Source organism: Leptosomus discolor, chromosome 5 (assembly GCF_034619465.1).
Source record: "Leptosomus discolor isolate bLepDis1 chromosome 5, bLepDis1.hap2, whole genome shotgun sequence".
Classification (NCBI taxonomy): domain Eukaryota; kingdom Metazoa; phylum Chordata; class Aves; order Leptosomiformes; family Leptosomidae; genus Leptosomus; species Leptosomus discolor.
In genome coordinates this window covers 14,979,591-15,051,679 of record NC_141395.1, presented here as the reverse complement: position 1 = coordinate 15,051,679, position 72,089 = coordinate 14,979,591, and positions in this window count along the sequence as shown.

Sequence of the window (72,089 nt, the reverse complement as noted above, 5' to 3'; positions counted from 1 at the left end):
AAAGACTTGTCACAGCCTTTTACACAGTTGAGACAACAGCTTGTTGCCTTCAAAAATAAGCTACAACCTATTACGATACCATTCTTGTTTGTCTAAAAACTCCTATTTTCCATTTTCAAAAAATTTCTTTAAATGCCTGATCATATAATTAATCTAATACTAATCTGGTCATGTAGTGGGCAATGAAATAGTCATATGGGATGCAAAGAATAATAAGGGCTTCTACAGGTATGCCAACCAGAAAAGTACGGTTAAAGAAAGCAAGACTGGCAAACTGGTAACAATGGATGAGGAGAAAGCTGACTTAAACTTTTTTGTCTCATTCTTCACTGGCAACTTCTCCTCTCACACCTCTCAAGTGAATGGACCGCAAGACAGGTACTGAGGGAGCAAAGTCCCTCCCACTGTAAAAGAAGACCAGGTTTGTGACTACCTGAGGAACCTGAACATGCATAAGTCTATGGGACGTGATGAGATGCATCCCAGAGTCCTGAGGGAAATTTCAGGCCTTTCAGTACTTGAAGGGGGCCTATAAGAAAGTAGATTTAGACTGGATACAAGGAAGAAATTTTTTACAATGAGGGTGATGAAACACTGGCACAGGCTGCCCAGAAAAGTGGTAGAAGCCCCATCCCTGGAAACATTCAAGGTTAGGTTGGACAGGGCTCTGAGCAACCTGATCTAGTTGAAGATGTGCCTGCTCACTGCAGTTGGCCTTTAAAGGTCCCTTCCAACCCAAACTATTCCATAACTCTATGATCCTATGATTATATGATACTATATATGACCTATGGTTCACAAGAAACCGAACAAAATGGCTTGATTTTCACATAACAAGTAATCAAAATAAGCTTTGTCTGTAGTTTGAAGACCAGATCAAGAATCAGAATGAGTGGTAGTTCCAGGGGGAATAACTGTGACATTCCTTAGTTATATCAGCTGCTAATAATTCTTTTTTTTTTTGAGAGAGAGACAAACTAAGAGGGACATATATACAGTTAGAGAGATAAAAAGACAAAAAGTGGAAATATATTTTCAGACATCTGACTACAGTTGCAGGGGAATTAGTATTTAGGCAAGGTAGATACTCCTTAAAATGTTGCTTTTTGTTTATGGAGTATTAACGGACGTGATCACAATGTTTATCTGTGTAACAGGGGAAATTAGTGACGTGGCTCACCCAAAGTCCATGGCATGTAAACACTCCACAAATTAATCTCTCTTCAGTGACTACTCAGTAGAGCCTATCTTCCTACTTACACATCACAAGTATATGGTTATCATAAAATTATGTTGTAGGTTTTTTTGATAAATAAAGCATACAGATAACTGAGCAGGAGTCCATGGAACCCATAATTTTATCCTCTTGTACAAAAGAGACAATCATGTCTCTATTCCATGAGGGACACTAACATAAGTTGAATGATCATTTCTTCCAATTAGCTTGCTTGCAGTTCCAACAGCAGAATATGCAAAACAGATTACCTTATGAATCTAAGGCCTCGCATTTTAAATTGAATAGGAGCATCTCAGCACATTATCTTTTGGCTTACAGGATGCTTATCAAGATAAACATCTCCTTTGCATTTCTTTTCTTAAAAATTGAAAAAAAACCCTGCTAAAAATGTCTCATCTCTTTCATTCTAGCATTGCTAATTTAAAAGTCTTTCTAAATAGTGCTGAAGTTCAATAAGTAATGTCAATTCTTATGTCTAACAAACAGTTATAGTTCGTGATATTGAAGCTGTTTTGGAAATGATGGAGAAACACAGAGCCCTGAAGAGGGATTTAATTGAATTAGCAGAATGAACTCTAAGTGAAAAAAATTTTACATACTCTTTTAAAAGACATATAAGAAACACTTTCAACAGCTTAAGAAAACACCATAGTTTAGTCCTAAAGTAATCTGGGAAACATCTAACATAAACTGGGAAAGCACCTCAGGGTCTCTTCTGACCTCCTTTAGCAATGTGGCTTGGGCAGGTACAGATCCTTAGAGAGAACATTTTTGCAGAAGTACTAAAAGGAGGCTACTAGTGTTAATAAAGTGTCCTACTTAACACTATTTGCCTATTTGAAGCAATTGCACAGGAGTTAATAGCTCTCTGGAAGCAACACCCGGGAGGTTAAAAAAAGTCACCATGTTATTTGTAGGCTATTCTTCATCACAGTATCTGAGTGAAAAAGGAACCCAGGGGATTACAAACATGAACTATAAAAGCACGTGTTTCACTGTATGATCAATAGATCTAGTGATCCTATTTCTTCATTCTAGACTACACTACACAGACTACAGCAAATAAATAGTGAAGTCAGTTGAATATTTCAGCTTGCTGGGCAAGAGAATGCATGCATGCATGTGTATTTGTGCACATGCATCTGAGAATTCTGCAATCTTACACCGTCTTTGGTAATGACTGAAAAATGTGCAGAATCAAAAATGTGTATTTTCAGTTTTAACCTGAAATCACTCAAAATCTGATGCTTAAAAAGTGTGAAATCATACTTTCCATGAAGTGGATTAATTTTTTTCTGTTCATGCTGTTGAAAAACCTCCACATATTCCATACAACTGAAACCAAGTCCTGTCTGTTTAGTGCTGTTAACAACTCCAGAACACCTCTGATACTCCTAAGGTCTTTTTTCCTTGGGATTGGGTTCAAAATCCAAAGTCAGACTTTCTGCTTATCCCAGCATGGTGATTTTCAACATCTCCTTCATTTTGAAGCTAGTGACAGAGTACTTGGGCTTCTGCTGTCTAGCAGTTTTAGGTGCAAACTACTTTTGCTTAAGTACTTGGCTGAAGCTTTCCCACAATCTGGATTCTCTAACAGAAAAACAGCTTGAGACAGACTGCAGAAGTACCCCAAACAACTCCATATCACTGTGGTGTAGCTGATTGTTTTTCAAAGTATCCTTAGCCATAGGAAGGAAAAAGATAGAAAGAAACTACATTGTTGAAAAGTCATCATGAAATGATTATAAAAATATAGGGTTTATCTTGTCAGATACAAATACGAACTCTCAGAAATGTGCAAGGAACAGGATGATTACACACCTTAAGAAGAGAGGTGCTTGTGACAACATTTCTTTTTGTAGAAAGTGTGTGGAAAAAAAAGTCAGGTGCAAAACAAGTGAAAGAGAAACACACATATACACACATACACACAATTTTAATAGCTGGGTTACTGGAAAGTTCCCACACTGTTCCCAAAAGTAGTCTCACACCTCTCCACCCATCAGACTTTCTGTTTGGAGAAGTGAAAGCAATAGTAGTATCCCCACTGCCCTAGCATGCAAACAATAGGAGGGTGACTGTTTTATTTCCCTAGACTACAACCTACATTCCAGACCTCTGAGGGAATCAGCTGATGTAGTTGCCAAGCCACTCTCCACAGTATCTGAAAATTCACAGCAGCCAGGTGAAGTCCCTGGTGAGTGGAAAAAGGGAAACATTGCACCCATTTTTAGAAAGGAGGACCCTGGGAACTACTGAGCTCTCAGCCTCACCTCTGTGCCTGGGAAGATCACGGAACAGGTTGTCCTAGAAGCTATGCTAAGGCACATGGAGGACAGAGAGGTGATTTGAGACAGCCAGCATGGTTTCACCAAGGGCAAGTCCTGCCTGAGCAGCCTAGTGGCCTTCTATGATGGAGCGACTACATCAGTGGACAAGGGAAGAGCTACGGGTGTTGTCTGTCTGGACTTCTGTAAGGCCTTTGACATGGTCCCACACAACATGCTCCTCTCTAAATTGGAGAGATGTTGATTGGATGAATGGACTGTTCAGTGGATAAGGAATTAGTTGGATGTTCACATCCAGAAAGTAGTGGCCAACTACTCAATGTCTGGACAGAGATCAGTGACGAGTGGTGTCCCTCAGGGGTCCATACTGGGACCAGTGCTGTTTAATATATTCATCAATCATATAAACAAGGAATTGAGTGCACCCTCAGCAAGTTTGCAGACAACACCAAGCTGAGTGGTGCAGTAAGCACACTGGAGGGAAGGGATGCCATCCAGAGGGACCCGGACAAGCTCAAGGAGTGGGCCCCTGTGAACATCATGAAATTCAACAAGGTCAAGTGCAAGGCTCTGAACCTGGGCTGGGGCAACCCCCAGAATCAATACAGGCTGGGGGATGAAGGGATTGAGAGCAGCCCTGCAAAGAAGGACTTGGGGATACTGGTGGGTGAAAAGCTGGACCTGAGCCAGCAACACGCGCTCACAGCCCAGAAGGCCAACCATATCCTGGGCTGCATCAAAAGCAGAGTGGCCAGCCGGTCGAGGGAGGTGATTCTGCCCCTCTACTATGCTCTGGTGAGACCCCACCTGGAGTGCTGCATTCAGCATTCAGTCCTCACTACAAGACATGGACCTGTTGGAGCAGGTCCAGAGGATTCCATGATTTTGTGTATGCTAGAGATTGGCTCTGTACAACTCTTTCTTCTAGAAGTCCACCTATCCCTATCCCACCATCACTCTGCTGATAAAACAAAATCAAAAGCTGGGGCAGAATGAAAGTGACATGACAAGATGTGAGCTGTAACTATCCAGAAATTCCAGAATGTGTTTGGGTTTGCTTGTGTTGTGTCCAAATCAGTTCGAAACAATGAAAACTGAGATGATCTCCCCGACTGCAGCAACTATGGGGCTTTGGTGGACTGTCTCATGCAGAGACATGCTCTGTTTCTTTTGATGGAAAATTATTCAAGCTGGAATTAAGTGGGAATGGGCACGTTGACCACCTGTAGGAAGGCCTCCAGATTTGTTGAGGCTCAAGGACAACAAGCCTTTCTAAATTTACTGCCAATCAGCTTGCTTCACAATGAGGCAAAAGATTATAAACCAGTAGTGTTCAGTCTTACGAAGTGGTAGGTGCTTACCTGTATAACCAGTAATTCTGGAGGGCAAATGATAGAGAGAAAAGAAGCAGCAGTCATACAGTGCCTTGTTGAAAAGAACAACAATCCCCAGGCTTTGTGCTTGGAACAAGCCATTGGAATCTGTCAACAAAATAAAAAGTCTAATGATCTACAGACTAGAAACTTCGGCATATTAAGTATTTCTTTTCCTGTACTTGATGGAGAAAAATAATAGGTTAATAAGATGTACTAACTTTAATGCGTCACAGAAATATCCACACTACTCTACCTGTCACAACTGCAAATTATAGTCAGTTGAGGGCTGTACTAATGCTTTGCAGGAGCTCTGGAAAGCAGAAAACAGTTAAAGTACAGTGAAGTTTGACGCCAGCCCTGATTCATCCTCAACAGACTCAGATTTGTGGCTGGAGTTACCACACAACTTCTCCTTCTGGCTAAGCTTACAGATTCCTTCAAGTGCCTCTTTACTGCAATTTACTGATGGTAGGAAGAGTTACAGACCTCAGATACATATTCTTGAGAATATGAGAAGAAACATTAGCAATGACTCCAACTAGTCATCTCTGGAACTGTAAGTATCATAAACTCCCATCATGCAAATACTTCACTGAACAGTTATACCACCTCAAGGATGTACTTGTGTGTATTACAAGGATGTATTTGTGTACTTGTGCACAAATACAGGCTGGGCAGAGAATGGATCGAGAGCAGCCCTGCGGAGAAGGACTTGGGGGTGCTGGTGGATGAAAAACCAAACATGAGCCAGCAATGCGCGCTTGCAGCCCATAAAGCCAATCACATCCTGGGCTGCATCAAGAGAAGCGTGGCCAGCAGGTCAAGAGAGGTGATTCTCTCCCTGTACTCCACTCCCATGAGACCCCACCTGCAGTGCTGTGTTCAGCTCTGGGGCCCCCAGCACAAGAAAGACATGGACCTACTCGAGCGGGTCCACAGGAGGGTCACAAAAATGATCAGGGGCTGGAGCACCTCCCATATGAGGAGAGGCTGAGGGAGCTGGGGTTGTTCAGCCTGGAGAAGGCTCTGGGGAGACCTTTTAGCTGCCTTCCAGTGTTTAAAGGGGGCCTACAGAAAAGGTGGGGAGGGACTCTTTACCTGGGAGGGTAGTGATAGGACGAGGGGTAATGGTTTCAACTTGAAAGAGGGTAGATTTAGATATTAGAGGAAATTCTTCACTGTGAGGGTGGTAAGGCACTGGAATGTGTTGCCCAGAGAAGCTGTGGCTGCCCCCTCCCTGGTAGTGTTCAAGGCCAGGTTGGACGGGACTTTGAGCAACCTGGTCTGGTGGAAGGTGTCCCTGCCCACAGAGCGGGAGGGTTGCAACTGGAAGATCTTTAAGGTCCCTTCCAATTCAAATTCTATGATTCTATGATAGTAATTCTGTATGAATATCCACAAACTAGGTCTGGACAACCTAAGATCACTGCTGGCATCACACTGCATTGTGTAGATGGTGTTTCTCTAGTTCAGGTGTGATAACTGCATATTTTGGTCCTTGAAATTCAATTCCCTGAATGTTGGCCAAGAGGGTTTCTGCCACAGGAGCACAGCAGTAATGTGCAGTCAATCAACTTGCTTTAAAAACCTCTAATTTTTTTCTGCAGCTGTTTTGAATGGGTTCACGGTGATTTCTTATTGATCAATAAAAGATAGACCAATATTCATTGAAAACAGGAAGAATATTCAATACAGAGCCAGATGGATTATTATTTTTCTCCCTCCAAATATTGCCAGTGTCATCCTCTCATTTGAACAAAAATGTGGAGAAAAAAAAAATATTTCTGAGACCTTAATTTGTTGTGGCGATGAAAACATTGTTGAGACAAACCAGAAATGTACAGAAGACTCGAAAAAGAGGAAAAATGAGAGGTTGTGAAAGGGAGTTCTCAGCTCCTTAACTCTACAGTCAGGAAGAAAAAGGATAATAAACAGAAGGGTAGGGAAGGCCCCAGGTTAAATCTGATTCCCTTTCAAGGTAAAGTTTCTGTTCTTTTACATATTCACAGGAAAAACTGGCTAGAGATGCTAGTACAAGAGTTACAGTTAAGGAGAAGCTTTTGTGTCATAGTGAGCATAAGCTTGGAAAAGCAGCTATTTTTCATTCAAAAGGCATAATTATCAACTCCAAATAGAATAAAATTTCATTCATTTTCACTAACTGAGCTTTTTAACAACTTGGAGGTTGCATAGGTCAACAAATACAGTAGGATTATGGAGGGAAACAGAAGCTCTGAACATGTATATGAATAGAAATGCTTGTAACGTTTCAATCTGCATCTCATATGGCATAGGTATTGAATTCTTGAGGCTAGTGTGTAACTTTGAGGTTTGGGACCTCTGTCCCTCACCTTATTCATGGACATATTCCTGTATTGCACAGTCTTCAGACAGCTTTCTGCATCACACAAAGTTTCTCTGAAGCCAGAGGGAATTCTATCAAATGGATTTAGCAGCTTCCCAGAACTACAGAATAAGGCCTTATATTTTAAAGTGTTCAGAGACCAGTGATGTAGTTTTCTTTATGTGAGCACCATGCATAGCACAGTAATTTTTTTACTAAAACTCTAGGTAATACTGAAATACTCGTATTTATATTATGCATGATAATGTTTCATACTATGCTGTGAATACTTAGCATGCATAATGAACTGCTAAAGGACTTGATTTAATCATAACATCTTCCTATAAAACAAAGCAAAACAAAAAAAAAATACACACAAGAACAAATTTTGACCAACTGTGTGCTCCAGCCAGGAAAACACTTTAGCATCTGCTTTATACCTTCTCTGGGGAGTCCTTCTATGCTTAAAATTAAGCAGCTTCTTAAATGCTTTGCTGGATTAGCTCCCTTGAGCAAAAATACAAGATTCTACAGTTTGTCACAATATTTCTGATTTAATGAGTCCCTGTGCTTTTGTCAATTGGCATCTGAACATTAATGTTTTCCAAGTATAGTTGCTGCTTGAGTGAATATGGGTAATAAAAATCCATAGTGTTGCACAAAAACACTTGATTCCGTCCCTTCATTTGCCATGAAGATATATTGTCTGAACGCAATTAGTAGTGCAAGTTAATTGTTAAGTAGCAGCTGCTGTAGTATTCTCGAAGAGTTTCTGAACACTGTTAGAAGGAATTATAATTCCAAGGTCTTGAAATACTATGCATACCTTTACATTCTCTCTCTCTCTTTTCTTCTGCGGTCATAATTTTAATGAACAGGTTTTGATAACAGCTCTCAGGAAAGGTAGGTATTAACAGACCCAATTACTGTAATATCCATAACTAATCAAGAGCTATGAAGTGGCTCAGCAGGGAGCCTAACTCATAGCCTGGGATTGTTCTGTACAGAATTTGTATGCGGGAATGAAATGATCTAATTTCTACCAAACACAGCTTAAGGCATTGTGAGCACTTGGAGCATATGCCGTGTTTTCTCCACTGTCTCCCACTCTGCTAATCCTCTAAATTAAGGTCCTACACAGGACAAAATAATCCCAAACAACAGAACACTGGATGCTGATCCCAAAAAGGGACAAAGGACTTTTCCTTTCTCATTATTTGCGCTACTTCAGTTACTACAAGCTCCAGTAATGGGAGCACTACATGGTTACTATATTGCTATGTTCTTCTCTGAACAGGAACTGGTAACAGAAACAGGCTACAAGGTTAGGTAAACTTTTAGCATGGATATTTTTTTTGCTCTTACTCTGATAAGGTGCCGTATTAAACGTAAGTGATCTAGAAATTTTGCAGTCTGAGCCAGAATAAAGAGATGAGACAAAAAGGTTATTTTAAATACATACTTTTAATTAATTAACTAAATGTAAATCATTTAAACTAAGCCCCAGCGAGCTTAATATTTGCTTAAAGAAAAATTTGGCTAAGAACTTCAGAATTTGACCTTCTTTCTTTTTTTCTTTCTTTTTTTTTTCCCCTCAGTGTGCCAACACCACCATGTAAGCTTACTGATATGAGGGGGAAAAAAGAATTTCTTACATTTAATTTGTGTAAATATAGTAAAGATAACAGGCAAAAAAAGTGTTCCATTTTCATTTTACATCTGAACTACAAGTTTAGGAAAAAAATTGAAAACAACATTAGCTTCAGGAGAAGCTTTCTGAACAGCTAAAGAGATGAGATAATGTTACAGGACACTTCATTTTAAGAAAAAAAAAAAAAAAAAAAAGATTTTTTTCAAGGTTGAGTTTTCCCTTAAGCTAAAGGCAGCACATTTGTTTTGAGGACTGCAATGCAGACTGTGTCATGTTCCTCAAGAAGTGAGAAGAAAGAAAAGCAGTTTTCTATGTTGTTAGCAGAACACAAGAAATCAAAATAAATGATGAGCCAAATCCATATTTGGAGTAAATCAATGTTGGCTTGGATGAAAGTGCCACTTTATACAAACTAAAAGTCCCCATCATTACATTTAATTCAAGAAAAAAAGTAAAATATTCTTCTGTCAAATCCAACTTGGGCAGCAAATTCAGCAGGGAGATGTTCTCGTGCAAATACCACAACACACTCAAGATTATGGTACTTAGGGCACAATGAAGTACTACTCTTCTCCAGCAAAGAGCATCTTTGCCATTTACAGGCATAGGTGTACCCCCTGCCGTTGACAGCAGCCAAGACCTCTCTGAGGTGCTATACAACATACCAGGCACAAAAGAGACAGCTTAAAGTTGCAGTATTAAATACAAAAAGAGATTTCTCACTCTTCTTTTTGCTCTTGACCTTTAAACTAAGACACAGTACTTGTTTTAGCTGGGATAGAGTTAATTTTCTTCACAGCAGCTGGCAGGTGGCTGTGTTTTGGATTTGTGCTGGAAACAGTGTTGATAACACAGGGATGCTCTAGCTGTTGCTGAGCAGTGCTTACACACAGTCAAGGCCTTTTCTGCTCCTCACCCCACTCCACCAGCGAGCAGGCTGGGGGCGCACAAGAAGCTGGGAGGGGACACAGTTGGGACAGCTGACCCCAACCGACCAAAGGCATATCCCACACCATGTGACGTCATGCTCAACATATACAGCTGGGGGAAGAAGAAAGAAGTGGGGGACATTTGGATTGATGGCGTTTGTCTTCCCAAGTAACGGTTACGCATGATGGAGCCCTGCTTTCCTGGAGATGGCTGAGCACCTGCCTGCCAGTGGGAAGTGGTGAATGAATCCCTTGTTTTGCTTTGCTTGTATTCATGGCTTTTGCTCGACCTATTAAACTATCTTTATCTCAATCCATGAGTTTTCTCACTTTTACCCTTCAATTTCTCTCCCCCATCCCTCTCAGGGGCAGTGAGCGAGCGGCTGCGTGAGGCTGATCTGCCTGCTGGGGTTAAACCACAACAGACACCAACCTATGGGCTCTCAGCAGTACAGAGATGGACTGGGAGCTCAGATTTGATATAAAGTGAGAGATTTTTTATATCATCTCTATGCATAATCCACGAGAACAGACACATGCTTATATAAGGGGTAATTCAGAGCAGTGACGTAAGAACTCAGCATCTCCAAGCTAGGTGTAAGTGCCTACATTTGAATGTGAACTGAGAAAAGGAAAGAAAGAAGACACAACTGCTGATTTCAGGAATGTGTTCTTGCCTATTCTTGCTTCTAAATAAAGGAAACTCCCTGAGCAAAAACCCTGACAGAGGCAGCAGGGCTGAAGACATGTACAAAACATCACTAACCATGCCTGTGTTTCAAAGAACCTTTTTAAAAATTTTTTAATTATCTTAATATAAAAGCATTTAACATATTACCAAAGGCAAACAGTTGTAACTTCAGCCTAATGCTTATCCATTATCATAAACTTCATAACTTTGATTACTTTCTCAAAGTAATACAACTGCCTTACTAATAAAGAATTTCAAAATCAGCGTTACTGCCCTGAGCTGTTTGGCTAGAAGTAACAGCTACATTTGTGTATTTGTAGGCCAAGCTTCTCAAAAGTTTTCTCAAAAAAAAAAAAAAAAAACCCAAAAAAAACCCGTTCTTAAAGCTTTAAGTGTTAGTTGTCTACTTTGACACATTAAGAAAATCTGTAAATCTACGCTGATTTTTTTACCATACAAAGAGTCTCAGTGCATAGGCCCCTATGAAGACCTATTTATTCCACAACAGATCTTTCAAAGGTAATGAAAGCACGAAGGGGTATCATTAAGATGCTGATCTGTTCACTTGAATAGGAAAAAATGGAAAAATTAGAAATGAAACCAGCAATTCTTAACCAGCTCGGAAAGTAGCCAAATTGTTTCATCTCAGTTCCAGTTACCACAGTACTTATTTCCTAGTGAATAAATAACCCTCTATTTAGGAACTGTACCTTACAAAAAATGCATATTAGTACAGGAATTGAATATATTATTGCTGGATTTTGAATTAATAATTTGCAACACAACTGTGTGTGTATATATATATTTTAAGTGAAGGAAGCTGATGGTTATTTTGGTTTGGGTTGGAAGGAGCCTTAAAGATGAGCTACTAAGATGATCATTAAATACAATTTTTTGTCTTATGGACACATCACTGAAGAATTAGGTCACAGGAAATTATGCCTAAATAAATAATTGTTTTCTTTCCCTAGGCCAAAATACCTTCCACATCCTATACATTCACGGTTTTCATAGAACTTGTCCATCCAGTTCTACATTCTGTCTTCTGTAATGATTTCAGAGGATGGTGTATGATACCAAATAACAGAGAAGCAGGAATAAACTTCCTCCAAGCAGGCGGCTTTCCTACTTCCTTGTAAAGCCATAAACACATCAAAACCCCCATCTTCTACTGACCGGCTTTATTTGTTCAGTAATACTGCACAAATTTTGGGCCTAGCCTCTTCCACTAGTCTGACTGCGTCTCAGCATACAACAGTTTTCAATGACTCATCTTTCTTTCTTAAGAAAAATAAGCACATCATGCAGCAATGTAGAATGAAAACCAATCTACACAAGTGCTCAACTTAAACTTTTAATTTTGTGTTTAACTGCTTCTTATTAAAGCAAATCACCCAGTCTCTGTTATCTTCTAGAAGGGAGACCTTATTGCTCTCTACAACCACCTGAGAGGACACTGTGGAGAGGTAGGTGCTGGTCTCTTCTCGCAGGTAATTAATGATAGAACAAGAGGGAATGGACTCAAGCTGCACCAGGATAGGTTTAGGCTAGACATTAGGAAAAAATTTTTCAGTGAAAGGGTTGTCAGACATTGGAACAGGCTGCCCAGGGATGTGGTTGAGTCATCATCCCTTAATGTGTTTAAAGGTCGTTTAGATGTGGTGCTTGGCGATGTGGTTTAGGGGTGTACTTGGTAGAGTAGGGCTGATGGTTGGACTCAATGATCCCAAAGGTCTTTTCCAACCTGAATGATTCTATGATTCAATGAAAAAAAAAAAAAATGATACAAGCAGTGAGTTGATCGCACAGGTCACCACAGTGCAGACTGAAATTACCATGTCTCTCTGTCCTCTCATGAATATCTCCTCCTATCCTCACAGGAGGAGCATGTATCAGTTTTTTTGTCACTAGTCATGTGGTACCATCACAAAGCACATGACTAATCCAGCATCAGTTCACAAAAATACATCACGCTGTACATTCAGCTCATAGTCAGCTACCAGATCTCAGTGGAATTTGAACCAGCATATTTGAAACTGTGGAACTGTCAATGCCTGAACATAGATATAGGCATATAATACACATACTAACAACAACAAAAAAAAAAGAGCAGAATGTGGAGGGGTTGTTTGCTTTTCCAACATAGAACCCAAAACAGCAAGTGCAGATGCACAAGAAATAAACAAGAATAGATATGTAAGAAAGTTAAAATAGGTTTATTTCTAATTAGAGTTAATCATATGTGATCAACTGTTATATTTTTCTCCAACTGGCAGGATTTATTTATTCATCTTTATTAAAACTGCTTCTTTTCTCAGCCACATTTAAGGATTACTATCTCTTTCTGCAATAATCTGACAAGATGTCATGAAAAATGATAGAAAATGTTATCCTGTCTTCAAAGGTCTTAAACATAAACAAGGAATAAAAGAGAGCAGGAAACGATTCATGCATATGAATACAACTACAGTTACTTATCAGGCCTGCACTTCTATAAATAATTCATTAATGCAATTTTTACTGAAGTCTGTCAAATTTCACAGAGTTTACAGTGTCACTCAGTAGAAAGCCTAGGTTTTAGCATTTTGGTTTATTAGTTGTGTGTGTCATTGGTTTGATTTTATCAGCTGTCTGGGAATTTTTTGAGGAACCAATAGGGAATTTTAAAAAAAAATTATTTTTAAAAGCACAAATAATTATTTTTAAAAGCACAAATAATTGATAGTTAATATCCACTGAGTGTCAAAAGGAGATTCAGAATCCAGATTCTTAAGAGGGCATGGGCCCTGAACTCCTAAATTCCTTTGGAAAATTCAACAGTGTCAGGATAAAAACAGAAAAGCTCTTCTCGTGTTTTGAGTTCTGCCTGATTACATCACTGATAATTTTATCAGTGGTTAATCTTGATAACAAGAAAGAGATAAAGTATTGCTGAAAAGAATGGATTACCTTCCAGTACGCACATGAGCACCAAAATGTTCTGAAACTATATTGGGAACTGAAGAATATGCTTTGTAGTCTGATGCTAAGATACAAGTTTTGACTGCAGGTTTATTAGGTGGCTAAAGGAAAGGAATTCTTGAAGGAAATGAGTAGTTATAAACTGCAAACCATTGATTTCTGTTAGGATAAAACAGTAACAGCAACCATTGCAGGTTGTACACAAACAGAAATCATTAACAATAAGCAGAAATTTGTCACAGGAGTTGAAGCACAATTTTAATATTAATGGCAAAGTATTAAATACGTTTATGAAGAGTTAATAGGTAATTAATCAGTTGTAAATATTATAACCTATAGTCCCAATAGCTTTCATATGATGACACAATCTTTGAAGAATACGCATTTAATTTTCCACATTTTCAGCACAAACAGATTCTTGAACTGTATGAAGTCTGACAACTGATGAAACATAGGCCAAAGCTGGGCTGTTGTTATTTTTAAAACCACAACTTTTTGACAGAAAATGCAATTTTAGTCTTAAAAAAATTATCACAAACACATTTCAGACAGTTGAATTTTTCCCGATGGTAAGAGAAGAAAAAAAGAGATGATAAAGAAAGTTAGAACCACTTTTTTATACCGCTGCTTTTTCTTTGTTCCTAGTGACGAAAAGTATGATGAGAAAATGTTCTGGTTTTATATAAACTACAGTGATACTCATGCAGTTTCACACAGAAGGAAATTTTACTGGGGTGTTCAAAGACATTAAAAAAATCTTTCAAAATTACTTAAATCTCCTTGATTTTCTTCCTCACAACTCCCTTTTTTCTCCCAGCCAATCAACGAACCTTCTAACAAAACACGGAGAAACACACCGTAACTATAAGAAAGTGAGACCAGGTGGTGTCTCAAGTGAAACTGGAGATCAGTTTGCAAACGCCTCTAATTGCACATTAGTGCTTATAAAACTTCACAGCAGGGAACTAAGTACAAACCTCACAGAAAAACTATTATTTTCCCTTCAGAAATCCCTACTGTGCTATGCCCTGTGGCGGACACAGTCACCCTATTTAATTTCGTTTCTTGTGTTCCACGTAAGAAAAAACTCCTGTTTTAAGGTAAGACTAACTGGGCTTAAATATACTTAAGTAACTCCTAGGAGGTTGTGTTTTCCTTGAACTATATGTCCAACCCTTCCTAGAAATTAACCCCCAAAATCTCAGACCTACGGATGAATTTTCAGGGCATAGTCCCAACCATAACATGTTTGGAGGTATTCATCTAAAGGAAGTCAAAACAAATAAAAGCCCCACTGTACACCAGTGACCAGGGAAGCCTCAAGGGGACATCTGTGATGAATATAGTTTCAAATAAGGTCATGTTTGAATGGGTACGGCTGGAAGCACAGTCTGTTTAGAGTCTCTGTGTAAATGAGGTATCGCTGGAAAGCCAGCTCATGGATATATCTGACTGATTGAATTTTTCCCTCATAGCCTGGGGGATGGTCATTTAGAGATTGGGAATCTTTTCTGACTGAAATGAAAAAGATTTAAAATATATTTGAAGCTGACAGATGAGAAACAGCAGGGACTACACACATTCCATGGACATAACTTTCTCTAAATATAAAGCATAAAGTACTAAGAGAATCATAGAAGAATACACAAGCAATCCAGCAGCTGTGGGAGAAAGAACAATATCTCACAAGGTTAGTCAGAACAACAGTTTGACAAAGAAAACCTCTGCCACCAAAATCAGGTGAAAGTCTGCTTGTTGCCAGCCTGCAGCTGGTATTTTAAAGGGTAAAGTAATAAACTGCACAGAAAGTGACAGGGTTGGAGGACCATGAAGTCACATTTATGTGTTTGAGTTTATTAGCCTTGAAGACTCAGCAGCAAGGTAATTTTGCTTCAGCTTTCTTGTAATGAGGAACACCAGTCTGGCTCGCTTCTCAAAATTTCCCCAGAGAAAATGTATGTACATACACTGTTTAGTGAGCATACACCAATTCCAAATTTCCGATAAAACTGGGTGCAAGAATATGTCACGCAGACAGTCACCTCTACTTCCCAGAAATACCAGCCTTCATTAGATAGACATATTTTTTTCTGCTTCATTCTCATAACAAGACAATTTTACATCTTTCCTGCTGTCATGACTGGCCCAGCTGTGCTGGCTGGTGTAGTGAGACTGAAGCCAAAACTCCAGCTGCACTCTGTCAATTGACTACCAGTCACACAGGGGTCATATATTCCTGTAGGCTCTACAAAAAAATCTGAAAAGCCACACAAAATCATTAGGATGGGTAGGTCTTAGTGGTGTTCTGTGACCAAGAACAGCTACAAAGTCCACGAGATCTCCAAACCTCATTGTATAAGGACTCACAAAGGCATTAAATAGATGCTTAAAAGCCCTAAGCCACACTTCGGAAAAAAGTTTTGCTGCTGTTCCACATGAATTATTTTGCCCTGGAAGCACACAGTCACATATGTTGGTGTGAATGCATGTTGTAAAGCACCAGATGAAAAACACTAATAGTAACAACTTGCACAGTAAAAGCAACCAATAAAGCAGTTATTTCCTTTTTTTCTGCCAATCTTTCCTGGCAAAAATATACACAACTGGCTAAGAGCCTGTTCTTTGCCAGGTAGGAGACTGGGTGTCCTAAGCCATTTTTGTGTTGTGCACTACGACACCTTGCCTTTCAACCCATCTGTGGTAGAGTGACCCTGGTATTAAATGGCTACTCCATCATTAATGTGTTTAAGAATACAGAGGATCATACACATCTAATTAGTTTTATAACCAAGAAAATGGCCGTTTGAGTAGGAGAGACCAAAAAACCTTCACTGTCCTCTGAACCTGATAACTGCCTTGTGCACTTTTTGGTGTACAGCTGTAGACTTCATGAAGTACAACGGCCATCTTTTCCATTAAAAGTCAAAAGGATTTTGTACCTTATGCCCTTAATACATCTTTTAAAATTTCTGCGAAACTGACAACCAGACTAATACCCACATATAGCTTTGCCTCTGTCCATTGTATGCTGCTAATTGTAACAGCTTTGACATGACATCAGTCCTCTTCTTCAAGCCTGACAAATCTGAAACATAACTTAGACCAGAGATTTCCCCTCTTGTCCCATCAAAAGGCAGATGAGGGACACAGATGAGCTGTTTGCCAGCCAAAGGTGACTCCTTACTGATTATTATCCATACTGAATATTTTTCCTGTAGCCTAATTTTCCTGAATGCTTGCCAGTGTCAAGCAGCACCACTGCAAGTTTAAAATGGTTTAAAGTTATAAATGTTTTATACCAAAAGCACAAAAAACCAAACAAGTGATAGGACACAGCCAGGTGTATTGCAGCCACCTCCTCCACTGTTTCCCACAGGATGGCATGCCATGCTGCAGAGAAGGTAATAGTAGGTTCTCCCCAGAGACTACCTCTAAGACAGCCCTTGACATCCAAAAATTCTGTATTCATTAAAGGCATAAAGATTTTCTTTTATTTACTCATCCTCAGAATCTGACTTTACTTTTCAGGTTTAAGGTCATTAGATGTACCTACAACTGAACTGTCAAAGGTCATGACAAGTTTTACTCTATAGAAATTCTAACTTTTCAAGGTGGTTATCAAAAATTTTAACCCAAGACTGAAAGTCTGGATGTCCCAAGTTTCCCATGATCTCACACTATCTTTGAAAATTTATAGTCCTAAATTTAGAAATGAATTATGAAACAATATTTTTCTAAGCTTAGTTACACCTGTTAACTAGCAAACACCCAACTGAACTCATTGATGCCACAATGTCAGCACAGTGAGATGAGGATGAGGTTTTTAACCTTGGTATGTATGACTTCACTGAAGCATAAATCTTTACAAGGCATTTCATGCTGCTTTGAAAGCGCTGTATAGAAACCTACTCTCCTGAGCAACAACAAAATCAAGTGTAGGAGCTTGTAAGCTCAAAACATAGGCATTACACTTATTTATGGTACAGGAAATTGTCTAATCCTAGGAGAACGTCATCACTTGTCCCATGATTAGCAGAAGCCATTACTTGGGCTATTTGTTTCCCCACTTCAGGAAAACAACCTGTATTGTCGCATATTTCTAACATAAGAATTTAAGATGGAGATCCATTGGACTAGTATGCCCCTATACATACAAACTCCCTCAAAAGATCTTACAAACTTTTGAACTGCGAACAACAGAAAGATCAAACAGCAGTGAAACAATAATTTCTGATAGTCTCGCATTGTGTAGACACACTTACCTGGAGAATAAATGGGTCCACAGGAATCTGTCCCGCACTGCATTACAGTGACATGATTACATTAAGAAAGTTGTGGCTGCCCCCTTCCTGGCAGTGTTCAAGGCCAGGTTGGATGGAGCCTTGAGCAACCTGGTCTAATGGAAGGTCTCCCTGCCCATGGCAGGGGGGTTGGAACTACATGATCTTTGAGGTCCCTTCCAACCCAAACCATTCTGTGATTCTATGATTCTGTGAAAAACCAGACCTTTGATCAGTAAAAACACGGGGTTTTAACACTTCTCTTAAATCTGTAAAAGACAACTTGAGACCTGTGAGACGGATATTTCTGAGCTAAGTTTATATGCTGAGGAAGACAGAACAGCTTTAGTGACTATGGTTAAGTTTCTTTTTCAGAGACAGGAAAGTCATGTTCAAACTTCACAACTGTTGAGTAAACACAAGCACTCTGAAAACCTCCCAGTGGTAGGTTTTCCTCTTTAAAGCAGAGAAAAGGCATGGTAAGACTACAGGATACTGTCAATATAGCTAAAAACTGGACCAAGTTTACTCAATTACAATTTAGATTTAAAAACTAGACCAGAAACAATCTTTTGAAGTAGAAATTCATTTTAAATGGGAGGTTTCATTTTTAAAAATCATCACCAAAATCTTCTGGTGGCTCTGAAAGGCAGATCAGCAAATAAAGCAGAGAGTTATCCTATTAGAAAGACGAAAAATAGTAACGTTTGTGAACATGGAAAACTGGTTAAGAGGGTTTGAGCAATATGAGCATAACAGACTTCACATACAGGAAAGAGTGTCTCTAATCCACCTCAGCAACCTTGTGAGCAAGTGTCATGTTTGACAAAGTGGTTCCTGTTGAGACACACCATCTGTAAGGAATATTAGAGACTCCAAGGAGATGTCATGCTTGATAAAGCTGATAACGTCAATGCCCATCTGAAGTACTGGCTAACATTTCAGGGCTCTGAAGAGTGGGCACAGAAAGAACCACTAGCAATGATGAGCTTTAAGAAAGCACCTGGGAATGCTGTTAATGAAAATGAACATGCTGGAAGCAGTCTATACTATAACAGTTTTCATCAAACTTTTTTTTTTTTTTTCATTTTGTTTGGTTTTGTTTTCTTTCTTTTTTTAAGCTGTTTGGGGAATGATGTCCCTTATGTGTTACAACAATTAGTAGCTTAATGGTAATTTATTTTGCTATCATTTCACTGTGGTGTTCATCCAACAAATTTATCTTTTTTTCATTACAGATACTAATTTAAGATGCGCATGGAATCAAGTCTGTGCATGAAAACTTTAATCATCCTCATTACTCCTCAGAAAACACACAGATATTTACAATTCAGTTTTTGTGATTGTGATATAATCACAGCTATCACAATACAATTGTGGTACAATTCAGCTAGGAATTGGACAATCTTCTTTTCAGTCACATCATTCCGTGCTTCTTGACCAAATCTGAGAGGCAACACAGAACTAAATTTAGTTCTGTGAAGTTGCAATTAGCACTAGTGATATAAGGAGCAATTTCAACACTTCTTGATATTTCAAGGCTGATATTTCCTGATGCTAGAGTGGATTGACATGACTACAGAGATCGTTTTGAGCTTTGCTGGTCTGTACCCAGTACAGAATTCCCATCAATTCTTAAATTCTTCATAGTGATATCAGATTTCTTTTGGCAAAGAATCATCCTTTAGAAAATTTTTATGCTAACATAGTGATGCAAAGGAACCTTATTGGGAGCCTGAATTTTAGCTCAGATTCTAACAAGGTAGGTGGAAATTATGCCAATATAATTTATTGGGGTGTTTTGACTTTCAAAAACAGCATTCTGGTAAGATATTTCACAACCAGTTTTTCCAAGTTACTGGCCTTTCTCCAGTATCCAGTGTATTTTTGTGTCTTTTTAAATGTTTTTAGCATCATTTCAATTACACATGCAGCGTTGTAGCTGTCATTAGATGAATTTCCTTTTTACTCTCACAAGGTAAACCTCACTAGACAAGGAATTTTGCACCAGAAATAAACTTCACCCATTTTAATTTGAAGAACTTGGAAATGGACAGCCTCATTTGCAAGAGGATTAAACGTATGCCTCATGCACAATAAACCAGAACACAGCCATACAATCTGATTAACTGATTTTGATTTATCCTATAGACTTTTCTAATTTTCTTTCTCTTTTGTATTCACTAATAACATGCCTGTGAGTTTCTGTTAAAGAATTAGACTTCAGCTGTACAGTAAGTCTTAAGCTTTTCTTTGGTTTGTTCTACCGCATACATCGTTTGCTTGAAATAAACTCCCTTACAAATGAATGAATATTAGTCCTAAGCCTGTACTTATGAATGAAGGCTTATTTGTGATACCAAATTGTAGCACAGATAGACCCTTTGATGTCATTACAGAATATTCTGCAGTGTTAAAGATGCAATGTCATCTAACACTGAATATTATGTTAGGGTAGAAGAAAAAAGAAAACATTTAATTTTGATTAGGGCTTTTACGTCTTAGATCATTATAGCAAGATTTTTCCTTAAGGAAAATAGACTTCATTAAAATGTACATGTACTTTCTCTTTCCCTCACATACATTTCAGATTAATCTCTTTTTAAAATAACACCTCATACTACAAGTTGGCTCATTTGTGATACAAGTGATTTGCTGTACCCTGACCATTGATTGTCCTCTGGCAAAAAAATCTTCAATTAATTATTCTAATCTCATTTGCCTGTGTTACAACTACAAAATATCATTTTGCATTTTTACCAAGAAAGCACAATCAGAGCTATATCCTCAGTAGGTGTACAATGCTTTATCCTATGAAAGGTTTGATTCAGCCACAGACTGGATTGGCCCCCTCCTCTGAGAGCCATATATTGCAGATGGGTTTCTCAACAAAAACAAAACAAAACAAAACAAAACAAAACAAAACAAAGCAAACAAACCAGAAACCCCACCAGAGAATTCTACCACAAGAGTTTTCAAGGTGAAATTTTCCACTACCAAAAGCTTATTCTGTTTCCACATGCACAATCCTACCTAGGAGAGAGGCAGGAGATATGAAGTTGTAACAGGCAAGCTACATTAAGGACTTAAAAAGGCAAAGAACTCTCACCTAAATATCTAACAAATCCTTAAACTGGTTTCTGCAGCAGCCAGTAGTAGTTATATCACTGAATTATATAATTCTCAAGTGGAAGGTTAGGGAGGAGGCTAACAATGCTTTTTTGAATGCCCTTGCCCTTGTAGGAAAGTGTGCCTTCATCATTCAGGGTAAGGTCACCAAGAATAACTTCTTTGGATCGTCAGTTGCCTACTCTTGTTAGTGTGCTTTGAATCATTGAATTTTTCAACACCACATGCAGTAGGACCATTTCTGGTAGATTTGTTCTGCTGAGCTCAGAATAGGTCTGTACTCACCTCCTTTGTTGGAAGTATGAGGCACTTGATAGGTCAGCACTATAAAGACTGTTCTTTTACTTAGGGGGAAGACTTTTCATTCATTTTCTGGTCTGTCACTGAGAAATCTCATCTTTATTACCCAGTGTCTTTTGAATTTCAGTTTGATTTCAGTCCTTTTTTCTTCTGTTAAGGAAGAAAATCTTTATCACCTTTTTTTCAGTTTTCCACTACCAAGTCCATTATACTGAACAGTCTCCTTATGGCTAAAGTCCTGCAAAATCTGCAACATAAACTGGAGTCTAATATCTGGAATAGGATATCCTTTTTTAAAGAGTAGTGTTCAACACAGCACAGAGGCCTCAAGAAATTGCATTCACAAAACCACACTTTTAAGTGCTTAGGGAGCGGCAGTGAAATCAGTAAGATAGCACAGGTATGTAAGATATATATATAAGCCCTCCTCAGCTATTGCTTATTGCTGTTCTCAGGGAACACCAACAACAGCCAATGTCCACACAAAGGTCTGCAGTGCACCTAGCAGATTTTTAGACATGTCCTGTAGTATTCCTACAATTATCTTAGCTATAGTTGCATCTCAATATCTGCAATATCTGTTCTTGTCCTTAGACAATGTATACAGAACAGTGAGGCAATAAAACGACTCCTATAGTACTCAAGAATTTTAATCCATTCTACACTCGACAGCCAAAGAAACTGGATTGACATATTACTAGAAGAGATCTTTTCATCTGTTACTCTTAGTCCTTAGTGACCTCTTTACAATAAAAAATAGATGGCACTTTTTTAACAGTCAACATAAAAGGAGTTTGTTGTGCTTCACAGAAACATCCCCCAGAGAACAAATCTTTTATCCTATTATTTACTATTTTTATATATACTGAAACAATTTAAAGTTAGAAAGATTTCTAATGTGGCAGAGGCTGGAATTCAGAGGTGAAAGCCTTTCCATCACTTGGAAACAGTTCTGAGATATCAGCCAACCAGCACCTACTTGTTCAAACGCTCTGCAGTCCTGATGGATGGATAGCTTAATGCTGCTACGGTACCCTGCTGATCGATTTATCACACCAACTATTTCTCTGCCACGATCCCCTTAAGGAAAAGGAGGAAATAGGGAGAATAGAGCCAGGGACATAAAAAGAAGTAAAACAAAAATAATCTCCATCAAGCTAGTAGCAATTTCCCAGTGGCACCTGCAACTGACAAGGCCTTTGTACAATAAGATGATGAAACTTGTAGTAAGTGGTGTGTCATCTGCCAGCTCCTCTAGTTAAAATTGCAGGGCAGTGGGTGTCAGAATGACAGAGGACAAGAATAGACTTACTTAAAAACTTAATTTTATATATAGGGAATTTTTGACTAAAGGAGACAAACTGAGTCCTGTTTCGACCAGCAGTATGCTGTTATATTTTGTTGCTGCAATTCTCTTTTTATAAGCCCAGATCTGGCAAAGCTAGACAATTAATATGCAGGTTTTAATCCTTGCTATATTGCCTATTAAAACTTCCAGTGCTGATCGTCAATAAAAAAAAAATACAAGAAGAAATAAGACAGTAAGTCCTGCCATCAAAGAAGAAAGGTTTTGCTGCCCTGTTAGTACTTGCTGAAATTATCAATAATAAAATTCGGAGTTACAAAGTAGTTGGAACTTTTTCAATGTATTAGAACATTTAGAAAAATCCAGGCATATCAGTGTCACATAACACCATGATATAATTTTGCAGAGTGACATACTTAAATCACTGGTCACCTGAATTAAACAAATGAATAAATGAATCATAATGTAAATTCCGAGAACTGAGTTTGGGCAGTTTATTCCAATGTGACAAAGTATTCTGGAGAATTTAGAACAGATCTTCAATTACTGGTAAGTGAACTGATTTTGAGTCAATGCTAAACTCCCACATTCAGAAGAGTCAAGCATAGAAGTAGAGATTAGGCCACTCTGGACAGAGCAAGAAAGGAAGTCTGGATAATATTCTTTACTTCTCTGAAGTGAAAGTGAAAAACAAGACCAACAAGAGATATGGCTCAAAGTAGTGTATATTCAGTGAGGGAGTCTGGAAGCAACAATAATCTTCAGCAGAACAAATTCAGATAGCAAATGGAAAGCAAGAAAGTCTTGCATGACAGAATAGCTGTTTCCTTTCTTTCCCATCCCTAGTACCAAAAAATTTCAAGAAAAAAAATATATCTACACCATTCAGTTGTTTGCTTTCTGCAGAGGCAGTAGGTCTCTATCTCATGCTATATTTTTCATTAAAATGTTATTGAAGTACTTATTCCTCTTCTGTTCACAATGCTGAAAGCTAGGGATTTTATCAAATGAAACGAATATTTGAATACGCTTATAATCCTATTTAATATTGGTTGGGGAAAAAATATTCCCCTCCCCCCTCCCCGCCCCCTCAAATTAAGAAAGAAATAAAGAAAATCATCCAAAATATTTATAGAGCACTTTGCTATGACTTTTGCTGTCTGAGGCTGGAAGACTATTCCGAGGAAATGCATTTGCCTCATTCATTTATTGTTTCTTAGATACCTGATAATGGCCTCTGTTGAAGACAGGATACTGATTTAAATGGAACTGTCATCTGACATCTTCATGAGGAAGGTGGTGCATCACTGGAGGTTTTCAAGACAGCCACACAGAGTCGTAGCTGAGCTGATCTTCACAATCATTCCATTTCAAGCAGTCTTCTGGGCTACAGACCTCCAGAGGTACCTTCTAGCCAACATTTCTGTATAGAATTCCATGAATATTCTTATGTTCCTACATTATCTTCTTATAAAATACTTCTAAATTTTAAATGAGTTGAATATTGTCCTGGTTTGGGCTAAACAAGAACGAATTCTGTTTCAGTGCTTTTACTTTTCAGTTAAATCTCTTCTAACTAAATGCACTTTCTGAAACAGCAGCATGTTTTTCCAGACAGTGACTGCTTCTAGCAGTGATAAGACCTGATGTTTACAGTCAGTATCAAGGAATGGGATCCAGAGAGGCCCTTGCTCATACTTGTTCTTATAGCGACCAAGGTCACTGCTAAATCTTGGACTCCGTGTTGAGGTGTCGGGAGTGAAAAGGGTCACAAGCACGTAAAAGGTCGAACCTGCAGGGAGGAGCGAACCGGACAGGTGACCCAAACCTGACCAACAGAGTGTTCCATCCCATATACATCATATTCAGTATAAAGCTGAGAGATCACGAGGGTTCATCTCTCTTCTTCCATGGCCGACATCTGAGGAGGACTCTGTCTGTTCTTCCATGGTCAATCCCGATCCGTGCATCCCTGAATCCAGTGCCTGAGTCCAACTCCGGCATCCCGTCCCTGTCTGCCGCCAAGTCCAGCCTGGGACTGCCCCAGTGCCAGCCCTGCGGTGTGGTGGTGATGTATCGTCATCAGGGTGGGGGGAGTTGGGTTTGGTATTGGTTTTGTATCTATTTGTATATATTTGTACATATTGTGTATATTTCATTATTTCCCTATTCTTATTATTATCTTTTCTTTTATTGTTATGGTTTCATTAAAGCTGTTTTAGTTTTCTTTTCCAAACCATAAAGTTTCTCTCTTTTCCCTTTTGGGAGGGGAGAGGGGTTAATAGACAGCGTCTGTCATTCATTAGTGGCCAGCCCAGTCTCAACACATGACAAATATAGACATAGTAATTTTCTATCTACTTAGTTTTAAATCTCTAGAAATTGTTTATCTTTTCATAGAAAAACAAATAAATCAGAAGAAAATTTTCATTTTTGAAAAGTAGGAATGATCAAGTAAAAAGCACTTTCCATTTCCACTGTTTTCAAGCAAAATAAAAGAAATAAGCCATCACACACCCTATTCATTCACTCACAGAGAAATAAGAAACACACCTAAACAGAGGTGAGGACAAATAGTTTTTACCAGAGCTAGTGGTCTCCAAAACTTACAAACTGAAGTGCTAAAACATTATTTGAATCCACCTTTTTAAAGCTGGGAGGAGAAACTATTGCCCCTGCTAACTGATGGGTCAGATTGGATGGATTCAATGTGTCATAAAGCAGCTTGTTAACCTGCTAACCAGTACCTAATAGCACTGGTAACCCAGAGTCTTTTCCACTGGAAAAGGTGACAAGCAGAGAAAACAGCTTTTATCAGACTGCAGATGAAGACAGTAATGCAGATGACAGTATATAGTCCCTGCTTACACTCAGATAAAGGGAGAGTCATTTGGCTGTTCTGACTTAAGGCCCTTAAATCAGAGTGGTAAAAAACCCCAAATTGGTGGGAACCAGATGAATTACTACTTAGCAAACTGCTTTGGATTGCAAGAGGTTCCTACTGTGGGCGCTGTACTTCAGTGTAACAGTAGAGGTCAGACACTTGTGAAACCAGAGTGGTTGTTACTGATTTGCTGCCAGGTACCAAAGAGAACAGAGAAATCATTTTGCTTTTGGGTTACAAGTTGCTTATTAACAAACCCCAAAATATTTATTTTCCTGCTTCACAGCGGGGAGAAAACATGAAAAACCCCCAACATCCTGCACCCAGATGTGCTGCTTTTTTACTAAAGGTGTCTTAATTGAGCAGCTGTCTTAAGCTTTATTGAATACTACAAATACTAGAGTTCTTCCGAGGAGAAAGACACTTTCTGATGGTATTTGCTCTCATTTTCTCAGAATAATCTCTTCATTTAGTGCCTTACACTGAATACAGTTTTACCATTTATTTTCCTAGAGATGATGAAAGAATGGGGGTTTTGGTTGTTTTCTTTTTTGCTTTCTGATTCCCTAACACAGGAAAAAAAAAATGGTTATATTTACTATAAGGACTTATTTTAGACAAGGACTTTCACAAAGACACACATATGAAATCCACAGCCCCTTTAGACACTTCACTTTCTTAAGTAATTGAATCTTTTGCTCTTCAAGAGCAGCCTATTACAAAACAAATTGGTGCTTTGTTTCTCTTTAACAATCTTTCTTCTCCTCTGATATCCTAATCTTGCCAGTCAGTCAGTAGAGGCACGTTGTTCCATTTGCTTGAATAAACTACTGTAAAAAGTACTCAATGACCTACATGAACATAATGTTCAATTTACTCCCTAGGACTGAATGACAAAAGAAAGGTGACTTTTAATGATTCTAAAAGCATCGAATGAGATCAATAAACCATCAAAGATTTGATCCCAGGAGACCTCTTAGCAGCTCTCTTTGCTCATAGTTTCCTTTCAGAGGAGATTGTATGTGAAAATGAAGTTCTCTGTCTGTTAATGGATTTTTAGGCTCTTTCGTATGCATTAAGTAAAGTATAATTAGCACCTGCATTCTTCAAGCTGTCAAGAATGTTACTTGTGTCTGTCTCTGCTATTTTCTTGTTTTGATGAAAGTTGCAACCCTTCATCCTCAAGAGCTTTGTTAGAAAAAAATACATTGTGCAGGAAAACAATTCCATAAGTAGGAACTTGATTTAGTAAGAAAATGAATTTTTTCACAGAACAGTCTGTTTTGAAGTGACAAATAAATAAATTAAAAGTTATACACTACAGATAAACACAGAGTCTTCTAATGTGCATCATTCAGTTCATTAGGGGTCCTTCTGTTTTCTATGGCAATCTGAGTTCCTTGTTAGGTCTCTACTTTTCCTGAAGAGAGAAAGCAAGATCTCTAGTTAGTCTCTGGTTTAATACATGATGGGAATGGTACTCACACAAAAGGGTGTTTTGGTGGGAAAAAGGTGTATCGATCAGTTCATCAGTCACTGAAATGAACTCATTTTAACAATAAATGAGTTTTACCAGATGCTCCTATTTGTATTACTGACTTGCATTAACAGTCACCTGATCGATACACAACAGCAAAGAACAACTCTTTTAAAAGTCTGCATTACAGTAACCTATACGGCTTTGTTCTTTCCTTTTCTTTCTACTTGGGTCATGGGGGCAGCCAGAATTTCATAGTTTTGGCAGATTAACGTTTTTCAAATCAAAGTTTCTAACATACAGTTCACCATATTTCCCTCAGTACAAGTAGTATTGTTCTATGCAGATTAATACTGCTTTCTAGTACTTGTATAAAATCTGCTCTTAATTGGAGCACAAATGTGTCTCAGTGTTGTGCTAGCACATTAGAGACAGAAAAAGAAAGCGATCTGAACAAAAGCGTAATTGTTTTATTTCTCAAGCCGAGCTCTATACAGAACACATATTTTGTAAAGTAAGTAATTTTTGTGCACTTATTTTAAAATATACATAGGGATTTGTAACGTAAATGAGAATGAAATACATGTGAATACATAAGAAAGTACAGTAATTGCCAAAATGAATGTAAACAGAATTCCAACTAGTCTGACATGCTATCTCTGACAGAGGGAGGCCTGATACATCAAAGAATAATAATGTATATCATTGTATTGTTCAACAGAGGATTTATATTTATATAACTGCCCTTGTTAGACCTCGCTAGAACATGGATTTGGTGTGCTAGAGTAAGCTAATGAACACATTTTAAGAATATAATCTTTTCTCCCTCTTCTTTAAAAGAACTCTAAACATTTAGTTAACAACAGTTACAAAGCTGCAGGTTTAAGGGATCAAATGGTTTGTAAGTTAAATGCACATTTAAAGTAGCTGGCTGGAGTATGGCTACTTGATTGATGAGCAGCTCTGAATTTCAAGGTATTTTTTTAGTTCTATTGCTTTCTTCATTACTCCTCCTGGTCCAATGAGCCAGAGACTGGCTGCTTCTCCCTTCATTTCTTCAGTGAAAAAAATAGAAACGATAAAGCAAAGCAAAGCTATCTTCTTAATTTTATCAATTCAGAGTACATTCTTTGAGCCTGAGGCTGGCAGTCAGGAAGTGCACATATGTAAGGGAGAACAATCAGATCCATCTTCCCTGTGCTCTTTAAGTATTATGTATGTATGCAATATGCATACAGGGGCTTAGAAATATTTCTTACTAAAGGGAAGACACTACAAATTTTGTTCAGACAAATTGAATACTTGGGTATGTTATTAGAGATCTCATAATTTTACATGGAAAATTATAAGCAATTTCTCATGTAGTTCCCCACACGTTTCCTTAGAATAATCCCATTATACTGAAATGCAGCCACATTCCCAGAAGCACTGGTGACTTTTAGGCTAAACTAATATACTTGGAACAAGGCCACAAAAGTCGTTTTAGCAGTATTCAGAATTACAACCAGTTACTGAACAATATGTTATTTTCACACTGAAGCTCAAGCCCTGCTCTCTACCATGCAATAGAGGTGGGTTTTTTCCCTTCTTCTCCCACTCTTTTCACTAACCTGCTTATCCATCCTATATTATCCAAACCTAAAATGGCTTTGTGTAATGAACATCTGGAGGAAGGAATTAAAACTTAACATTTTCCATAAAGCTTTCTCATTTTTTATTTGTTCCTAAATTTTCAATGAAAATATAACTTGAAAAATAGAACATTTCTCTCATTTCTCTTTTCTAGTAGTCATTATTTACAAAAAACAAACAAACAAACAAAATAAATTTCCCAATTTTGTAGGCCAAATCAATTGGATTAAACTACAAACCTTCTCCTGACTTCAATACAGTCAGATAAATCCAAATTTCAAATTTCAGTTCTGAATTCAGGTATGTTATGTTTTAACTCTTTAACCCCTTGTCTCCAGTCAAAATCAGTAAAGGCAACAACCTTAATATGCAAAAAACCTGAATCACGTGGAAAGATTGTAGCTCATTACAATAGTGCTTACATGATGATACAACACTTCAAAATTTAACACTGTTATTAATAAGAATCTTCTTCTGTACTTCAGGCAGGCTCTTTATCACGGGAATATAATAAAAACATGCTTAGTCTACAACTGTACTTTGTAGGTTACAGACAGTGATTTTGGCTTGCATCTCTTTGGTCCCCAGCAAAATCAGACAGCAGCCTGAACTATTCCCAACAATGCAGCTGTAAGAAATCTGGATGCTGGAACCTAACAAGTTTAAAAACCAGTGGAATCACCCAGAGAAATTTAAATCATAACTCTTATATATATAAGCTCCTTATTAAAACAAATAAAATTCAGCAAGCTTCAAATAAACATATAACCAGGTATTCTCTGTTTATGATGGTAAATATCTGCACACATGAGACTTGGCTGAACTGATTTAACAGTAGAGGAATCCAGGTCTCCCAATTACTAGCTCACTTAACTCCATGTCAAATATAACTTTCTAGTCAAAATATTGATTAAAAATTAAAATAAAAAGTAGTAGTATTGACCGAACAGATTAAATAGTCCATGTTCTGGCAACAAACACTCTTTATTCTTTTCTGTGTCTTGAAAAACAGCTATAGATTGCCAACATCTGTCTACAAAACTACTTCCTGTCTACCCAATTTTATTGAGGACAGTGATATGTACCGGCAAAATTAAACAAGTAAATAAAAGCAGTGATATTTTTGTATAAAAACAGACAATGATAACTATATTATGAACCAATCATTGTAAGGCGATAGAAATAAGTGGCTTTTGTAAGCCACAATGATAGGGTTTATGGATACATTCATACTACACTTCGGATATATTTATATTATATATATACATTTATATTATATGTAGATACATTTATATTATCTATTCTGTACCATGTTCCCAGCATGTTTTGACTGCCTCTTTAGACAGAAAAAAAGACTATGTGACCAGCTAAGCACTCATCATGGCAGTATACACTTCAACTCTTCTCTTTTGTGGCAAACGATTCACTCTCTTGCATAGACCAAAAAATAGGGTAAAGCTCAAAGGACAAGAGCAGTTCTACAGAGTTTATAATCTCACTTACAGAAAAATTGCACCTATCAGTCCTCTACATCACTCAGAAGAACCTCCAAACTATTTTCCATAACTTCTTCCTGATTTCCAGCAAACCAAAAGAAAACCTCTAGACAAGCTTATATATGAGATACATGAGAGATTATTCTCTTCCAGCAGGGAAGGGAAACTTGAAAAAACAGACACATTCAAGCTAATAATAAGAACAAAACTAGGACCGATCCCGTGTGGTCAGTTAGCTGTTGTGGCTTTACATTTATTCTGATTTTCTTTTTCCTTATGTCATCATTCTTTCCTTGTTTCAGAGACTGCCAATCAGTGCTAGAAGCTTAACTTCATGTAGGTCCTTTAGACTCTGAACGCTCCAGTTTCAAATTCACTCGGCCTATTTCTCTCTCTCTCAAGGCAGAAAAAAAAAAGAAAAAAGGCTTACTCTTTAATCTTTCAGAAGTGCAGTAAATTTGTGTTAGTTTATTTCCTTGAAGACTGATAAATAGAGAAAGTTTCAGTATTATTTTCTGGAATTTTTAAAAATCTGTTTTCCGGATTATATTCCCTATTAAAGCTTATTAAGATGATTCCATACATGGACTGTAATATGAAAGAAAAGATGCACACCCACCACAAATTATTTACGAGTGCACAGGGACTGCAGCTTCTCAGAGATGCCAGCTCATAACTGAGGAAAGGCAAAAACCAGCCTGAACCTAGAAGTAAAAATTTCACCTGTAAATTTAGATTTCTCTTAGTTAAGATGAAACAAAATGACACTGGTTGATCATACATAGACTGGAAAAAAGACTGCATAGAATACAGCTGTGAGGTGTAGTTACAGAATACATCAGGGGCTGGTGTGATCCAATAGCTTAACAAACACTTCATGTAACTTCACATGCTGATGAACAGCTACAGTCAGTGCCAGCAAACAAGTTAGCTGAAAACATTCTGACAAAACATTTTTGTTATTTTAAAATGTTCCCAGAAAACAGCTTTATTTCAATGAAATATCTTTATGTCAATGAAAATCCCCTGGAAAAAAAATACTGTCAGAAAGCAGCCTTTTTCTGTTAGTTTGGTCATCCATGTGTCCTCCACACTTCTGACTCCAAGGCTTACAAGCCAATACTCCAAATCACTCAGACTAAGGCTAAGTACTGATAGCCTCAGAAAATTTCCATACCACTAAATAAAATAGGGTCACTGCCCAGGTTGAAGCCTTAATCTCTTGGCTGCTTAACTATGAGCTCACTCTGATACTGTTTTGGGCTTCTCTGCTACTTCTGTACCTCTTCTCCAAAGGGAACTAGATTAAAGCTGACTGAATGAGAAAGTTAGTATCACCTTGACGATCTGCTCTTACACAGCAATACAGTCATAGCCTGAGTTCTCTAAAGTAGCCAATGTCTAGTTTATCACCTCATATCCATTACTGTGACAACTACAAAAGTCAACAAGAGGTAAAAAGGATTTGATTAATCTGGGACAAAGAAAAAACTCTCTGCAGAGCACTGAAAAACTCTGTTGGCTACATCCGTAATACTAAATGGAGTGGGGCTAGGGCACAATCCTCTGACCATGAGGGCAAACCGATGACAAAGGCAGATTTTATGCAGCTATTCTCTTTCTTCTCTGCCCCCACAGGATGGTCTCATTCCTACAGTCCTAGCCACAGGCTATGCCCTGAACCATATCCAGACTTTATGCCAACAGTGATTTCACTCTAATAAAGTCACACTAGTTAAGAAAACTTAACCCAATGTCTGAGCAGTAGAATACTATCTTCTGCTACACACATCAGATCTTCTTAAAGTCCTTCCTCCAGCCTAGTATTTAACCATATGATGTTAAATAGTGTTAAAAAAATGAAGAGTTTTAAAATTTCTTAAAATAATGAACATATTCAAGCCTCCTGCGGAGCCACAGCCTAAATCCCTAAGGACCTTGGCACTTGTTCATCCAGAAATCACTCCCCTCCCCGCTGTCACAGCTGAGGTTGCAGCTGTCAGCACTGATCCTCTGCTGCCTGCCGTTGGCAGTGGACATTTCTCAGCTCTGAGTGTTCGGCCAAATGACCATCAGAACTGGAATGGGTTGGGCTTACTGTCATTGTAGGCAACCAGAAGCTTAGCAAAATGCAGTGTGTGTACGTGTGCGATTACATGTACGTATGTACATATGGGATCTTGCTTGGTGGATGGATTTGTAGCCTGTGTTAGGTCAGATGTGCTTTTGTTAGTACCCATATATTTTGCCTTCTTGATATCATATAAAAACATTGCTTTCTCCGGCCAAACCTATTGTCCACTTAAAGCAATAGAAAATGGCCCATTCATTTAAATAGATCTACCTCATCGACTATACAGATCTCTAGATACTCTAGTTACTATATAAGACAGTAAGTTCTAGATTTTGTATTTTGTCTCAATTCTCATGAAATCACATTTTAACAAATGTTTTTTAAATTGCTGCTCTTATTATTCAGTGAATTGTTAAAATTAAAATAAAGTTAACCAATCATATTATTCTCAGTTAGTTCTCCTGATTACACTACTATTTGCAATGTATAGCAAAATGCATATTCATTCTAGTCTTGCTGGCCAGCTGGTGGAATTGCTAAATACCATTATTTCAGACAAGATGGAGCATCAAATTAATCCAAATATTCAGCCAGCTTTGGCCTGGTAGAGACTAATTTGTCTTTTAGCAGTAAAAATCAAACCATGTTAGCAACAAGCATGCAAGTTGTTGTTCATAAATTTTGCAAGTGATGCTTTACTGAAAAGGATGACCATGTAATTTGAAACAAATTCCTTACTGTAATTACAAACATAGTATTTTTAAAGAGATCTCCATTTAAAGTGCATTTACCCCAAATGCTGGGGAATTAGTAGAATAATTTCATAGTTTTATTTAGAGCACTCACCATTCTAGTCTGTGCAAATGACCCTGCACGGAAAACTTACTACCTGATGATATGATCATTCCCTGCATACGAACAAAACTCTCTTATAAACAGTCCTGTGCTACTTAGGCTTCTCCATTTCCTTCTTTCCCCCCTTTGGTCTCATCATTTTTGTCTTGTCAGCATCCTACTCCAATCTTCTGCCTCAGAAAGACTGGAATAGCCTTTGGCATCAGTTAAGTTTAGGGTTTGTACTGAAGACAGGAAAACACTTCTCCAGTTACAGAGAGTAGGAAGGTCTCCTGCACATACAGGGATTTAGGGCTAAGGTAGCACCATAACAACAAAGTCCCATTCAAGTCTGAAAAACCGCATAGCTGTATTGTGTTGTCTTGCATTAACCATGGAAGGTTTGGAAGACACACACAAATGCCAAAATACACACAGTCTTGCCCATGATGTACTATGATTGCAGGTTAGGGTATGTCATACACATTGCATACTCTTTCCCTGCGCTTATAAATCACTGTCACAGATCACTGTGTTAGCCAGACCTCTGATCTGACTAGGTGTGGCTGTTCTTATACATTCTTATAACTGAATAGAATCAAACAGATCTTTAGACATGGTGCTAGTTTTTACTAACGCTACTTGAGTAGCAGTATGTGATTGTGCTATTGAACTTTGTGAACGTCATTATTGTAATACAAGGTGGAAGAAATTAAGTTGTGTCTCCATGGATAACGCTGTTGTTTTACCCAGTCCTAATGCAAATTCAGAAATGTTCTTTTTCTCTCATTACAGATGACTTCATTAATAAATTGTACACCATCGAGCCTTGACTGTTCTCCCAACCATCATTTCTTTTGCTACCGCAAAAGGAGTATTCTTAATTCTCTTAATGAAAACAAGCAACTCTCTTGCACTCATGCACTTAGAAGAAAGACATTTGATAGTCTTGAGTCTGTTCAATAGTCTTGTGCATTTCTTCAGCTATATGGATTTAAAACGAAATACAAGCTTTCAGTCAGCTCAGAGTTTATCTGTTTCAGTTATGAAGGTAAATCTGCTCAGCGAATAACAGGGCACTTCTAGTATGCAAATGTATCCAAACACTTTTCATCCTGGATTACTGAAGGTGCAGCAACCACCCCTGACCTTCATGTAACCATGGAAAAAGTCTCTGCTGTTCTTCAGTCTTATCATCTGCAGCAGGTGTCACATGAAACAGAGTGAAAACTCCATATATATTCAAGCTGTTGCTGATAGTTCTGACAGTCAGGGTAAATAAATCACTTGGAAGTTCACTCACATTTAAGGCAATGATTTAAAATATTAAATTGCTTTAGAACAGAATTTCACTTAGTTTGCAGAGAAAATCACAAAATTCCCCTATTTTCTTCCCCAAATAGCTGTTGATTTTTATTCTTCTTTTTACTTAGCAATACTGACAACTTGCATATCTTCATTAAGACTTACAATGTCTCTTTGCTATGTCATTTACCCATACTAAAAAAAATGGACACAAGCGACAAGACATTCTCTCTGTATTTTGACTTTCTTCTCAGTGCAAAGACACCATAATCTAAAGGCACAATTAAATTTCTTCCAGTGTTGTCCACTTCTTGTCTATCTGCAAAATACAAGAACTGCATGACATCCCACTTTGTCAGCATCCAAGAAGTACATGGGCTGAGAAAGCGGTAAGAGAGGTTCCTTATGCTCCTCTGCCTGGCTGGGACACACAGGGGCACAGTCCAGCTGTAATAAGGTTGCATTTTATTACTAATATAGCTTAATTTATAATCCCATAAAACACAATAGGTAAATATGTTCTTTTCTAATTAGGGAAGATAATATTGCATCAGAGATGCAGAAAAATTCTGAATAAACACACTGAGCCTCTAGCTAAGATAATACTACTTATGTGTTATGTAATTACTTTAAATATCTGTATAATCAAATACATACTCATAATGTATTCTGTTCTACAGTGAAATCTGTTGCTTTCAGATGATCTTGTAGAATAGGAAAGGAATGAATGCCTTCCTTCTGTTTTCACCAATAGTCATAATAACACATCATATTTACAGTAGTGTTTTTCCGTAACAGTACAGGCTTAGATTTCAGAGATTTGAAAGCTTGCAAAGGTGTGTGTCTATGCTATCATCGTATTTCTTATCATTTTAATTTACTTATTTATTTTCACTAACCAGGACTTTGAACCACTCTTGATTAATCCAGGTTCAGGAAAAACCTCAACCAGATATCTCTGTCCTTCTAGATGCATATATTTGATAAAGTAATCAAAATGTATTCAGATTGCAGGAAAGAAACAGAGCTCTATAACATATTACATCATTTTACACACTTTCCAGACCAGGCCCCTGGCCATTCTAGTTGTTCCAGGCTTATGTATTTAGCCTGATGTAAATCATTTCCTTTACAAAAAATTATCATCACTTAAAGGATCCTGAACTGTGGGGAAAATGTGCAGACAGCCCAACTCAGTTCATTGGCATCTCAAGAGGGAACTCCCAGTGCTTGAAAGGATAGACTCTACATTCACGTGATTGTTTTGAGGCACTAACACTAGCAGAGCATCTCTGAAACAAAGTGGGGAAAAAGCCCTTAACGTACTCCACCTTGTCATTTTCTGTATGAAAACCAGAATGCTCTGCCATTGAAGTGTGTTCTGAGGCTCATTGCAAGGTAAGGAAAAGCAGGCCTCAAAATAAGGAGAACAGGTAAGCATCACATCTGGGCTTAAGCTTCCCGCCCACTCTTCTGTACCTGTTTCCTGTCTGTACGGTCATAATATTTGACAGGGAAGTGAGACCCACATCTCTAAGTGAACTCCACGCAGCCGCTGGTGTCTTACAGGTCTACACTCCATTAAAAGTGAAATGGTAACTGGAATGCAGAATGCAGAATATACGCTTGACTGCTATACAAACCAAGCTAAAGTCACGGGCCATCATGACTGTATTCAGAAGCTGGTATGACATGAATAGGCTTTAGTTCAAGACTTCTTGAGAAGTGAAGTAGGAACCAAATTCCCAACCAAGTCAGCTTGACAGAGAGGATCATGGCTTGATTTTTCATAACAAGTATGCTGAAGTCATCAGTCAATCTTGGTTAATTGCAGCATGAATCACCAGACTGAATAAAATACAGAAAATAACCCCCTTCACAGCCTGTGCTAGATCACATTATTTTTGGTAAGTAAATGTGCATCTCTATTGCCAGTTGTATGGATAGCTTTACAACATTACTTCAAAGTATTGTCATCTTCACATATATGTTGTAATACCCGACAGATTAATACTAGGAAACAGGCTGTAACTAGAAGAATAGCCAAAACTGGAACAAATTGCCTTAGACGGGTTAAGAGACCTCCATCATCAGAGTGTGTAAAAGCAGATTAGACATATATCTGTCACAAGGAGTTGCCTTTCCTTTGAGGAGGTTTCAGCAACTCTTCCACAAACACTTTTTTTAGGATTCCGAAATACTATTACAACTCCCAAATGTATGAACAGGAAAACAAAAAACACAGGATGTGAAAATGCCTGACTTTCAGTCACCAGTCTGACAGAAATAAGAGGAAATTTTCTTTGCTTCACATGTGATGAGTGAGTTCTATTTTGTTAAATGGTTTTAATTTGAAAACTTGAAATCTTCCCCCCAAATTAAAATCTGCAATATTTTTCCTAATGTAAGTTATGAAATGATCCATTTAGAAATTACACAGGATGTGACACAAGTTTTTATAATATCATCCAGTCAGGAACCAGATATGATGCAACATGAATGACAACAATGTTGTTTGAAGTTTAAATATGAATTAGTAATTTTTTAAATTTTGATATAAAAGCTGGTTTTTTATTCTTTTTTCAGAATAAATTTTCTGTAAGAACATCCTGGTATACTGCATGTAGAACTCAACAGCCTGTTTAAATTCAGGGAAAAACTAAACATGGAATATATTATTGTAAAGTCCTTAAGTTCTCTACACTGATTCAATGAAGAAACACTGCACAGTTGAGAAACATTGTCACTTGTTCCCCAGAGCTGCTGATCCCATCTGAGTATCAGCAGTTGAAATATCTTAGTGATATCCGTCTCCAGGTAGACACAGAAAAACCTCCAAATTTTTTAGCCTAAACCACAATGACAGGGTTATTAGTTAAATTTATTTCTTAAACGATACCTTTAAAATCCTATTCCTATTTCCCTGAATCATCTGACTTCATATTGTGTTTTCACTACCCAGCTTACTCCCTCCTTTATACAAGTAGCTAGAAGGATAATTTTTTTATTCCAAGACATAATCTAGACGAACCAGATGATTACAGCAGGACTCTGGTCAGACTTCCTTCGCTTACAACTGCCAGTTCTCTATTACCTCAGCTCTTTATCATGGAGCCTGAAGAATCTTTAAACTAGTCGATTCTTTGTTAATTCAAGCTGCCTCATGTCACAAAGCACTGAGGAATGAAGCGTATCTCTTCATCTGAGTATACGCTTAGGTGTAAATGTCCAACTATGCCTCTTTTATTTACATACCTGTAAAGCACAAAAATATTTCCAACAATAGGGCAAAAGCAAGGTAAAAATTGGCTTAAAGCAGCATGAGCCAATCCCTCAAAACACGGTGTTATTCATACAATATACTGCACTTTACTAAGAGGGAAATGATCTTTGTAACCACTGACATAAATCAAACCAAAAAGACATTAGAAAATAGGTAGGAAATAACTGGTAAGAACACAGAAGCTTATCTTAATAATTTTCACTGACACCAGCTAAGGAAGCTTATGAAGATGTTCCAGTTTGAGATAGGGTAATCAATAAGGGTGTTGACAACTCCTTCAGTTATCTGGGATCAGAGTCCTCCTACTTATACAGGTTTCATGCCCAAGAAAAATATGAAATTGTCTGAGCTCTGAAACATGCGCTCTGAAAATGAGCAGTCTTCAGCTACTTCTGCAAAAATAATGACTTCTCTTGTACTTAAGGATCAAATCGAAATTGTGTATAGCAAACTCTGCCTGTCAAACCCCACTGAAGTTTAAATAAGACTAAGTGTTGCAGATTACATCTACATAGAATATCAAAGCTGTGAGGTCACAAGAAAAAAGCAAAAGAAAACATGACAAGTAGAACTAAAAAGACTGATGGAGTTTTATGACTGAATATGTGAAAACATAAAAGGTGCCACTACATAACCTTAAAGAATATGCTGCATAGTTATTACTTCTGTAAAGCTTTTTGCTGCTGCTCCAAATAATTTCATTTTCCTTGTTCTTGGTCAACTCTTGATCAGAAAATAGACAAGCTTGTTAAAGAAGAGACAAAATTATTGCAGGAGAGGGTCCAGAGAGGATCCCATTTTTCTGGTGCTCACAAACAGGGCCAGAGGTTTGGCAGTGAAAAACGTTACAACCTTCTAGGCTCCTACACAGTGAAAAGATTGAATAGAAATCAGCTACACTATTTTTGTTCCTTTTCCTTCTATTCCCACCCAAACCTACTTCACAAGCAAAGCAGTTGAAAAATTCAGACTGTCTGGCAACTCTAGCTCCTAGTGTGGATGTGGTTAACAATGGGAAGAGGTGAAAACAAGATGTTTGTGTTTCAGGCACATTGCAAGTGATTAACATCTTTTTCTTTCTTCCATTTCTAATCTCTACAGTCAAAAATCTGACTGTTTCCCTGAATAAGTATTTTTCAGAGAGCTTTGATAGCCTTGAAACAGTTTGATAGCACAGAATGGCAGATACTATCATGCTTCTAGTCTCTCTGCATCAGAAGGCGTGAAATACAGTACGTGTTAGCCTTTTACTTATGTTTTTCTTCTTTCCACAAGAATAGAAAGTCACTTTAACTCCTAAATATTTTTATAACATTCCTACTAATACAAAGACTCTAGCAGAAAAAAATTAACATCTTCCTATCCTCTGATTTTTGTTTTGTTTTTAATTCAAGTACTAAAAATTTGAAATATCCCTCCAAAAGCTGTTTCCTCAAGTGACTCTCTTGATCTCACTTCTATTAATCTGATAGACATTTCGTACAAAAGCCTTGCATTCTTAGTAAAGCATAGCATTAACCATGAATTGTTCAGTGACTTCCCTGCCTCCCACCAAGACATCCATTCTCTATTACATCTTCCCTTTTTCTGACCTGTGTATTTCCAGTAACCTGTAGGTGCTACCTGACTGCTGTAGCTATAAAACTGAAATATGCAGCTAAACAACTAAGGAGCGAGGTGTTTGTAGCCCTTCCAACCTAAAGATCTGTACAGAAAGTAACAGCAGTATCACCAACTATGGACACACAAAGCAAGCAATAACCAGATTAACATGTGTAGCAGATTGGATACAGGGTCTGTGAAGGCATATTTAGTATCAGAACAAAATTCTCCCACTCAGAAGAAAGGATGTGTGATAAATAACTAATAGAAAGGCGCAAGATAAATGTTCAAGAAACCAGTAAAACGCATTTAAAAATAGGCTTATGACTTGTACTTCCTTCTTCACAATGGGATCTCACTGACTTGTGGAAAAGGGATGAATATCCTACTCAGGGAAAGTAAGGGGGGTAGTTATAGCAAATGCAAACGACAGAGCTACACCACCACCTCTTTAAGATGTCTGCATAGCTTTAAACTAATGTTATTATGAGCCTGCACATGCTAAGGTCTCCCACAATGTAAAGAATAATTTAGACTGATACAACCTAATCAAAAATAACTTTAGATCAAAGTTCATAAAGAGCCAGTCAGTTCTCTTCCTCCTTTCAGACACTTGTCCTCCAAGTGAGGAGGCCATGCTGAAACAAGTACAAAATGAGAAAGCATTGGAATGCCAATCAGCAGCAAATACAAATTCTAAATACTCAGGCAGTCATTTAACCGACAACCCAAATGATGTAATTCTCAGTGGCACACATCTTTTTCAGTGTAAGCTATGCTATCTAAAAGTGTGCAGAGTGTACACGAGCTACGGAAAGGTCATTAGCTCATGATTTGTTTAGATAATATGTTACTTTCAAGCTTGGCTCTTTCAATATGGTGCCACTTCTCTATGAATCAACTGGACAAAAACACTTACACTGCTTTCACCTAATACCTAATACACAGAAAATAGATCCATAGGGAAAACAAGCAGTACAGAAATGGAAATACAGGAAGAAGCAAGACATGTTTATAAGGGAAATGATCCATATGAACTCTGAGTCCAACTATTTTTCTTTACTACCTAACCTGAGAGGTGCTTGAATTATTCCCAATTGTCACATACTCAGAGCACAAATTCAATACAGAATTATTTTCTTCTGGATGCCACAGTTTTCCAAAAGGACCAATCCTATCTCTCCTGTAGAAAGCAGTCTTTACCTACTAACCGATTTCAGTATCCCATCTTACAGGGTGCTAAACATCTCAAGCTCAGTGGGCCAATAAAGTTATCCTTGATAACAGAACATCAGCCTATAGCCAGCCTTTTACAAAAATACTATGCTAGCCTACGCATCTGTTGGTGTAGAGAAATAAGGAGACATTTTCTAGAATCATTTTGGTGTCTCTACTACAATTAAATAAATACTTCTAAAATCTGTCTTGCGAAAAGACCATCTCAACAGTTCCTTCATTCAGACAGGAGGCAGCAAAGAGGAATAGAGGCAAACAGAAATAAACCAGAATAAAAAGGGTGAGTTTAAGCACAGAATAGAAAGTTGGAAACTGGGGCGGGGAGCAGGGACAGGACAGGAAGAGCTACTCTGTCTTCAGTGAAGTATACCAATGTCTCAGAAGGATCTGCGATCAAGTAAGAAGAAATGTGGAGAAAGAAAATGTTGGCCAGCACTGGTTCAAAGGTGAAACAGAATCACAGAATAAACGCACAAAGCTCTGGTTTGGAAACATGTAGCATCAGGACAAGAAACAAAATTAGAACTAGGTGAAATCAGAAGCGTTTCAGAATAGGTGAAATGCAGTCCATTATTTTAGTAAGATGACTGATGCATTGTATTTATCTGCACAGGCCTACACAAGTACCGAAACTGTGGGGTGCTTCAGGCACATATTTGCAGATAGATGTGTCCCACTGAAACTTCAACACCTCCTACAGTGAGAACAGTACCAAACTGGAAGGACTAACTTGAATGGAGTAATTTAAATTAGCTCTTCACAAGGATATGGCTAACAATAGCCCATTTTTTTTCCTTTTTAAAAACTAGTAAGGTTTTTCAGCATTTAGGCCAAAGACGGCCAAGAGAGCCTGACAGTGGGAGGTCTGGTACTGACATTGGCTTATTATTGTATAATGTGCACAATTTCCATAACCTCACTGATAATAAGAAGGTAACCACATACTATTCCAGGAAAACATACGCTGATCTCCAATGGTTAACTGTGAATAACTTTTGGAAAACTTCTTTGACTAGCACTCGGTTTTGCGTCTGAGTTTCTTAATGGCTTCTCAGACTCTTACTAAAAACAGACCAAGAGACATTCCCTCAATGTCCATCCCAAGGACCACAACTGTCTGTCAGGTAACATAAATCGGTTTGTAAGTAAAGGTCACGTTAAACTGTAGTGCAAAATATCTAGGGATGCTTCTCAGTGCGGTTACAGCCAAAAAGCCCCAAAGTTAGCAAAAGCAGACACAAAATTTGGTAAGTGTAACACCTTATTGCTCAGTGGATGTGCTCTCTGGGTTAATTAGTTGAAATATTTTTGGCTTTGACAGTTAACGAAAAGTTTTCCTACTTTCAAGACCACAGGAAAAAATGCTGCTTTGCCATTTGCTGGTTGCCACATCCCAGTATAATTATCAGTTGATTAATTTGGATATCTTTTATAATATCATTGTTTGTGGTAATTAAGGCTTAGTCAAAAAGAATATCACTTGGTTTCCCATTTCCAGGAAAACTATGTAGATTTAAACTGGACTGGTATTTGTTGAGCCACACTTACAGAGAGGAATACTGTCCAAAATAATTCAGAAAGCTTTTATTACACAAGAAAAAAATGCATTTTGGCGGGACACCAATCTGCAATACTTTAGATGTTTTTGAAAGCGTCCCCAGGGAACCCAGATGAACAGACACAACTGAGTGATTGTAACCAAGCCAGTCAGTATTCACCATTTCTCCACTGCCACTCCTGTCCTATTCTTTCATCCTAATCTCTTCTTCCTCATTGTATTTTTCAGTGGAGTCTTTTCACTACATGCTCGTACGCAGTATAATTCAAATGTTTCAATTTATTAACTCAGTGTATGTTATACATCCTTCCCAGTATCTAATACAGGAGGATGTAATTTGTTACAGCCCCTTAGTATTATATCTTCATGCTTAATTATTATTCCCTGTATTCTTGCACTCTCTTTCCAACTGTCATGCCAATCATTCAATCATTAGCTTGTGCAATTGGTCACACTCTGTAATTATCAAACTATATTCCCAGTGAAACATATATAATGGAGTTTCATTATTCTTATTTAACACACAGGGAAAACAAAAAACATGGGGAGTCAGTAGATGATGGATATTTTGTTTCTGAAATTTTAGTTGTGTTTCTGGTAAGAGTGTGAGACACAGTGGAATCAGACCACTAAACAGAAGGTATCATACGTGGGCACACAGAAGAATGAACACTCCACCTGAGATTCAGAGCTTCATTCTCTACATTGCCTAATTTTTCTTTCTTGCTCTTGCTCCCTCCCACTATTTTTACCGTGCTTGCATACAGAAGCAGTAATCAACCCTTAAAACCCACGCTGAAGTACAGACGGAACTGAACTTGTCTCCTGTGTTTTAGAGAAGGGCTGAGTTTGCTCTTGGACAAAAGCGCTTCAATGCTAGCTTTTACTTCTAGGTTTAAAGGGCAGCAGCAAAGATTAAAAACAGAATAAATGTGCTCTGTGAACTTTCTATTGAGCAGAACACAAAATGGATGCAAATGTCTGTAATAGTTCAAAACAGGCTTAAGCAATGTTTTGTACGTGAACTCAGGATCACCTTTGCAAAGGACTCAGGTGCCCAGACGCAGATTTCAACAGAATTTAAGGATGACCTTCATTAGATCAAACTCTAGTCATATAAAAGTAGCTTTTATGAGCTAATTATTTTGGCTCTTGCTATCATTTACACAAACAGACACTCCGAGGGAGCAATTCATCCCATGACTATCTTAGAAAAGGATGAACTGGAGTTCCGGAGTGCCAAACTTTCTCTCCTTTGGCTACAAAAGGATAGATGACTACCTTACTTAATGGTTGCCTTCCAGATGATTGACAAGTTAGTTGAGATGATTTCTGTCCTGTATCTAAACCTGGAATGTCCTCAGGTTTCTGAAATTTCTTTATCTGCCCAAGTCCTCAAGTATGTATTTTACAGAACTGAACACATCAGTACCCAGTTCAAAAGCAGCACTGAAAGTGGTAAAAAATGAAGCTTTCATTAACTGGAGCAAGTGTAAAACAGATTAGGCTTCGGTACGTAACAGTGCTTCCATCTCAGAACCCTTACTGCTGTTTTTTAACCAGTTTTGTGTTAAACGCAGAAACAGCCTTGGGACATGACCACCATCTTCCCGATTTCTTAACAGCTAGCCTAAACTGTACAGCACTGAATGTCACTCTGGTGACAAAAATAAGCTTGTTGTTCCCTCCCCATGCCAGAGGAACTCTGGCCAGGGCAACTAAAATCTCTGTGGATCATTTTAGCCTCAAGAGATCTACATGACAGAAACTGGTTCACTCATAGCTAAAAACACTTCACTTGTGCCTGCTGTCTGAGCAAAATGATGGTATGGTGCTAACCTACTTGCCTGAGGGCATGTGTCAAAATCTCTGTGCAGCTGGATCTAATTGGACAGTCTGATATTGATAGTCTGAGAAGAGATGCTGCAGAATTAATTATCTGTCGGGACAGTGGTTCACCTCCACTGTCTCAAGTGTTCCCTGTGTGATGGAACTGAGTTTCTCCAGCAAAGCAGCCTATGGTAAAGTTGGTGTTCATGTTCCAAGGGATCTCTATATTGTCAAACCAGATAGTTTGATAACACTGACCTAACTTTTCCAGAAGAACCCACCTGTAACTTCTGAAATTTCTGCAGCAACGCATTTTCCTTCTAAAGGTTATAACCTGAATTTCTAAGAAACACAAACGTTCATCAATTCCCCTCCCACATCCTACTCAGGATCCACTGGGAAATGAGATATGTATCTCCTAAGGCCATTCCAGAGAGTTTTAAATAAATAACTCAGACCCATTTGTCTTTGCCAGGAGATATCTTTTAAATAAATCTCTTCTTGTCCCCATTGACTGTCACTGTGCACAGCTGCAATTGGTATTTCCATGACATCCTATTCCGCTATTGTTCTTGCCACTCAATACAGTACACACTGCACTTTTATTCTCATCAAATACCTTTGTTGTCAGTCTAAACTCTAATTTCTTTTCCTCAGTTACAGTTTTTCTCACCAGTAGATCCCCTTTGCATTGGTATTACTATTAATATCCAAACTATTGGTTGATGGTGTATGAAGTCTTTATTCATAAAAAAATCTGCATCCAAATTACCTCTATTATAAGATAAGAATAGCAATAAAAGCCAGAGACACACAGACGATTTTTTATGCTTGATGCAGTAGCAATTTAAATGAACAAGGCCATTCTTTAGGGATGGGCAACTTGAGCACAAATTTTAGTGCTACTCAGCTAGCTGAACACTGCTTGAATGACATTATAGGCCCTACTGCAGACTATCTTTCTGAGACACATGGAATGTCAGATTTCTGAGGAAGGAGAGAAGGGGTTGGGATCTATAGCTTAATAAGTAAATATTGCTGTAATATACATCAAAGTTTTAATCTTTGAGCAGATTCCCAAGTTTTAGACTTTACAGGACTGTGTTCTATAGAACATCCTGTGTTCACATCCCACCCAACACCCACCATAAAACAAGAACATTAACAGCTAACAAATTTCATGAACACATTGGCAGCTTCTGCAGAGAACAAGAACAGAGTGTTTCTTCTTGCCAAAAAAAAAATGCCTTTAGAATAAATAGACAACAGCTGTATCCAATTTTTATTAGAAGGCAAATTTGCCTATCTCTGCCTATTGTAGTCTTTCTGGTACCTTTCTGTAAAATGGCACATAGTTACCATATTCTCTAAACACCACTAAGGACCAAGACATGGAGTTTTCTAAGAAGTATTAAAGACAGTTCTAGGGTCTACCAGAAAAAAAGAAAAGGTATTCTTGTGCATGCTCTAAACTGCAGGAGTCTTCAACACCATGCCCTACTAAAATACATAGTTTAGGCTGACCATAGACTTTTCCCAGAATGGCCCTTACCTGCTAAAAAGTTCAGGCATCTGTGGGCTTAGAAAGCATTTGCAATGCAACACAGAGCTAGTTGAATATCTGCCCTGATCCACTGAAGGTTTTCCAACATGTTTCCCAATGAATCATATCTTGACACTCCCTTCACTTTTCAGTTATAATTGAAAGACCTGAGGGTCTGAGTTTGTTCTCACATACATCAATACACTGACATAATTCCACTGGACTTGTCACATTTATACCATGCCTTCTTACAGCATTCTGCCTTAGAGTAGACAGCAGTATACAAGAGTATTAATCAGAATCAAGCACTAGATTTTCAGAATTCAGATTAGAACTGCTCACTTACACAAAACCAAGAAAACAGAATTAGCAGCTGAGCCTTGTTTCAAATAAGTGCAGAGGTTGCCCTTTCTATAAAGAAAGGAGCTGTGAAGCTCTTTAGTCTGTCTGAAAGCTGAAATATCTTTGTTTCTATGTTTTGCTGCCTTTATCACCATAGAACACAAAGCCAAGAGAAAGAGAAGGATGATTAAACACCCACTGGTGGAAATCCATGGATGCAAAGCATTTCTCACTTAGGATCTTAGCTGTCAGGACTTTTGCTAGGCAAGTGTGGTTTGCAGCAGCATACACCTGTCAACAGTTGCAGAAGTTACTTTAAAGAAGTTTATCTGCATCCATCTGGAGAAAATAACTCATAGTCACAGAGATGCACATACTCACAGCCAACAAATATGATAGCACTGAACAAGTCGGAAACCAAAATGATAGCCATAAAACTCTTTGTTTACATTTGCAGAAATATATGTTTTCTATAACAGCCTGAAGTTTGGGAGGCTGCAGTGTCATATACCATCAGAGACAGGAGTGCACCTCTCTCTGTGGATTTCTGGAGGCACACAATGCATCAGAGTTATAAGAGAATAAAGAAGCAGCAAAGAAATACAGTTAAAGGCAAAGCAGAGGAGAATAAGCCAATGGACGGTTAAATCAGGCCTTCTGAGCATTAGATCGAGGGAGAGTGTGTTACTTAGAGAACACAGCAGTGAACTCATAGTCAAGATTAATGAATTATATTCCTGGTTCCTATATTGATTGTGTAGCTTTGCTCAAATTACTGAATTTCCCCATCCTTCATTTGACACAGCCACTAAAAAAAAATGAGTAAAAGTCAGGTTCACTTCACTGTTTGGTTGCTCTGAAATCCTCAGATAAAGCATACCGAACATGATAGTTCTTATAAATGTCAATAGCTTGCACAGCTGAAGCAATTTACTTCTATGAAAAAGAAGGGTGGTTATAAAGCTTTGCCAGCCATTGAAGAAGACTGAATGCTGCAAAGTAAAAATGCTAAATATTCTACTTCTGTATAAAAGTAAACATTGATGATGTTGACAAGATGGGAGTAATGTGGTAAGAGGAGAAACTGGAGTTCTGTTCTGGGTGCCAGCTGAATGTAGCTTTAGGAATGTGCTATTTTACAGATTTTTTTTTAGCCTCAGTTTCTCCACCTTAAATATGGACAGCTGTCTACCTACACTGGGGAACAAGAGAAGACTGGGGAACAAGAGAAGACTTGGGAACAAGAGAAGACTTAGCAATAAGGACAACTCTTCAGATCCACGTTCCCTCTGTGCACACGTTTTTCTTCATAATGCTTCACTGTGCTTTCTTTTATGTAAGAAGACAATGTGTAGCACTATTGTTGTGTTAAACACACTTACAAACATATTTACTGCTGCTACATATGTGGCACTCTTGGACTTGGACCTGAGTACTCGGGCTACCTCAAAATTACGTCTAATTTTTTTACAGCATGATCCTGCAAAGTGCCAAGTTCCTTTGTGTTCCAAGTCCAGAGTGATCTGAAGGATGGGACCAACGTACTTTTTAATATTTTGTTTCTTCCCAGATCAGACCAGTCCTCACATAACTTTACTATTTCATAGACACTTCTTTGAAGTTTCATATATTGCCATTCTAATTTACTTTCTTTTTCCCACCATTTGGACTTTTAACAGAATATTAGTCTGCATAAGTGTTCCCATCGAAGACAATTTTGACTTAATCTTTCAAGCAGGAGCTCATGTCACTGTATCAAATGTTCTAGTCACTAACATAGTGCATCTGCTAAATTCCCATCATCCCGTAAGATTGTAATTCTGCTTTAAAAAAAGCACTGACATTTTTGCCTGTCAATATTTTCTCATTGCTCGTGACATAGTTGTTCTTAAAACGCACAGTGAATCCTTTCTCTCTATATATACACCATAATTATGTAGGAATGTAAATTAGATTTAACACATATAATTGCCATAATCATGTATTTGGGCTTTTTTTTTTTTTTTAATGTGGAACAAATCCTTTTCCCAGTTTTTTCTTTGCCCCAGCAAATACCCACACATCTTCAAGTAAATAAACTAAAGGTCTAGTATCTGCATCATTAGACTGTTCTTTGACCAAACTTTTCAATACCTTACTGGCTTTCACTCTACAGCTATCTTTAAAGCATCCTAATCTGTGTTAGCAATGGGTATGCAGTCTTCCATTCTTTATGAAAGACATTTTAAAGGTTAAGTCAATTAAGGCTACCAAGTTTATATGAAGCAAAATTAGTCAGTGAATCATCATTTTTCATTTGCATATAGTGCTTATTCTACCTTCTAATTTAATCAAATAGGCAATAAGGATGGCATTTACCTCACAAAAATTTAGACACTGCAGGTATATAGTTATGTCTGATCTCATCACCTTGGGCTCCCTTTTTAGCCAACTTGAGAGACCGGACTGTTTGAGAAAGATTAATCTGATCTATAGAATATGTCTGATTCAGGCAGTAAAATTCTATGCAGAGGCAGAACCAAAACCTCAGTACTCTGTGCATGAGCAAAGAGTGAGTGCACAGGAGAGCCTCAAAAGGCATCCTCTCAATTAAAAACAGGAAGAACTTATACAGAACAGTATTCAAAGAGGTGTCATTGGTGGTTCCCACTTCTATTATTTGACATACAGTGAAAAAAATTAGAGTGATAAAGTTAAACCTCTTTCCAGAAAAAAAGTACATACAATAATAAACTATTAAGTTTACAGAACCTTATTCACTTATTAAGTTTTATGATGATGGATATCTTTCATTGGTGGTCCTAATGCTATTATTAATAATGATTACCAGCTATGATGATTTTTAGATGGCGGAGAAATGCTAGTGATGTGGAATGAAAAAGGTTGCAAAAGATCCTTCCAGTCCCTGAATGTTTTCAGGTTTTTTTTTTACAGCTTGGTGAAACATGTTCAGAGAGGAACTGCACATTGTATGTCGGGGTGAAGCACCTGCCCAGTACGTCTTTGCTGCAGTTCTGCCCTTCCTATAAGAAACACCAAATTGTCTCACTGCCTGAAGAAAGGGCAGGCCTAGAAGGAAACCTTTATGTTTGTCTAGTAAAAAGAAATCAGTTCTTTCCGCAACAGAATATGTTCTTGCAAAACTGGAAGTCTGGGATGCTTAATTATGCCAACACTCCATTTATCTGATGGCAACCATCAAACACATTTATAAGGCAGCACAAATCATCTGTCCCATGTCAGTTGTTTACTTTCAGCAGTTGCCATCCCCAGCTGTTTCCCCTCTATCATAAGCTTTGTTTCAAATGCTGTTGATAAAGGTTTTAAAGACTTATCTACATTTGAAGCATTCTTATTTCAGTGGAATTTTTTTTGAGTTTTCAGATCTTCTCAGATCAGGACGGAAAAAATCATCTGCCAGTATGAAAAGGCCAAGTTCTCTGTAAGCGAGTGAAAATTCCTGAGAGGGTGTTTTAAGCTGTTACATTCTTGCTACAGTTCCCTGAAGGTGAACCTAATATCCAGATTTTTTTCAAATTCAATGCTGGTGTTTTCTTGATCATTCACTTCTCCTTTCCACAGGGCAGTACCAATCTGACAGGGAAAATCATGATCTGTGTTTATATAGTCTAATATGAACTGTCAAAATAGTCACTAGCCAATCACTCATCTGTCTCTCATTTTCCAAAACATTTTATAATCTTTCGTGGACTTGCACAGGTTATAGACAGATATGGCACAAGATACAGTTGATTTAGACTGTCATGTACTAACAATGAAAACCTTCAAGGACTTCTTTGCCTCATTATGAAACAGAAGTAAAAGTGCATGGCAGGGAGAATACTAGACATGAATAGACATTTTTTTTCTGAGTCCTTAATATGTCATGAAACAAAAGTCTTCTCAATCTTTACCTAATGTAACAATCTGAACAGCCCATACAGCTCACTTGCTCAGAGATGCCAAACAGTTCTAAAGCGTAATATTGTTCTGCTGTATTGCTGACCTCTCTGTTCTCTCAGGGGTTGTTTCAAAGTTTCTCTGCCGTTTTGTCAGAGAGAGTTCCCATTGCCTAGAACAGTGGTACCTTTCTGTCCTGAATTTCCCAGACAGACACCTACTTGCATGTAGTTTGCAGTAAGAAGCAGCATCTGTCATTCTTTGCATGTGCTGCACATGTGGTTGAAGAACAGGCTGTGTGTCCAGAGGATCTGAGATATGCGCATTGTGTTAGCAGATGATACAGGAACGGCAGGCTGGTCTTAGGCACATGCCGTGTGTGCAGTCAGGGTTTCCAGATGCCCAAAGGCCTTGGTTCAGAAGAATTTCTGAACACTGAATGAAGACAGCATTTCGCACCACGTGCATTTTTGCAATATTGAGGAAAGAGGAATTCAGACATATTTTTCCTTGAATTGTACCGAAGACTGTGATTGGCCAAGTCCTTTATTTCTCTTCCTGACAGATGTGACTCAAAAACTCTCTGAATATTGCTTATCTGGTCAAGGAAATGGGAGAAAGAAAGCAACAAAATGTTACCAGAAAATCATGATCAGCATGACTAAGAGATCCCTATACTGTCAGTTAAAATTGTCACAGTTAGGCAGAACTTCAGCAAATCACTGCAATAAGGCAAGACAAACCTAAATAAGGAATCAGTTTTATAACCAGTTCATGGAAAAATCTAGCAGAATTTTCCTGTGCACAAAGAGAATAACCTCTTGTTCATACTGAAAGAAGAAAACAGTCCTCTCTTGAAACCTTTAAAGAGTCATTTGGATAAAAGGAATTGCTCTAGATTAAGGCAGTAAAATACTTTTGAACACAATAAACACAAACTCTAAAAACCGCTTCTTGCCACATCTGGTTTTCCAAGCTCTAATTGCTCTACTTGCCTATACACAAACAGCCAGAACTCCTCTCCAAAATTTCGGACCCAAAACCATTCAAGTCTAAGTCTCTCCACCAGCTTTCAATGGCACAAGAATATTCACAGAACCACAGAATTACAGAATGTTGGGGGTTGGAAGGGACCTCGAAAGATCTAGTCCAACCCCCCTGCCAGCGCAGGACCACCTAGAACAGATCACACAGGAACACGTCCAGGCGGGTTTTCAATGTCTCCAGAGAAGGAGACTCCACAACCTCTCTGGGCAGCCTGTTCCAGTGCTCTGTCACCCTCACAGTGGAAAGGTTTTTCCTTTTGCTAACATGGAACCTCCTGTGCTCCAGCTTGCACCTGTTGCCCCTTGACAAGAGCAAAACAAGAAAGACAAAAGTGAATGCTCTGTGAGGAATTAAACAGAAAGTGCAGATTGTCCCCCTAAACAGAACTCATATTCTGTCTGAAATCATGGAGAGTCAGAGTGAGTTAAAGGAGCAGCAGTCCGGCTTTTATGTTCTACCTGTGTTCCATAGTTTCACCTGGATGCATAATCTATGACTACTTTTAAGTCCAAGATCAAAGGTTCCCTCTGCAGCTTAGTTTGCAGAGAATATGCCTACATTGAATTAAGGATTCCTTAAGGATCCTTAAGGTAAATTATTTATATTTCTATACTGTCATGTAAACTGATAGGAATAGGAAGTCTCCACATCACTTAAGTATTTGTTGTGCTGTCATAAGTAACACCTGTTGCTATCTTTTTGATCCTCTGCTGCTGAGGAAACTGCTGTCTTCTTCCAAGGAGGAAGAAATTGGATCTTTATAGATCATTGTAACTGAAATAAGACCAAGTGCTGAGGCTGACTTCATTGGTGTGCTGACCAAGGAAGAGAACAATTTCACAAACAGGCAGCATAGGTACTGATACCTATTGATACATCTCTTTAGCACCAGATCTAAACTTCCTTCTAAAGTCAATGGAGACACTTTGACTTCTGTAACTTGAATTAAGTCTTTAGTTTAGCCTCATATAAAATGAACTGACTTCTCAACTTTGGAAAGAGCTGCTAGAATCAGTGAAGGAAAAGCATGTATCAGTTGGTCTGAATTTTAAGCTCCTTCTGCTTTGAAAGCTTCTGAGAATGACATACTGGCAAAATCACTGTAAATCACAGTTTGACTATTCAGAACAAAGAGTTTTATGCATATACAGCTCAAGATTCACGGTCACAGTACTACTGACTACACAATCAGAGATCCCATCTCGTTTTACTTTCCCCTTACCCTAACTCTCCACAAGCAGGCTGGAAAACTGCTCATGCACATTTTTGAGTCCTGCAGTGATGCTCATCACCACTACTATTACAGAATCCATTTCAATGACTTGAATAAGGTAATTTCAAATGGTTAAATTTCACACAGATCAGAGGAAAAGAGGACAGATGTAGATGTATCTGCCATAAATCCATTACGCGTAAAGAGAATGTCTTCCTCAGTTGTTGATTTTCCATCTGTTTTTCCAAAGTACAGTAATGGAGCTATAGTGTGAGTGAAATAAAACATCCTGTGCTATGTGTGAATACATGGCGAGATGAATTTGAGAGAACTATTAACTTACTATCAGCAACAGAGCATCCTGGATTCAAGGACTGTCGAAAAGAATCAGCCCAGATAGAATCAGCCCAGAAAGTCAAAAACTAAGCTGACCAACCTAAGACCAAAGATTTTGCCCAGAAGAGGGTGTGTATTCTTTATTGTCATGATGTGCCAGTTGCTGCTGTTGCATAGTGTGTTGGTTTTGGCTGGGATAGTGTTAATTTTCTTCACAGTAGCTGGTAGGGGGCTGTGTTTTGGATTTGTGCTGGAAACAGTGTTGATAACACAGGGATGCTCTAGCTGTTGCTGAGCAGTGCTTACACACAGTCAAGGCCTTTTCTGCTCCTCACCCCACCCCACCAGCGAGTAGGCTGGGAATGCACAAGAAGCTGGGAGGGGACACAGCTGGGACAGCTGACCCCAACTGACCACAGTGGTGTGCCAGACCGTACAACCTCGTGCTCAGCCTATAAAGCTGGGGGCAGAAGAAGGAAGGGGGGACATTTGGAGTGATGGTGTTTGTCTTCCCAAGTAACCGTTATGCGTGATGGAGCCCTGCTTTCCTGGAGATGGCTGAGCACCTGCCTGCCAATGGGAAGCGGTGAATGAATCCCTTGTTTTGCTTTGCTTGTGTGCGTGGCTTTTGCTTTACCTATTAAACTGTCTGTATCTCAACCCATGAGTATTCTCACTTTTACTCCTCTGATTCCCTCCCCCATCCTGCTGCAGGAGGAGTGAGCAAGCGGCTGTGTGGGGTTTAGTTGCCGGCTCGGGTCAAACCACGACACATAGTTAGGATACTAGTTAACAGCATGAAGGTCAAAACTCCCATTCTCATTAATGCTTTGGTAAGGTTGTCAGCAACATCCTTAGTCTTATCCAAATGTAATTTACCTTTGGCCTTTCTTCATCATAGGGCTTTTTGCCAAACTCATGCCTTGCTTCTTTCAGTGTTTAGGATTCTTTTTGGGATAAAGTCCTTCACAAATGGCAAGTTTCATGGATTTATAGAATCTAAGACCATGCGCCCAAACTCAAGCCTTCTAAGTTTACAGAGGAAAAGAAGCTATGGCACAAGGATTATCTGAGCTGGCCAAAATTTTACACATAGGAGGGCTTGGTTTTGCTTGTTTCTGTCAGTTAGTCCATGCCCTTTAGTTGCGAACTAAGGATGAAATGTTATATACACTCTCTCTCTAATCTGGTGTAAAGTTAAAGAACTATAGAAACTGGAATTAACTAAAGGTATTCTTGGAGAAACCAACGTTCCAGGTTGGTTTCAAACTGAGCTATTAAGTATTGAGGCCTCAGTAAGGAATTACGGTTAAAGAAAGTATAGGCACATTGGAAGGGGTCAGAAAAGACACCCATTAAGATTAAATGAAAGTGAGTTTGCTTAACCTAAGGAAGAAAAGGAAACATGATCAAAAGTGTTTCAGTATACATGAAGCTGTTATGATGTCAATCAGTTGTTTGTGAACATTGGGGAATCGGTCAGGAAATCAACTTAAATTTTCAGTCATGAGGATTTTTGTCAAATACTAACAGGAAAAAAAAAGTCAATAAAGTATTGCACCAGAGTATCTAAGTAAAGTCTCTTTTCTTCCATTTGTCTCCAGTGGTGGAAGTGCCTGATCTTGCCTAAGTGTAGGAGCACAGACAAGATGGTCTCTCACAGTCTCTCCAGGCCTGCATTTCTATGATTCCACACTCACATAGAATTCAGCCTTTAGCATAACAAACAAGGAAAACCTAGTTTTCAGCTTGTCCTCACCAGACTCTAATATAATCTAGCTCTAACCTTCAGGAATGTTATGAATGAAGAGATGGAGAAGTAGATCTTAAAGATTCGTCTTGTCTTTAAGCAGCTGCAAATCCGGACCTGCTAGGCTTTTCACTGTTTCAAGTAACTTTATTTCAGCTTGAAGAATTCAGACATTGCAACTCCTCTAAGGGGCATTTAGGAAAATTGTCATAGGTAATAGCTTTTACTATTTTCAACGTCTAACAATGTACCTCCCAAAACAGGCAGAAGATACATGGCACCTCCTTACAGTGACCTTATAAACAAATGTTCAGTAACACATAATGAGAAAGTAATGAGATGGGACTGAACAGGGAAGAAAGGAAAGGTGAAATATTATTATGTATGACTACAATAAAAGCTCCTACATGGGCTGATAATGGTATTTTCAGGGGAGGAGTTAAATGCATATATTTCTGCATCCTATTTAGTGAGTGTAAATAGCCAGCTGGCATTTTGCTGAATTTAAGTCATTCTTGTTATTTATAAGCTGCAGCTGAAACGATGCCTAAAACATTGTTGGCATGTTTGTGTTTGTGGGGGTTTCTTCTTCTTTTAGTCCTTCAGTATTCTAAATGATGCAATTAGTTTTTTACAGTTGGGGTTTCACTTTATATTTTATTCATAGTAAATGTATATCCATAAATACACAAGCATGCACACACAGAAGTAGAAAATCCTTTTACCAAGACATTAATGACTTCTGTTTGCAAAAGATAATTTTGCTAAAGCCTTGGTACCTTCTCAAATCTTAGCAGGTAGGCCCTAATAGTTGAATGTAAAACTTGTTATTGTATAAAATTTCTATTACCGTCAGTGTATAAAAAGGCTTTAGAGAAACAAAACTGGTTAGGATGATAAGTGTATAGTTAGCTGTAATACAATTCTTACTGCATTGTTTCTATATTGATGCCATTCCATTAACCTACACTGCGTGTGCACCCCTTGTGGAAGGAATGATGACGGTATATATAGTCTTGGAAGGAGAAGCATGCGCTTTTTTGATGACAAACCACGAAATGAAACTACCCTGGGCTTCATTTGCAGAAATGGGAGAAGGATTTGTTGTACTGTGCTCCTCCCCGCCCCCCCCTCCCAACAACTAATGAGGCAGCTTAAAAGGCAGAAAATCTCTCTCGTTAATTGCAATGTTGGTAATAAGAAGTGCATCACAATAAGGATCCTTTCTCCTCCTACCAATCTAATTATGAAAAGTTCAAGAAATCATCTGAATGTGCAAAATTCAGAACAGAAATTAGAGAAGCAACTCAGAGCTGTACCAATGCAATAACATATTCCTCCTGGCTAGGACAGTCATGTTTTGCTCCCATGAAATGGAGCCTCAAAGAGCTGCTGACATCACAAAAAATGTATTTTTTACCCCTGCGTTAATATGTACGTTAACTACCCTAAATTCTGCCAAACATGTTAATCATGCTTCCGTTTTTAGTCCTGGAATTATTCTCAGTCATATCAGTTTTATACTCCCAGTCAGTGCAAGCAAAACTTTGAAGGTCCAATGTTACACTTGGTTATCTCCAGGCTTAACTGGTGTATAGAGTAAAGCAAATATAAACCAAATTAATTTAGCAGTATGAGTGCCACAATTAACCTGGAGAAAGATTCTCAAAACAGTCTCATCATTACAAGTGGTAAATGAGGACAAAAGGTGGCCTAATAGTGGCTAACTCAGTGCCGGTTCTGGGAAGCTTGGAATGCCGACAGAAAAATTCCTAGGCTGAGCCAGGATGAAGACAAAGTAAAACATTTTTCTGCCAAAAATAAAAACAAAAGAAGAAAATAATGACTTTTCCAAGAAGGCCAAGTGAGTTTCTGACCAAAAATAACAGATTTTGTCGTATGTTCAGAACATTTTCTTTTTTTTTTAATTGAAAAATAATTATATTCAGGAAAATGTAGAAGTCACTATTTTACTTCATTTTAATGTTTTAAAAATTGAAACTTTTCATTTATTTTGAAATAGAGAAGTTCTACGTATTTCAGAAATAAAGATTTTTTTATCAGATGATCCTGCCTAATGAATCTGAAAATCACTATTCAGCCAGTCCACACCAACCTGTATTTTGGTTAGTTAACTCTCTAATTGAAAACTTCACCACCTATACCTTGCATCTGGCAAACCAATCCAACAAAGGCAAGAACCAAAAAGACACTTTGCACAACACTGTAGCCATAATATAAGTCTTTGCTAAAGTGTGTAGCTTAGTGAAAAACATACTCAGAGTGCAATCTTTCTGAGACACACACTTGAGAAATTGTAGAAAGTATACATAGACAGACTCCTCTGAAGTCACCAGATGTAATGTTAAATCTAACACTCAGAATTACTTCTCAGCAATACAGATCTTTACACTGTATTTCAGTTTCATGTTTAGGGGGATCTTGTTTATTTTTCCTGAGAGAAGAGGGTACCAACCCAAATATGTATTAAAAATTATAAGCACATCTCCCACTAGACTCTCCAATTCAAGAAGAGAACAGGTCTTGTGGTTATTCAGAACCAGCTTCCCTCAAATAATCTTTGTTGTCTACTTGGAGAGTTTGCTCAGGCAAATTTGAAGAACTTTACATGTTCATCTGAGATTTCCAGGCAACTGTAGTCCTGGGAATTCTGGACAAACCCATCATGAACAAAGCAACCCACAGACCCATTTCATTTTTTCTTTTATGACCTCTTCCAGCAGAGGTTAAAATTTGTAAAACTTCAGTTTTTGAGAGAAATACTTGTTGGGCACTTTAATCGCTTCATAAATGAAGCTGCCTCTTAAGGTTGTACCTCTGCTTTGTTGTAGTTGAGGAATAAGTAGAATATTAGAGGGAGCAGTAAATATCCCAAAATGTTGTTTTCTCTTTCTCTTCTCCCACCTTCCTTTACTAAAAGCAAACACATGTAGCATCAAGGTAGTGTTACAGCAATATGAGTGAAAAGGCTCTGTGCTTTCACAGTAAAGTGGAAAAAAAACCTATCTCAGTTTACAAATAATCTGCAGGGGTCATAAAAGTTTGACAATAAAACAAAGTCACACATAAAGAGCTAAGAACATCTAGACTTCACAATTTCAGCTCTTCTGGAACCTGAGAGCAAGTCTTGTGTGACTTCATTAGGATGCCAGCTACCAAACCATGAGAAACATTACAGTAGCTTCACTCAAACATAAATTTAGCTCCACATTTGAATAAATTAGGTCAAGGAAAAAAATTCTTAAAATATTCACTCTCAGTGTAGAGAGGGAGCCCAGCTTTGAGATAACCCAGGCTTGAAAACGAAAAAGAAAATAATCACTCACTAGAGTGCTAAGATTAAGCTCTTCAGAGATAGACTTATTTAGCCTACATGCAGTGCCACGTTGATATGTCTCTATTGCTTCCCGAACCCAAATTAATATCTCTGCATGATGTTGAATCATCCAAGATGTATCAGCTTATTTGGAGCTACCTCAGGGATCTCTGATCTGCTTTGCTGCTATGTTTGCATCATACAAATGTACCTCAGGAGCTGGTTGACAGAATAATATTCTGCTGGAAAAATCAGATCTGACAACAGCCAAAAGCTAAGGTGTTTATTCACCTCATGGGGTCATGGGGATGCTTGCCCACGTCCCCATGTCCCCAGGCTGCCTATTTTCCTGTATTAGTTGTGCGGCTTCTTGTACTTTTAGATCTCAGTGACTTGTAGGTGGCCTTAGCCACTGCTTATTCCTGAAGGATTCTTGATAACTCAGTTGCAGGCTTCAGAGGTACAAGGCTTCTTTGACTCTTTGGAAACCCAGAGCAAGTCTGCATGAGCTGATTAGCTCTGCAGACAGATAACTAACTCTCCGCGCCACCTGGACTGCCACGCTTACCAGACTATTGACTTTCATACCTGAGCCTGCTGCAAAATTAGGGGTCTAGGCAGGACAGAGATTAACCTTTCAAAACGATTTTTAAAAGACTTTGCTCCTGCACATCATAGCTTTCAAATTTGTACTTTGTCCCTCATTTAGGTACCATTCTGGTTTTGTGGTTTGTTTTGTTTTGTTTTGTTTTTCACAAGTTTGGCATTTTCATTTAAAGAAGCCAGTATAATCTCTCTTTTTTCTTCTCAATTTTCTGCACCACTTTCTCCTTGTTTCATGTCACCAGCTTGTTTTGAGCGAAAGTATCCTCCTGGGCTGAATCAGAGATAATAAATTAGTGCTTTTCTTCTGGACTTACGCTTCCCTACAGTGAGGGCAAAAGAGGCATAACATGCTCAAGACAATTTCTCTCTCAGCGCTGTGTTTTTCTCTCAGTACTGATTATAGAAGTGTAAATAACAATTACAAGTCAGTCAACATTCTTCCTTAAGTTTAAAACCCTTGGACAGCTTTCAGCATATTTTAGTTTATCAGCGTCATGAAGGAACACAGAGTATGTAAATGTGCTCATTTTTATTGTAAGTACTGGTCTGTATTGGGATTGTACCTTGCATTAATTCTGCATCTTTGCAACTATCTACTTACTTGTAAGTAAAAAGATAAGGATGCTTTGGATCCATCATCAAAACTTCTACAGATGTTTTAATCACAGCTATGAAACAGAGAAAGGTGGAATGGAAAGGATTTAAAGTGTATTTCTGAAGTGATCAAACCACCTTGACAGACAAGGTTATTGAAATGCTTCAAAAGATTACACAACAACGACTTGACTTTATTTTATTGCAGAATAGCCATTTAGACCTAATTGTCAAAAATATTTACTTCCCTAAGACCTGTGGACTTGGACAGATGAGTTTACCGCATACTTCTGAAAATATGAGTTTTACATGTCACTCTGACAGACTGCTTTATAAAGTCTTGAGGGGGTTATTAGTTATCTAGCACGATATTAGCCAGATTAGATGGAAGTGGAAGTAGAAGGACACGTCAGAAGTGGTAAAAGAAAAAAAATTTCCCTGGGATTCTAATCCCAGATCAAGCAGAGAGACTGGTGCAGCAAAGCTGTTGTCACTGGCAATTTGCTTATGTTCAATCCTTTAAGAAAGAAGCCTGAAAAAAGACAGTGAAATTGAAAAAAAAAAAAAAAACACCACAAGAAAGAACAACTCCCCATTTCTGAAACATTCTGAAATTGGATTCTGGCTTACAAACAACACCAGGCCTTATTTTCCACTTGGCTAGAAGCAGTGGCTCTAAAAATGCTATGTGATCACACCAAGAATGGATTTTTTGTGAGAAAAGATTGACTGATAAGAAATACATTTCATTGCTTTTTTATGAAATCAGGGGAGCTTTCCAACGAAGAGATTCCATTGTTCAAAAAGGTACATGCAACAATTTCATTACTTTGTTGTATTTGAGAAGACTGAAATATGGTCATGTTTACAAAGACCAGTTTTTTTTTACAATTTACTGATGTAGACAATACAGAAACATTAGAGCATGAATCACTGAATCCTATGACAGAAAAAAAATTTAGCAGGACACTGTTTCCCTATGCTTATACCTAACGCCTAACGCATCCTTTTTACAAGTGTCACTGTTTAAGAAAGTAATTTAAAATTCTATTTTCAATTGTTTTATCTCTGCAGCTCTATGGAAATGTTGCTATAACACTGGAAACCATGACAACTGATTCTGTTTTCTGATTTTGTTACAAGGTTATACCTTATCTAGGTTCATAGACCTTTCTTACAAGATGGAGTTAATAATTTCACAACTAAATCTTTCAAAAATGTGTGGTTTGACAGAACAATACTGCTTCATTTGATCACTCGTTTTAAAGAAGTCACCATTAAATTACTTGAGTCATATTGCTGTGCTTTTTAATTGTTGCCCAATAGTTCCCCTATTTTTTGACAAAAAGCCAAGCAGTAAAACCTCCAGATACAAAATATCCTCACGATATAAACTGCGTGGAATTCTGGCCCTAATATATACCAATATCTGAACGTGGGTCAAGTTTGTCACATAAACATACTGCTTTGAGGAGTCACACTTTGCTAATTCACTGTTTTTAACATTCATTTCCAACTTCCTCTAAGTCATCAGCACTTGGAAGTGGAGAGTTCTGAAGCTCCTGCCATTCTTTAGCACGGATTTATTTTAGTTGTTGCTAAGTCTTCATAAAACGTCAGTATTACCACATGCCAGTGAAGTGCACTAAACATCAAGCTACTACCTGGACCAGTTATCACCTTTCCTTTTCATTGTGCTTTTGAGAATGGAGTGCCCGAACAATTCACAGTTTAGGACTGTTAATCCTGACAACTTAAAATTCCCTACAGGTAAGAACATATCCAAAACAGAGGCAGAACTTAAAGATCGTATTAGCTGGGTTAAGCAATTCTCCTCTCATTATATTGGTATTTGTGATTACAGTCTTTCACTTCTGAATTACATCCTTTTGGTCTGAATGGGAAGAAGCCTAAAAAAGTGATCTGGAATAGGTGACTTCCACAAGTCCCTAGCCTGAGGCATAAGCAGACCCACTCTCAGAAGAGACAGTTTTTCCTAATTCACTGCTAAATGCTGACTGCCACAATTTACTGTATCAATTATTATGTTCACAGAATCACAGAACGTTAGGGGTTGGAAGGGACCTCGAAAGATCATCTAGTCCAACCCCCCTGCCAGAGCAGGACCATCTAGAGTAGGTCACACAGCAAAACAGAAATTAAAGAATTGTTATTAAACTGAGAAGAATCAAATCCCAGCAGAATAAACTTTAGAATTACTTTGGCTGCATTCTGACAATCTGTTTTCTCCCAGTACACTTTGCGACTGATGGTTACTAGAAGCAGAATTTGAGAGTAACTGGCCACTGACCTTGATCAGTTATGACCAATACAGCACTTCCTCATTTTTGGCTGGGAAAAAGCTGCAGTTACCAAGAAATTTCTGATGTTCCCAGATTGTTTAAGCCAAAGTTTTTCAGTTAGAATCATGAAGTCTATTATTAACCTTCATTTTCAGGAGGAAATGTTTGTTCTGAAAATAATAATGAAGATTGCAAGACTGATGCATACATAAATATTTGCATTCTGACTTGTAATTTGAGAAAAGACCAAAAAGCTTCAGTCAGAAGAGAATCATTCTTTTTATCATAGTGCAGAATTTAAAATAGCTTCATCTCTGTTGCTCAATGACTGATGTAGTTTACCAGCTCTCATCTCTGACTACATTTCTTCCTTTCCTATTTTTCTTTCAACTTTGATCTTGCTCTCATTTCTACTATACACAAACTTTGCTTTCAGCACTGGAGATTGCTACTTCTCTGTTTTAAAACCCCCCTCCAACTCACTTTCAGCTAATAGCAGTTTTGCGGCTGTCATTTGCTTCATCAGGAGAAAGCAGGGGAGCCTGAAGTTCACCTACATTCTAGTGCTTGGGAGTTGCAGAGTTCATATCTCTGCCAAATACTGGCTGAGTGAACCTGGGAAGTAAATTAAGATCAACTCACTGAAAATAGTCCATTACTTTGGCTCACCAACTTGAGACACGTCACATTTAATTTTAAGATTTTAACAGTGTAAGGGCACCGGTATCTCCAACTGAACTCAGTGGGGAATGCATGTGCTCCGTAACTCCATCAGTTATTATTATAAAACATTTCTATTGTTTGTTTCTTGTTGAGATAATGAGCAGCTGCTGCCCATGAATCAATATAGGCTCTATGCACAAGTCAGAAACCAGCGTATGTCACTGCCAAACTATTACACGCAATCCAGCACAACCTAGTGCAAAGGAAGCTTGTAAGTATTCCTAAAGAGTCTCAGCTCCTGAAAGAAGTACAGACAACCGCCAGCTTCTCAAGGATACCAGTAAACTACCTCAGTAACAAAAAAGGAAAGTGGAAGGACCTTGATTAGACATAAAATATGTATTTCTTAGTATCATCAACTTCGTTCATGTATCTGTGGCTTGTGGAAAGATAGAGGAAGAAAAAAAGTTTCTTACCTGTATTTCACTTACTCTTGGCTAGGATAGAGCCATACACCTCACCCTTTGCCACTGACTTCTAAGTACAATTGGGCTTGTTCATTGTCTGTAATCTTGGTATGGCAGTGGAGAAGCTCTCCTACAGATCTCTACCACCTCATGCCCTAAAGAGGAAAATATTACAGTGAAATTAATTAGTACCTTCAGAGAAATACAAACAGTAGGGTGAAATCCTGGATCTACTGTAACCAAAGTTTTGCAACTGATTTTAAAAGGATCAGGGCTTTCCTCAGATTCTTTATAACCTTTATTTGTACAGGTTAGGGATCCAGCCTGTCCACCAGAACCCAAAAGTACAAACAAGAGGTGAGAATGAGTATGACACTGCACCTCAGATACATTTGGGCCTGAAGACAAGTACTATGTTTCTCATCTGGAAAGGCTCTTACGAAGAACTTTCAGGTGTGCACCTGTTTCTGATAAGTTACTCCACACGCTCCATAATGGATTTACGTGTTTAAAAGCAACGTATTATCCTTGCACTTAAAAATAAGCCCATGTTTTTATTTCTTTGTCTAGACAGTGGTTCCAAAAAGCCCATTTATTTTCAATCATCCCAAAATTCAGAGGTGCATTTATTATAAAATATGAATGGCAACGACTTCAACTCTGCTCTGAAGTATCAGTAGGGACAGCTTCTAATTACCAGGCCTGTTTGGGGTTCATCTATCGCCCATCATTTTACCTTAAACTTCTTCCCTCTCTAGCTTTACCTCATTGATCCTTGTCTTGCCGTCTTTATAATTCTATCCTTTATTTTTATGGTTACCTTGAAGGTGTTTATAGACTGTGGAAGGTATTTATAGACTTTGATCATGTACCCCCTGAGGCTGCTCTTCTCCCAGTCATATATTAGTTTAGCTCCTTGTGTGTTAGCTCATATATCCCATTTTCTTATCTGTGCACCATTTTTGTTGCCCTTCGTATTTTCTCCTGGTTGTTCTGTGTGCTTCCATACTGTAAGAACCAGCTTAATACAGAATATGTAACACAGGAGAATTGCAGGTGCTTTTTTCCTCCAGTGCTATGTAAAGCAAAACAATTACTGCACAGACGCTAAACATTGTTTTCTCTAGCACAATATTGCCTGAGAGTTTGATTTTGAAAAGCATAGTTTTAAACAGGCCCAGATCAGCTCTGGAATCTATTTTAGTCAAATCACAATAGCATTTTGTGGGGCTGAAACCTCTGCTTTTTCCTACATTTTCTGTGGCCAATTAATTTTATTTCTGTAACTTGCACTCACAGAATTCAGAGTAGTTTTCATCTGGGTTCTCACACTGCTGTACTTCAAAAACAAGGAGGAATAAGACGAGTTTCAATTTGAACCCACATGTTTTAAATGCATGTGTAGAGCACTGGCTTTTATGTTCACTTGCCCTACTTTATCAATATGGTAGCTTTGCTTTTAATTTCAACAGAAATAAAGTCAGGCTCTGAGACTGGGTGATATCGCCTGGGTAGACAGGACTCCCGTGTTCTAATGGCAACTGAAGTTGCACTTCTTTTACTGTCCTTATTTCTGTTAGATCTTTGCCTGCCACGTCAGTATGTTTTCCAATAACACGACTGCTGTCTTTGCCTTTGTATAGAGAGGCTAACTATGAATGCTTTCTTCACTACTTTCTTATATAGACGGTGCTTATATAGACTGTCTTTATCCCCAGTTAACCTTTCATACAGTTTCCTAGCTCCACTTAGGGTTACTGCCTGAAAATCTGACACCTCCTGCATAGAATTTTATCTCTTGAATAGTCCTGCTAGTTTCTTAAAGTAAAGCGCTATTCAGCTGGAGTGAAAAGCTGAATTAATATTGCATATTATTTTCACTATTCTGATCAACTACAGCTGACATAAATCTTTATACATTTCACATACATTCTATTTTTGCTGCAGATACTGAAAGCTTTTTTCATTTTTTCAAGAACAAAGTAACATCAGTGCTCTGACAACTTCTGTGTACAAAATGAATGCCATTTAGATTTCAATGCTTCATGTAAATAATCCAATTATGCAATTAGACAAAGCCTAGTTAACTAGGGTTAAAACACATGCAATCAAATGGTGCACTTATTAGGTATAATTTTACTATGTCATCTCTTTCACAACCATAATTAGGTTGCAAAATGAATCTGTATGTAAATAAGTGGAGTTCTTTGAGGATAAACAAAAATCAGAGATGAGACATCATAACTTTTAATCGTCAAAATTTCTCATTTCTAGAGAGCAGGTTCATAAAGAGGTTTGAAAAGAGTCCATTTCCAGGCCAGAATCTAACGAGATACTCAGTTTTTCTCTATCCTGCCTCCTCATGTGCCATGTTTAGAATGACATATTGAAGACACTTATTAATCTGCTTTGATATAATTTACAAGTCATCCCCTTGGTTTTCCACCACTATATGTTTACACTAGTAAATTCTGATGTTCACTGGAGAATCTAAATCCAACAAATGTATTTGGCACATTTTAATACAGAAATTGTTTTATTTTCTTTGCGACCCACCAGGACCAGTCAGAAACTTAAAGTGAAGAAACTGAGGAAAGGGCTCTCCACACGTGTTTTCAGCTTGCATCCCAGGAGACACGAGCCAGTTAAATCAACCCTGTCAAACCCTTTCGGTATTTTCCATCTTGCAACCTACAGTCACGAGACACGTCACAAAGTTTCAAAACCCTGCAAGGCTGGTGGTTCAAGTTTTGTTTTGTTTTTTTCATTTTTATGTCTACTTTTTGTCTTTTGATTCTAAAGGAACATTGAATTGAATAGTGCACTGGCCATAATTACAGTACTAATCCACTTCGTATCAGCGTCTTGCTGGTTTATCCCTCACGATCAATGGAAAACACCCACAGCACCCACTCAGGCAACTTCTGGAAATGTTTCAAGTTCTTGTCTAGAGCTGGATAGGTGCTTTTATGAGATTAAGCCTCCCACTGCTGTTTCATACTCTACATTTTCTGCAGAAGTATGTAAGTTCATTCCTGCCTATGTTTCAATCAAATTTATGACCTTTAATTTCAAGTGGTTGATTTTTGTAAATCTTCTCATTTTTTGCGGTAATAACAAAGCACTTAGAATAAATACTAGCTAGGAAAGCAAACCTACTTTAGGCCATTAGTATTATCCTCTGTTCAGCAGTGGGTCAGCAAACATTTGCTTCGAAACCAGCGAGCCCCAAAAATCACTCCGCAATACAAATACTGGGTGTAACCTGGTGCAGCCTGCCCAGGGAGCCTGCGCAGCCTCCAGCCCCGGGGCTCCTCATGAACGTTTTTGAGAAATGCTCCTCAGGATCGAAACGTGGAGGCTAGCCCCGTGCCAGGCCGGGGCTGTGGCCGCAGCTGCCCACCGCTCAACGGCACCGGGAAAAGCCGTGCCTGGGGCAGCTCCAGGCTCTCGCTGGGGACGGAGCAGGCACGGCTCCCACACGCCCCCCCCTGCCCACCGGCGTCCGGCCCCGCCGCGGGCGGGGGCAGCGGGCGGGGGCAGCGGGCGGGGCCCCGCCGGCAGCGCGGGCTGCCGGGGGCGAGCGGCCGGGCCCAGCCGCTTCCCCAGCCCGTCGCGCGCCAAAGCGCCAGCCAATCGGGCTAGGCCGCGTGCCGCTGCGCAGGCGCGCCGGGGTTGAGCCGAGGGCGGTGAGGCGCCCTCTGAGGGGCTGCGACCCACCGGCGACCCCGGCCGGGGCGTCTCCGAGGGGGCTGCGGCCCGTCCCGGGGCGGGGGAGCATCCCGGAGCGGCGGGCGGGAAGCGGTTCAGCCCTGTCTGTCTCTTCGCCGAACGGTCGAGGAGAGGCTGAGCGGAACGTGCAGCGCCGAGGCGGGGAGGGCCGAAGGAGAGCCTGGCCGGGGGTGGAAGGGCGCTTCCCAAATCGTGTGCTCAGTTTGTGGGCTTTTTCCTCTGCGTACCCGCATCGGTAGATAAAGGTTCATGTAGACACCAGAAGGAGTCTTGATTGTGGGAACTTGCAGTGGCGCTGTGCTTGCGGAGAGGTGGGAAGCAGAGCCGCAGAGGACCCAAGAGGGCTCCTGGGTGGGAGGACAATGGGGAAGAGCAGGGACGGGTCCTGGCACCGCGGCTCGGCCTGGTCCGGGCCCATTTATCAGCGCAGGATCTGTGCGGTGAGCCCCAGGGGCTGCCGAGGCTATGACACCCCAGGTTGCAGGTGCTGTGGGGTGCCTGAGGCACTGAGCATCCAGGGAGCTTGTCAAGGGTGGGCTGAGCCATTGGGGCCTTTACTCTGACTGAAGGTGAGGAAGTGCGGAATGCCTGAAGCGGCCACTCCAGGGAGGTGGTGTTGCTGTAGCTGTGGTGGTTCTGGGACGCAGGTGACAGTGGGATATAGCTGATGGCTTGAGAAGGCAGCGCTCAGGGGGAGGGTGGGGGGGTTTGGGCCTGTGCCGCTTGGAAGGGCTGTCTGCACAAGGGAGGAGGTATTTGGGAGTAGATGGGGGGGAGGATGCGTTAAGCAGCTGCCTGATCAGGCTGGATGTTGAGAAGAATTTCTTTACTGAAAGAGTTGTCAGGCATTGGAACAGCCTGCCCAGGGAGGTGGCGGAGTCACCATCCCTGGAGGTATTTAAGAGACGGGTAGATCTTGTGCTTAGGGACATGGTTTAGTGGTGTTGATAGAGCTAGGACAAAGGTTGGACTCGATGATCTTGAAGGTCTCTCTCAGCCGAAACTGTTCTATGATTTGGTGATTCTATGATCTTGCTGCTCCCACAAAGGAGATACTCCCGTGGAAATATGCAAAATGTGGAATTTGTAATGGATGAACATTCAGTCTGCTCTAATGTTCTCAGTGTTCTGCAGGGATGAGGCCTGAAGTTTGTAGTAAGAGTTCAGGTTATGATGATCTTAAACTCGTTAATTAAAGTGTAGAGGTAAGGGCTGGAGTTTGTAATGGATGTATGTTCAACCTGATGTGATCTTCTTGGTTTGCTGTCAGTGCCTTGGTGCGTGTTTTGTAGGGGCAGAAGATGGGTTTTGTAATAGACACATGTTCAGCTTGGGAACAATGGTGAGACATTGTGAAAAATGAAGAGATACATTCTGAGTGTCAGTCAAGCACCTTGAGCAAACTGACAGTCTACCCATCCAGGTACCCTGTGATTTGCTTCACCTCTACCAGGCCATTCAGCTAATGAATCTGAATATAATAATCTCAGATGATTCCTACTTAGCTTCCTCAGCTGGAAGCTCTGGTGCCTTTGAGATGTGTGTTACTTTTTGCAAGCTTGTTCAAAGTGGGTAGAAAACCCACACTGAGGACACCTGGGAGATGAATAAACACACATTCATTTGGAATAAACTTTAAACCCAGCAGAGGTCAGCACCATAGCCTGGAGTAAGGCTAAGGAGGTCTAAAGACACTAATTATTTTAGTCATGCAATTGAAATAATGGGAACCTGACAGTATGACTGATAAACAGCTAGAAAATTAATGAGCAGGATGCCTGTCTTCCATCAAAGGACTGCCAAATGTCTGTGCAAGATACTACAGAAGACACTGGCATTATGTGCAGAGCGAAATGCTATTTAAAGATTTGTGGCATGAACTGAACACATGGTGTTGCTAATAACTGGAGCTTGTGTGCCCACTGTGTATGGATGAAGTAATTAATCACTTTAAAATTACACAATGGGAGATTATAATTAATAAAAGAATACATAATATAATGTATGAGGGAGAGGAAACATAACTTGTATCCTTTGGATTCAGGATGCCAGACTGTAGGATCACTTAGAGGTTGTGGGTTTTTTTCATTGTACAACATCGTGCTTGTTTATGATTAATCCAGTTTGAGTTCCCTCAAGTTTCGCTCTGATCCAGGGTGAAAGAAACCATTTTCTGGAAGAGAGGATTATCAAAAGAGTTTGGAGCAGTGTTTGCTGTATCCCAAAGTCAGAGTCCTTGAATACACTGCAGATCCAACAGTTACCAGCAGTCACTGGGGTGCTCATGGTGGCTAGTGGCAGATGCAGAAGAGGCAACTTACGTGAACAATTACAATTATCATCAGTTTGCATCCAGAACATTGACATAACTTCCTGAAGAAAGCCTTCATGCTTTCATGTACTTACTGACATCCCTGGAGGCATTAGACAAGCTTTAGCATAGAAAGTAAGAGAGACAGTGGTGTCTTTACTAGTCCAGTGGTATGAAACCTGGTGTAAGTGAATTTCAGCTCCAAATCTGACCTCAGCTTCCCTTCAAGGCATTGGAACTATCATCGGGACACAAACCTCTGTATTACACAGCCCATCAGCAGACAGATGCTTCAGAAGAAGGTTTGGGACACCTCCTGTTTTAGGCAGATGCTACATAATCTTCCTTCAAGCTTTCTCCTCAACCCTAATGGTAGGAAGTAATTGAGGCCTGAGAGACCTTAAAATTACCTACTGTAGCTGTGTGATAGTCCCTTGTACCCAAACACATTTTCACATACCTTTGGTGAGCCTGCGCTCTGTTTGTTGGGCTGTGATGCTGCCTCCCCTGTTCTGGAGAGCCACGGGCTCTGAAATGCATCTGGCCCCATTTTTAAGAGGTATCTGCTGCAAAAATGTATAGCCTTGTGTTTCCTTTGGGGAAGAGATGATCTCGCTGTCAGGCAGAGTGAACTTCCCTCCTCATGCTGGCACATACTACTTTGTGTTCTCCCACAGAAACTGAGAATATTTGATGAATTGAATCTTCAAAGAGTCAATCTAATCTGTGCCCAGTTGTCGGGCACTATATGTGGGTGTACAAGTCGGGGGCTGAGTGAGGGAGTGTTGGCTTTCAGTGTAGGGCCTCAATATGTTGTTGAAGTATAAATGGTAAAAATAATACAGAAAAGGACTGGGATTTTCCGAGATAAGTAGGGGTTTGGTATTGGAGTCTCCGTTACCAGTAATGGACTTTGATGATTTCAAGAGGCCTTGGATCAACTCCTGTGTGTACTGTCCTAAAGAGCCTTTTGAGTCATAATTTACAGTCCTATTCATGTGCAAAGCAACAGTTTGAGCTCTTGATTTTATTTGACAAACATTTGTAAATGCTTATCTGAATGATGTGCTTTCAGCCTGTTGAAAATCTTACATAGCATGTTCTAGAGCTCTCAATACTTTCCTGAATGCCTTAGAGGGTAAATATTTCTTTGGGGAGCATTAGCACCATTAGCAGCAGCTTCTGCTTTTCCACTTTCTAGGAATTTGATAACCTTCAACTGCATAGACCTCTGAAAATGTCAAACATGAGTAAAGGGAAAAGGACATTATATCTTTTCAATTATAGACTTGGGATATCACAGGAAATGCTAGTTTGTCCCTTGGACAGAACAAGAAGGTTGATGGGATTAGTAAACTGAACACCGTTCATGTGAATCATTTGTGTACTGTCTGCTTTTACAGAACATTACCCATGTAATAGCTGCAGAGAGTTTATTAGTACGTAAGGCAGCAACGTGCACAGTATCCTTATTTGTTGGTGATTTTGTTTCATTATGCTTTCTTTTACAAACTAACCAAATCTGTTAAAGCACAACTCAGCAAGACTTGCTATTTTTTCTGTTAAGTTTTTGTACGTATGTAAATTCTTATCAGTACTACAAGGTTGCATCTTGCTGTCACTGTATGCTGTATTAAAATAGGGTCCATCTACTCGTAAAGATCTCAGGGCGCTGCAAGAACAACAAAAAAACCCCAAATGACCACAAATGTTGTGCAATCGAAGTCCACTCCCTCTTGCTAGTCTATATATGTCTCCTGCTGTGTGTTCAATAGCAAAATCAATCATCACACTAAGGAGCAACAACAAAAAATCCCTTTATAAATGTGTCTTAGCAAATACGAATATGGACTGTAGAATTTTAAAACATTTATGAGCAAATATCCTACCACCTGAATTACACAAAGTTCTCATTTAGAAAAAAAAAAAAAAAAAAGGCAGTATAAAAAAAGGAATAACATCTCATGCAAGAAATAAGGCATTTCCAGAACATATTCTGCTCTAGAAAACTGGAGCAGAAATGGTCAAAGTGAAATTATAACAAGCTCTTGACCTTCCCTGGACCTTTATGCATTTTCATGAAATGATGTAATTCATTATTTCCACTGATGTGTGCAGAGCTGTGGGCCAGCTTACTTTGTATTCATTTATTCAGTCCTGAGTAATCTGTGTTTAATAGAGTGCTGGAGTGTGTCAGAATGAACAATTAAACCTGATTGTTATAGAAGACAACTTGCCATTATTGCCAACATTAGTTGTATGTCCTTTATTTTTTTAATAAAGAAGGCGTGTTGCAAGTTCGGTATATAATCCCCACATTAAAATTGTACACTTTTTTGTTTAGAATGGAAGCATCTCCCACACGCTTGGGAGCACAGTACTTTGCATTGAGCTCTCGATTGATGATGCAGGCTGTAATTTTTTGTCAAGTCTGTTCTGCAAGGATAAGCAGACTGGGAAGACAGAACCAAGCACTAGGAGAGGAGTGGGATGGAAAGGTCAGCTATCCCATCAGCAAGGTTCAAAGTTTTGGAAGAATATATTCTGCGGTGCAGAAAGTGAGTGGTTTTTCTGACTTCTCAAAGGGAAAAAAATGGGAGCCTCCTTCAGGGATAATACATTTGATAAATCCTTTGCTTGGTGGGCAAAAAGAAAAATATCTGGGAGCATTTTAAATGAGTGGGGCAGAATGCATACAGGGAATCCCAGGGAGTGAAGAAGCCATGGAAGAAACAGGCTAGTGAGAGTTACAAAAGAGTAGGGTTGTGTGTATGATTTTTGATACCTTCTTCTAGATGAAATCGTAACTGTTCCAGTGTGGGCCACAAAATCCGAGAGGACTAAAATCTCCCAGAATAGTTCTTTAGTTTAGCCAGTGGGATCCTGTGCCTTTGCAGTAGAAATACCTGAGTTTTATGCTCACTGAAACCTTAGCGTTTCAGCAGCGTAATTACAACTTTGAATTATAGTGTTTGAATATATGCATGGATATTATACAATTCTTGTGACCATTTGGCTTTTCTCATGAAGGTGGCACACACATCTCCATGAATTCCATGAGCAGGAAGGGTCAGCAATTGGAAATGGATCAAGAAGTGAGCCTGGTAAAGCGCCTGGGTGGTCCAGATTTCAGTGCAGGCTGGATGAGCATGCAGGTGGCTTTAGTTTTGTTTGCGTTACTGTCTGGTGTGATTCATCCTCCGCACCTTCTTCATTTGGATAGTTACAGCAAAGCTATGTGTGCCAGTCTGTGCCATCTTCCCAACAGCCACGTCAGGAGGCTTCGCTCATTTGGATGAGTTTTGCTGTTGTCCTTGTACCCAAATGTGTGCACTGTCCTCATCCCTCCTCAACATGGATAGCCGTGATGCTCAACACGTGCCAAGGCAATGAAGAAGATCCTTTGAAACCTTCCATTGCGTTGCACCACTGGACAGGGGAATAGCAATAAGAGAGGAACTGCAAGTGTTTGGGGCCAGCCTGCCACCAAGGCACTGTCAGCTTCCTTTGTTCTCTCTAGTCAATGGGGCAGTGGCCTTTGGAAAACCTGGAGTGTCTCATCTTTCCTTTTTCTTAGTGCAAGCTGCTGAAGTGGTCACAATGGGTAGTGCCCTGTCACATAAATGAAAGTGAATATGTGGAAGCAGACCAGATCAGCTACAGATCAGCCATTAGCTGATATCTCAAGTAATCACCAACCACGCACTGCCATTTCCATGCCCTGTAGGTTGTCAAGAACCGACAATGTTGCACAAAGCAGGTGGGGCGGGGGAGTGTGCATAAAGATCAGTGAGAACAAAACATTTGAATGCTGAAGGTACCAAATGCAGGACTGTTTGCCAACAGCTCCCTGCCCTGGAGTGTTCAGAAGGAATGAGAAGATATTTTGTGTCAAGAAGCAGGTGGCTGGAGAAAGTCCTAAGAGAGCCCTGTGATCTTGTGTCATCAGCTGTGCCTGTATTTGCTCCTTGGTGCAATGAAGCCTTATGAAGTAGCAGCAGGAGTGATGTCTGGTGTTTATGTGCTTATGCATGTAGCCAGCTATGAATTTTTAAGACTGCAGAATGAAATTCATTTTGCAATAATGAAGATTTTATCTGAGGTAACAAGAACACCAACTCAGTGTTTCAATTCGAGGGATGACACAGATAAAGCAAGCCTGCAAGTAACAAACCAGATAAACACGAATAGGTCAAACCTGTTCTGTTAACATTGTGAGATATACAAAGTTATGAGAAAGGA